Source organism: Diadema antillarum, unplaced genomic scaffold (genome assembly GCF_040938485.1).
Source record: "Diadema antillarum isolate AM-2024a unplaced genomic scaffold, OU_Dant_1.0 scf00000094, whole genome shotgun sequence".
Lineage (NCBI taxonomy): Eukaryota > Metazoa > Echinodermata > Echinoidea > Diadematoida > Diadematidae > Diadema > Diadema antillarum.
In genome coordinates, this window is record NW_027270983.1 from 1,132,012 (window position 1) to 1,197,513 (window position 65,502).

Consider the following 65,502-nt stretch of genomic DNA (forward strand, 5'->3'; position numbering starts at 1 on the left):
GAGATATCAAAATAGTCATTCCTTTGATAAAAGTGCACTTAAAAGTTTTTACATGATTTGAACCACTTTACAGGCTCCTGAAAATGGATGAAGTACTACGAAATCTTTCTGTGTCTCACACACATACACGATAAATTGATGGTACACCTCGTGCAGGCATGGAGGCAAGACGAAGAAGATGATGATGATGAAGAAACACGTACATTCCTATACTGAGGACTTCAATTACAATTAAGGTTTGATAAAAACATGACCCGACAAGCGCTTCTCCCCGCGAGTATACTATTGCAAGAATGACATTGCTCTCGTGGTGGGGTGGATCTCTTTTTTTCTTCTTCTTCAAACGAGTCACAAACTCACAACAGTCTTTGACCACACCCAATACAACCATTGTATAGCTGACTGAAATTCCCTTCCTTTATCCCGCTTTCTCTTCTCCTCTCTCTCCTCCCTTTGAGACAAGATTCAGACGTCGACCGTAAGAATAAAAGAAGAAAGAAGGTGGAATGTATAGAGGACTTTAAAAGGCACTCATTTGCAGTTTTACATTTGGGCTACTCATTCAGGTGACAGAAGGACTCAGAACGATGTTTCTCACATTTTGTTGAGAGGACGTGACATTATTTTGGTTGGGTCAGACAAGACAGTAAGTCTAGAAGCATCATCTTTATTATTATTATTATTTATTTTATTTTTTATTTTATTTTATTTTCTTTTTTTTTTGGGGGGGGGGGGTAGTTTTATTGTATGCAAACAATGGGCAAGCAAAGGTATGGTGGTATAATGTCAAGACACAACAAGTTTTTGTTTATTCCTCTCTAATTATATGACATATAAAATTATATGAATATCAAGTCAAATCAAAATCAAATCAAATCAATTATAAGTCCGTGTATTTTGATCTGACTTTGTTTGCGCATAAATTTGTTGTAGTGTTGGAAAAGGGGTGAAACAGATAAAATGACGTAAATACTATCATGGTCATCAATATTCATGTTTATTCCGAAGTAGAAGATTTTGTTTGAAAGAAAGATCAATTCGATGATTTTAGGGAAACACTGTTTCTGAGGACTGTTTCTGAAGATTTGGTGGATTCCAATGTCTATGTCAAATACGGTCCATAATTCAATGTTGGAAAATATTAGAATTAATTAGCAGGCTTTTACCTCTGTAATCTTATTCAGTGAAAACTGTATTCAGCATGTTTTCAATATTGCATGCTTTCTTATCCCTGAGGCATTTATAGAAATGATATTCTCATTTTGTTTTGCTCGAACTAGCAGTGCTCGGGTACAATTTCCCCACGATTTCAAAAATATTTTCAAAGAGGTTTATTTATAATAATATAATAAACTCTAAATTTTATTGTCCAAGAATGGAAATTCATTTGCCCAATTGATCGTGGGCCCGGCAGCCACTGAGCAGCGCCAGATCGACGTTGCTCTAACCTTTTCAACTGTTGAACGGCAAACAAGGCAGCAGCAACTCCCATCTTTTAACGTCTTTTGGTATGACGCGGCCGGGGTTTGAAACCACGACCTCCCGATTGTGAGGGCAGCCGCTCTACTCACTGAGCCAACACATCGGTATTTGAATATTTTTGAGCAAAGAAAATAATCAATAAGAGTTCGATTGATAAATCGATGAGTTAATCAATTAATCAATCGAAGTATGTTTCTTCTTTACCTACAGGTGTAGTCAAGTGATACAGGACAACTGCCAAGTTACCGCCTTCTTTCGTATAAGTTTATACATGATCTCCCTCCTTGATGAAAAGGTTCTTTGCTATGATTACAGTAAAAATGATTAGCCACTGTTAAGATCTATTTTTATAGTTCGCTGAAAATGATACATTTCTCTCATGAAACAGAATTGGCAAATTACGGTTTTTGGCACATAGGAGAAATTGACAGATATAATTTAAACATTTAATATCTTATCTGTCAATATGCAAGTGAGATAATGAGATATTGATAATAGAATTTTATTTCGTCGGGCCAAAACCAAGTCCGTTAGAAAAATGACAACGGTGGTCTACATCCAACCCCGCCTGTCTCACATCAATCAGAAGAGTTCTAAAATTGATGGAATGAAGAATGATATGTAATTCATTTTGTGGTGAGGTGACCAAAAATCACCGGAGAATATCCTAATCATGATTGGATTTTACAAAGTATCCAACAGATCAACTGGTAGAAGACAATAACCAGGTGTTTTCTGGTAGTTTCCTCAACTAAAAACGTGCAACAGTAGATGGTCGCCTTGAGTAACGGCGTTAACAATAACATGAATAACCCTGGAAAGGGCGGAAGCACTTGCACGTAATAAGTAAGCAAGATCATGGCACGCGGGTATATATAGAGACACAGTCCATTGTGAATACGTGGTGATAGGCTCAAGCAAATCCTACTACTCGCTTGATTGCCTTACCCTTTTCCCCTAGTACGAAATTTGACCTGATTAATTATTAAAAGTTGGGAGTGATATTGAGTGTCTTGAAGCTTTGGGGAATTCTCACGTAGTATGTTTTAGAAGCGACTTTATTAATCAGATGATGTCATTTACTGGTGTTCGAACCGAGTCGATTAAAAAAAAGTGACCATGAGGCGTGTCAAACCTGACTGCCATACATGTTTTACGTTATGTGTGCTGAAGGCCGTTATAACCCTATATTGGAACAATAGATTCACCAGGAACAGATAAGTTCAAGAGTGAAGGCAATAAGAGCGTATCTATCCATCTATCTATCTATCCATCTATCTATCTATTTATTTATCTATTCATCTATCTATCTATCTATATATGATACATATATTAATATGATAGATATTCATATGATATATATTTCTATCTATATATCTATAAATTTACATATATTATTTGTATCTATCTCCATCTTTCTGTTTTTTTTTTCTCATACGGCGCGATTCAATGCTCACTATGGAACAGCTGACTAAATTTAAACATATACAAAGAAATAATATTTCTACACACCTTGGTCAGTCTTAAAGAGGGTAAAAATCTATCGAGAAAATGGCAGTCGAAACATAATCTTCTCTCTATATACGTGCTCGGGTTGAAAAGTGCTGAGAGACAGCGTATCTTTCTACTCGAGCCTCGCGCTGACAGTGGACGTCCGTTTGCAAACAATACCTGTAGCTACGTGACGGGCGCCCGTGGCGTGAGGGCGGTGTTCTTGTCAGCACGCCGAGATCTCGTCCGTTCGGCGTGCTATCGAGGGGCGGCTGACCTCTGCCTGATTTGGGCCCGATCTTTTCAATGCCAGGCTACCCCATCCCATGCACACTCCCTCACTCACCAATGGGAATCTCGTTTGAAACGAGACGGCAATGCTCTGTTTACCGTTGAAAGCTATAAATGATAAGTATCGTTTTAAAGCAGTGCTGTCTATCGACGTAAAAACCTCCCTGTTTATTATGATCGATTACGCTAATGGTCCGACCTTCTTTCGCGAAGAGAAACTGACATGTACAAAAATGAAATGTTTGCAGCTAGCTTGGCTTAGATAAAATGACCATGAAAAAAGAAGAATAATCATAATGACAATCAAGATAGTAGTTACGATAATGATGATAGCAGATAATACCAATTATCATCATGAAATTGATATGGATGACATACGTAGAAAGAGAAGGAGGAGAATTCGAAGACCAGTACGTCTCTTCAGAGATTCGACTTTTATTAATCCTGTTTCCTTTAAAGTGGAAAGCCTTTCCACTGCTCAATTTAATAGACAATGCTATTTAGAATAGAATCATACAAGCAAAACTGCAGTTTTTGCAAGTGTTTGGAAGTTTCAAGTTTTACGACGAATAGAATGAGAACATTGTGGAATTTGACAGTTTCATTTGTTTTTTACGAAACAATGACATTGGTTTGTATAAAAAATAATAAAATCACAGGATCAAGCTTCCTAGGTTTCCTTTTGTTTGTCTGGTCTTACATAATCTGTTTTTCCAACGTATGCAGGTATGTGTGTATGTGTGTGGTGGGTATGTATGTGTAATTTTTATGCTTGGTTACACCCGTGACCAATGTACCTCAAATGATTCTTTGCATAAGCCCTTACATAACCTAAGAGCGCTGCGAAATGATGCGAAGATATGTGAAGTTTGAATGTCTTCTGTAGGCAACTAGATTATGCTTTAGAGCCGTTGGTTATCTTATTCTTTGAATTGTGTGGGGTTATCTGAAAGAGAGAAAAAGGACAGAAAGGAGCAGGGAATATACAGATGACGAGCGTTTTGTTTCTTCTTTTTTTTTTGTCGACGGAAATGAATATTATAGGGCCCACATTGCATGCACATCGATACTGAGGATACATCATTGCTCATGATTAGAGTCTTACTTTTGTTTACTGATAGAGGGCACATGATTTTCTTTGTCAAATTGTCTTTTGTCAAATCGTCATCATTATTTTTCAACCGCCGAAGTTCATAATACTCTCGATAAACATGATGAAATGCAGTCGTGAATGCAAAAACACTTATCCTACGCACACAGGACGCAGTGACAAGAAAATGCACGTACATAGGAAATCGTACGTATAAATAAACCTTAATCATGGGCCCATTTAATTTAATCAGAACATTTTGAGAATAACCGAAAACACAAGCCCGGTGTAAATGCGTTGAAAAACACAGTAATAAAAATACACGAAGCATTCTCTCGAGAACGACGAGATTGTCCTCGAGAAAATGAAACGGAACGAAAACCCCAGTTGAAGGACAACGTATGCGCATGGAAGCGGTGTGAAATTGATGGGAGGAATTCACGTACCTGGCGCTCTGATCGTAATATTTGGCGGGAAATGGTCCTCCATGCCCATGCTCGGATGGGGAAGCTGCGGCTGTGGCTGGTACATGTACATCCTTCTCCCTGCTTCTCCCAAGCTCCCCTTCAGGACCTGTACGGGAACAGAAGATAAGACAAAATGGACGACATCATTATGGAAGGAAGGGAGGAAGTCCTGTCTTGGAAGGAATACCAATGTGCATATTGCATCATATCCAACATTGTTATCATCATCTTTTTTGTGTGTGTGTCTTCTTCTTGGGGGGGGGGGGGGGGGGGGTGTGGAGGTTACTGCGGGGAAGAAATGTTGTATTATTATTATTGTTATTTTTAATCGTTTCGGCCTCTTATAATTTGTCTGTCTCGCCTTGTCTTGTCTCGTAATCATGCCGTTAGGCTAAATTCAATTTTCAAATATGCACATTTCATTTGCAAAGAAAGAAGAAGAGCAATTTGAAAGTGATCGATTGTGTCATCTCGAAGCTCACGAGTGAAGTTACGTAATGTGAAGATGAGCTACTCCGTGGTGCATAAATTATGTACGAGCGATGAATAAAGGAACCATGAAGCAAGTCTTCATAAAATTGAGGGGAAAAATTGGTGCGTATGCGCGTTGTTTGTTTGTGTGTGTGTGTGTGTGTGTGTGTGTGTGTGTGTTTGAATGTGTGTGCATACAACAAAAATCTGGCTTTCTATGAATTTGTATGGTTTCTTTCTTTTCATGTGTACAGTATACGAATATAATTATATTATGTGATCGAGCAGCATTACTGAGTAGAATCCCAAAGCTGTTTTTATTCCTGTTGGCATGTGTATTTGTTTCATTGTAGATGTGATTTTACATATCATTAAACGAAGTTTGATTAAAGAATACAGAAAGCAACCACCTTCCGTTTGGGATGTGTCATTAAGTTACGGTTGGAGTCTCAAAATAATGTCACCGGATTTTAGGTCTTATGATCACTATATAAATAGCTTCCATCTCACACCCTCCATTGTAGGTATTATGTGATGCAAAACGAAGCGTCCAAAAGATCCGTGTGTTCATCCTTAATCCATCACAAGCGGAGAAAAATGTAGAGATGTTTCGAAAAGAACATACGAGAAAAAGCTGAGGAAGAAAGATGAAAAAGCAAAAAGTACGCGAGTCATATATATAGAAAGTGGTCGTGGCAGTGGTAGCTGTGACTATTTTAAAAGTCAAAGAGGTATAGTGCATTATTGTAGTTTCAGTTGTATCGCAGGGAGCAGGGTAGTTGTAAAGTTGTTCTTTTATAGACGTGGTAGTAAAAGCAGATTGCTGTTGCAAAAATCAAAGACGACTCAGAACTACATTAAACTCCATATATGCCACATAGAACACATCAGTGAAAGTTTGAGGAAAATTGGACAATCGATGCAAAAGTTATGAATTTTTAAAATTTTTGTGTTGGAACCACTGGATGAGGAGACTACTACAGCTTGTGAGTCATATGCGTACAACAGTATAAAGAAAATGTAAAGAAAATTCAACATAATTTCACTTTTTTTCGCATAATAATAGAGCACTTGACTTGCCTCTTTCTAAAGGCAGGGGGAATAATATTACCCATAACATTTGTCGGTAACGAGTCGGGGGAATGTGTACTTTTTTCAAAAGATGAAATTTTGTGAAATTCTCTTTATATTTTCTTTATATTGTTGTACGCATGTGACATCTAAGTTATTCACACACTGCAGTAGTCTTCTCATCCAGCGGTTACTGCACAAAAACTTCAAAAATTCATAACTTTTGAACGGATTGTCCAATTTTCCTCAAACTTTCAATGATGTGTTCTACTAATTTTGCTACATTCTCTCAATCCTTATGTTTATGTTAATAGGAGCAAGTACGTCAATGACGTCACAATAAAATCTTAAGCCGCCCACTTAAGGTAATCGAATAATTTGAGTGGTCGTGACGAAAGAATAATCAACACAGTATTTGAGGTGGCTTTGATGGATCAGAGAGGTGAAGACTCTCACCTCCCTGGATGGATACATTGAAATCAGACCAGCTGAATGGGAGGTTTCATAAAAATTCTGACTTAAAGAAACAAATTCTGGCAATTTACATATTCGTGAAACAGTGTGAGCTACCACGTGCCAAAGCTAAAGAATGACACTTCATGATAGAATAATCCTTCCGATAGTTGCCCTACATTCTCCATGACGTCACATTTCCTTTGTTCCACTGCTTTTTATTACAAAACATTTATCTCTTAGATGAATAGCAGAAGCTACGTAGGGCCTACTAAGGACACTGTATACGTTTTCCGTTAACATTCTTTAGTAGCTATAATAATACGAGAGTCACATCCGTTATCAATGCTATGGACTACAGTGTCAACGATTGTGAATTGCTTCTAATGTCCTCTGTACGAGATCGAGGCACGGTTTTATTGTAAGTATTGCGATAAAATGCGATGTTAAAGTATACATGTACTATACCGACAAATTCGGCCAGTTGGCTGCTTGGAAAAGCTATGTCTGTCTGTGAGAACAGTAAATGATGATAAGCAAAGCAATAGCAAGACGAAAACGTTTGCTAATAAATGTGTAGGCCCTTGGCCTATGTAGCCTTTCGCGGTAAATAACACTGTCCCCAGTGAGAGTTTGACTGGTCAATCGAATGCATGATCGATCGTTGAATCAATAGCATATCAAAGCAGAAACACTGAACTAATAATGCGCACCTCAGAGTATTTTTGATTCAATTTCATTTCATTTCATTTCATTTGTTTCTTCCTCTTTCTAACAAAAAACACATAAATATTTACAAAATTGACGGCTTAGACTAAACATTACAACGTACAACTAACGAAATTCATAAGTTCCTAAAACATGTTGAGTATAATATGAAAATGCTGGAATGGGGAGGAATGTTTAAAAAGGCAATGCTTATAGGCTGCATTCCCCCAAACTTAATAATCTTAATCATAATATGATCAATTATCGTCGACTATTCATGAAAAAAAAATCGGAATTTAGAACTCCATTACATTGTAGGCTGCTTTCCAGAAAACTTGATAACCTTAATTAGTCCTACAATTGTATATGATTGATATACTTTTTTTTCATAAAAAAGGCAGAATTTAAAACTCCATTACATGGACTATCTAAGACGTAAAAACCCAACTAGCCAAAAACGAACACCATGGACAAATTTAAACACTAAGCTACATTAAAATTTAACACAAATGCCACCATTTCGTTAGGATAAAACATCCAGAAAAGGAGAAGAAAACGTGTCTTTAAGAGCAAAGATATGATTATAAAAACCGAAGACAGTGAACAATGACAAAAGGACTTAAGTCTCGCTTCCTAGAGAATAGTCACTGCTAATTCTGTTTTACAATAATCTTCTGCATGCCATTCACCTTTTCCGTTTTTCCGAAGAGAATTTGTTCCTTCGACATGCACAGGACAGTATACAGAGAGAGAGAGAGAGAGGGAGAGAGGGTATAAAGCCAGGGAGGTGAGAGAAAACCTAGTGGTTAGACGTACCATATAAAACTGAATACTCGTGACAGGTTTTGCCCGTTGCTATCATGCTTGTGCTGCTCAATCTACTCCCGCTTGTGTGTTTACATTATTTCACTTTTTATCACATGTGTTCATACATGTATCATGTGATCAATAATACTGGGTAGTTTGATTCAGGCATGAATCATGCAAAGCTGCGCGTAAAATCAAAGTCTACAGATTAATTGTTTCTTCTTTTTTTTAAATCTGCCTTAATTCAGTCAAACTTCCAGATCTCTCCTTTCTAAACCTCGATAGAGAACGTTGCTGTTTTGAAAGCTCACCTTCAAAGATTTCTTACTCCCGTTATGTTATAACCGTGCATTTGGGAGCAGGATGGGTTTTATTCTTGGCGCTCTAAATAAGCTTGTTTATGATTGATACTGCACTGCCGATGCGATGAATCCTGGTGCGTGTTTTTCCCCTTATTTAGTTCTGGAGGAAATTTTGTCACATTTCTTCCATTTTGACAAAAAAAAAAAAAAATCTATGACGGGACTTTTCCTCATTTTGATACGTAGGAATTGTCTTCTTTCGCATGTCGACTTTTATATACATATGATAATGATAATTCCCGATGTGCATGTATATAGGTCCTGTATAGTTATGTCTTGATAGTTATGTTATGGGACAGTAAAGTGGATAATTTGGCCCAAATTATCAAGTACACCCAAGTAGACTTAAATGGTGTTACGTGAAAAGCTAGAAGAATGTAATGTTAGGCTCACATTTATTATGTCATCGTTTTAATCTTCAACGGGGTGACAGTAAAATAGATTCAACAACGATATCATACAGATCAAGAAAGACAATAGAATAACAGTTCAGGTGCAAGTTTCTTCACTTTATCTCTCTTTATAAATTAAATTTGTTCCCTTTTTTGGTTCTCTTTTTCCGACATGTTTGTTAATTTACAGATCAGCAGTTGCGATCTCACCAAATTTAATTTGTAGAGGGAGACAAAGTGAAGAAACTCGCACCTGAACCTTCACCCATCTGAATAATATCCTTCTTTCAGAATAACAGTTATCAATTTTGTTGGACTTCATAGTTTGTATGTGTCTATTGAAACTGCAATGTGAGAGCGTTGGTTATTTATTCAAATGACAACTAACGAAGAGCTGACAAGCTGAAATATTTCAATCTGTAATCACCGCTGGACAGTTAGCGCTAAAGTATAATACGGAGGTAGACCTCCCTGAGTAAACTATTGTTTGCTCTCATCATGTGCCCTTGAATTAATTACTTGGAGAAATCGAATACTTAGTAGGTCTATTATGTTTTTCATTATCACTTGTAGCTAGTATCATCATTGTTCTTACAACCAACTCCTCATTAGTTATAAAAGTGAAATTTCACTCGACAGTAAGTGGGTTAAATGTGAAACATATCTGAAGTTCTTTAACCTATGTTACACATGTGCATGAACAGTCCTCCAGCTCGCGCAGTGCGTAGGCAGGACGAACCGCCCATGGAATCGAGCGATTGCCCGATCAAGCCCGGCGCCCGGGGCGAGTATTGACAGGCGTTCAGCCGTTCGCTGCTTTTGTCTGACGGGTACCACAAAGGTACATTTGCCGGGGCCCTAACGGCGTACGGACAAAGAGCTTGGGCGGCACATCACACGATTATACCATACATGTTGGGCAGTCGCAAGAACCTTGACGGATTCAGTCTATAGCCTTCAGTGAAGAACCTTGAACTTTCACTGAGATAATGAAACGAAATCTTGCAATACTCGGACAAAACTATTCCTTTTTTTCTATATTGTTCTCCAATATTCTTATTCTTTCAATCACATTTTCAAGCGCGAAGTTGAACATAGACATATTTCGAAGTATGTGTATTCGTATAAGCAAAAAGGCACTGTGCCAGCTTGTTCGAGCCATTTGGGCACCCTACGATTCAGGTCAGCAGACCACTGGGACGTTCCGCTGTCAATATGCATATCCTGTTGCGCTGCTGCTGTCAGCTACACTGCGGACATCAACCATTCTCTTGGCCGTGTCCAGCCGTTTGGAAGATGTGGCTGTAGGGGGCAAGGCCTGGATTTCTGGTCAGTGGCAAGAGCTTTTGCGCAAGGACAAGATATTCAAATATTGTGATATTGAATGCAATAATCATGAAATCCCAAACTCAACCAACATTCCAAGCTTTAAGCTTCAATGTAATGCACCTCCAAGCATGATATTTTCTATGGATTGATAATTTCAAAAATAGATACATAAAAATAATATCAGTGTTGAACAATTTTTCACCAATTTTTGCTGACAACGGTGTAGATAATTTTAAAATGAATTAGGAATACAATTCCACAAACTGCTGAAAGGAAATTACGAAATGTAGGTGATGGAAAAAAAGATATTTTCTTTTCTCCTCTTGGTTGACATCACTATTAACCGCTCTAAATTGACTCTGAATGGATGAAAAAGATACAAAGTGGATCGACATTGTCAGCCCATAGAGTGCAGAGGCAAAGAGAAAACTAAATGGGACATACTAAGGTTAGCAGAATCATTGGACGCAATAGATTAGCCAACTTTATACTTTGAAAATCAACAGTGACAAGAAAATTGACAAATATGAAGCCACTTCACAAAAATACAAGCTCTTCTCACAATCCGGTTGTGATTTTACACTTGTTTCTGATATATGAAAGGAGCATTGCATTCGGGTGCTAATGTTGGAAAAGAATATTAATGGGCTGAGATGCCAAACACATAAAGTAGTATGATTAGAATGTGCAAAAGAAACACATTACATACTCCTTCTGCAATTGAATTACTTAACTCGACACTAAAAAGTGACCTCGATCACTCTTCGATCATATATTGGAGAGAAAACAAGCAAACTAAAACTACAAGAGTTATACTAAGTTATACTATACGAAAAGTAAGAAAAAGGTGCAAAATTATGTAGAGTTCTCTTTTTTGTTTCATCGTCCCGTGTCAATCTTATGTGTATTGTATTTGTATCAAAAGTCCTCACTGGCTACCAATGTCCGAAAAAATAGGGTTTGAAATTCTGTTCTTCACAGAGAAAACATGCAGTAGCCTACATTCTTCAGGTCAAACACATTTGCAAAACCTGGTCTTAGAATAATGTTCCAGCAGGAAAAATCTCTGCTCTCCAATAGTTAACAATTCGCCATGAATTTAGACAACAATATCAAAAATAGTAGGGAGTTCAATTCACTCCCTTTGTCAATAAAAAAGGCAACCAGTATAGATATTTTCAAGCGATCACTTCAAGAGCACATCTCTTCTTATGTTTGACATAACTCAGTACATGACAGATTACTAATACATAAATTAATGGGAAATGTATATTTTTCAATTTCTTTCTTTTTCCTGTTCTTTTTTTTTTTCTTGTGTTTTTTTCTTTCTTCTCATCGTGTATAATTTGATTTGCTGTTTAATTGAAGAAACTGTATTACTTTAATCTATACTGGACCCTCCTGTAAAACAGCGGGACCATAATGGTCCTCTTCGCTGAGCGAGGCTATCCAGCCGTATTATTTATGATTTTTTGTATCACATGATTTGTAATGTTGATTTTTATATTTACGGAAATAAATTACCATACCATACCATACCAACTCAACAATCTTAACGTAACTATTCTAGATTGTGGATTGACCAAGCACTGACTACTTTTGAAAAAAGTGTTAATAATTTCCTTTTAAAAAATCTATTAGGATAATAATGACTAGTAAAAGCTAACAGAATATCATTGCTACACATCGTAGTGTGAAATTATGACTGCTGTCGTTGATTAGTGCAAATATGAGGAAATTTTAACAGCTTGGTTGTTTTCGTCCGATCCTAAAGAGATTCTGTGTTCTGCGTTCTGTCGGTTTTGGCTTTATTCCTTCTATTTCAGACAACCTACACATTGAGCATAGTTCCAGGTTATGAATAAATGGCAGTGCTGTCAAAGGTCAAACGAGCGCTTCTGACGTCGAACGTCATGAACGTACGGCATGATTTGAATGCCCCTTCAACTGTGGGCGCGGCTTATATTGTTGTGACGCCGTGGCCGTGTTCAACTAGGAGAAACGAACAGAGCTGCTCTCTTTAGTTGCGCCGTCCAGAGCAGTTTGACCTCAAAAATCACAACATGTATCCCTGGCATTGAGAGGAGAATCATGCTTTCCTGCCACCAAAATCACTTACAAACAAATTAAAGCGGAATAATTAGAGGTTCAAAACATAACAGACAACCTTCCTCTCTCAACTACATTGTAGTGCTGAAGTACAATTAACAAATTATCTCGGAAACAGACAAAAAATATAACATACAAACGAAAACAGGAAGCCACATGATTACACCAGGAGGTCACAAGCATATTTCTTGAAAGTGACTGACTTCTGATCGTGATTGGCAATTTCAACCTAAGACAGCAAGAGCATGTATGTATGTATGTAATATGTATGCATGTTTTTCCATACGTACGTTTGTATGTACAGCTTGTATGTTTGTATGTGTGTACGTGTGTACGCATGTACAATAGGCCTATACAGTATGTATGTAGGCCTGTGTATCCATGTATGTATGTATGTATGTATGTATGTATGTCATGTAATGTATGTTGCGCCATAATATATTCATATGTATAGATGTATGCGACAAGTTCATCTAACTTTAATCCTTCGTTTTTACTTTTTATTTAATCATGAGGATTTTTTTCCATCTATTAAGCAATCTCAGAGGAGATATTTCATATTTCATGTGAGTGCCTAGACTTCGATAAATTGACAGAATAATGAAAACACCAATCAAATAATTGCCAAAAACTTTTCACCCTAAAATATGACATACTGCAATGCGTGCACGTATAAGGCCTTATTATGTTATAAAAGCTTTCGAGGTTAAACAGTCACCTCTGCAGCATTTGAGTAGATGGGGCTGACTGATTTGTGATGCATATCCTACCATAAACTGGGCGCAGAGATAGGCCTAATGCAGGACTCGATATTAGCTGTGGGCCTGTGGTACGGTGGCCCGGTGGCCCGTGGCCGCCAAAAATTAATGTCGGGCCACCAAATTTCAAAATAGGCTACAGTATATCGGGCACTTCAGATTCAAAAGGATTGATACGTTTCCGTCTATTTCCGACCACTACATTTTTTTTTTTTTCGGGTCACAAAAATTTCACACATCGTACTTAGACCATAGATAATCAGAGAGAGAGAAAAAAATAGTGTCGAATCCTGCCATGCGTATTCAGTAGTATGCAGAGGATATGTTATTCAATTAGTCATCTAACACTACACTTTTATCACACACACACACAAAAAATGAGTACGGGCTTCAGGTGTCTGCACTTTTGTTGTATTTCATTAATTATGTCGAAAACAGTTGCGTAGTGTAGGACCTACTTGTTTTCTTTTTTCACGCTTAAAATTGAAAAACAGAGATGATATAGGCCTAATGTAAGGAGTAAAAACTATAAAAACATGCACACACAAAGAAAAATAAACTGAAAAAGCCTATCCTATATAATCAATCGTTTTGTGTACATTGTGTGTCTTTGTGTCTGTCTGCCTGTCTGTCTCAATACCTATGACGTAACAATGGGTGAGCAGCATATCATGACAGGAACTCTATTGTGTGCAACGAATGGTTATTAAACCTGACATTCAACACATTGTGGTGCATGGAACACCTTGGTCGTTTCAATGTCGTCCTTCTTTGCGCATGGAAATCCGGTGAAGTGTTTGAAAACGTGATGTCCTTTTTTCATGGTTGAGCCATCTTCTAAATAGAAATCCAATCCATCACGACCCCCCCCCCCCTCCACCTTCTATCCCAGAAGCGAGGTATCACGGGTAAGACCATGGAGCAGATTCATGATGAGACCTTCATCTGATTAGACGTGGTCAAGACGCTTCCCTCAGCAAATATTTACAAGAGGATTGTGTGATTATGTGTCCAAAAAAAAAAAAAAAAAAAAGCGTCACTACCGAATAAGCGTTCCTGGGTACTGAACATATAGCCTACTACAGACTGATGTAAATTCTTCTCATTCATGTTCATAGTCTACTATACTTCTGCTTTTCCGCCCTGAGTTTCTTGCTACCCATGAAAGAGTTTCTTTCTACCCATGAAAGGCTCATAAGAGCGTAATACAATTTCTTTTTATCTAAAACTGGATATTAGATAAAATGTTACGTCATTCTGAGATTTTCTCAGTTTAAACGAAACCATTAGGAACAACCATACGTCACGTGAAAAACAGATAAAGTCTAGATAGCAGTGCCTCGAAAATTTCCCACTGATTTACACATAAACCTTTACCAGATTTCCTAGGTTTTTTTTGTTGTTGTTCAGAAATACTTTAAGCGCTTATCATGTGGTTGCGACAGAGAAGCAAACAAAACAAAACAAAACAAAGTAAAGCAAAGCAAAACAAAACAATTCAATACAATACAATACATACAAAACACAAATATTAATGTGTTTATTGCAAAAATCCCTGTCAAACCAGTAAGGTACATCTTTAAAATCTAGATTAAATCATTTAAACAAATCTCTGAAATATGAAAAATTGATGTCTTGGGTGGACATGGAAAGGAAATGAAGCTCTGAAAATTTTTCAACAAAATTTCAAACAATTTTCTTAAATCTTTCACACCGATGTGATTTTTTTTTAAAGCTATTCGAACAAGGTGTACTAGCAAAGAGGACTACACAAAGATGATAACTCCTCTATTTACAGAGCGCAATGTTAGACAGAAAATAAATGAAAAATTGATTACTAACAGTATAACACTTGCATAACAACACTTCTCAAATTGTACGTTGTCTCTGTCAGTCAGTCAGTCAGTCAGTTTGTCTGTCTGTCTGTCTGTCTGTCTGTCTGTCTGTCTGTCTGTCTGTCTGTCTGTCTCTCAGGCAGTTCATCAGACCATTATACTTTCTGCCATTAACAACGAATTTTTACAGCGTTTACTTCTTATGACTGAGTGCGAATATTAATGGAAAGTATTCGAAAATATACACTAATAATCCGAATCTACGACACCTTGGAATTACCTTCATTTGCAAATTTCGCAATATTTTCACCAATTCCCTGCTTAAACTTGAAGGTCACATGTAGTAAAATAGTAGTATATATCATGATATAGTGCAAACAAATTGAAGATCAAACACATTATAAATGACGATATCATAGCAAAAGCGTCTTCGCCATTTTGATCATGAAGGTGGGAAGAAAAATTCCCTCCACGGTTTGCTACTCTATAACACTACTAATGAGCTATCTATATTTAATTATATCTATGTGAAATGTTGAACGATTCGTTTTAAGTATCAACAGGGCTCGACCGCGATTGAACATTTATACACAGCTGTCTAAAACCGCTATAGTCTCATGGTTCGTGCTGCAGAGACGCATGCATTGTATGTAATCTTCCCCCATCGCCTCTGCCATCTTATTAACGCACGGGCCATACTAGCCAGGAAGAATGTTAGGTAAATCACACACGCACAGCTGGTTACGCTCGCGTTCACGCCATTACATGGTAATGGTAAACTACCATAAAATATTGTTACCTTTCTCTGTTTCACCCATGAGATACCGTGGCCTAAAATAAGTACTGCTGGTCAATACCATGGTAACGATGGGGGAAAAAAAGAGAAGCTAACGTCCTTCTATCTCATCTGAGGTCAGTGTCAAGTCTCAGAAAATACTCGGAATATCAAAATTTAGGGATCCAATAGTAATACACAGGTACTACAGCAGCAACTAAAAGTCGTATCTTCTCACAGTAAATGTATTACTTCAGGGAAGACAGGTAGAGAACATATGTCAGTTTAAATATTAGTAATTCCTCTATAGAAGTTCTCCTGAAGGTTATATTCCTAAAACGTTGTTTTCGAGTGAAATATATCCGAATTTTCATGGAATTGGGTCTAGGACGATGAGGTTTCACAGTGATTTTAAAATCGACATATTGGTGGTATTTACCTGACAACAATCAGCTGAATTCCCTCGAAACGTACGATCCTCGGCAAAAACCGTGCACACGGAGGCTGCTAGATCTTGGTATGGGCAACCATTTAAGAGAACATGTACAGCACATTCAACATACCGGACTTAAACGAGTAGCACTACACTAGCCATGCAAAAGGGTATGTAACGGAACGGTAGACATGAAATGATTCCCAAGCGCCATCATTAAACTCGTGTCTGTTTCCGGTTGCCGAATGTTGCGGTTCACTCGGCCGTGCAGGCTCTGATGCCCACTACCTGTTCGAGTGACGACGGTCAGGTAGGTGGCCGCAGGCAGCAAGCTGACGAGATAGTACTGACCATTGTCCGATGAGATGTGGATGTTGCCTCTAACAGTTGACTTCATTTTCATTATTACGACTGACCTCTCAGCTGATATCATGCGATTTTTAGCAAGTGAAAAAAGAGAGAAGGTCCATTATGACCTATTGTTACATATATGGAAGTATTATCCGCTCTGTCCGTGGAATTGAGTGTGTAATTGACGTCACCACGCCCTGGCCTCCCAATTTGCAGCCTTGAACATTTAGATTTCATTTAGTTTAATGCTCTTAGCATAATCATCTTCAAGGACTGACTCTTATTTCCCCGTTAGTCTGTGCTTTTTTTATGAACTGAACATGATATTTCAACTATAAAAGAGATATGTCGTGACTGTCTTACCATTCTCAAATGTTTATCATTGTGTGTACTATGCAACATCAACAACAAAGTTTTCATCAAAATATGCTCTGAAGGGATACAACTGAAAAAGCAAATGCCTTGCAGAAACATAGTTTTATCCTCCTTTGCTACATTAGTTTTTATACATTTCATTTAGGTGTTGGTATATTAAGTATGGGATGGATACTTATAGGTACAATTCGATTTCAAGTTGGAAATCTCTTTTCATGATAGATCACTTGCTTATGATAAAAAGAGTGATCCCTTCTGAGACTATGAGACGATTTGAAAATGAATATCAAATAGAAACAAATTGAACTTTTATTAACAATCTAAAAGAAATATTAAACCACAGCTTTGTGGAGATTTTTTTTTGCTACTGTACACTATAGTCACCCTAAAGTACATTTGGTGGACAAATTTGATGCATATAACAATTGGAATACCTTTCATTAATGCCGCATGATACTGATTTCGAAGGAATAATCACATCGGTCATGATCAGTCATGTCGACAATTGTTGTCCATATTCTTTATACAACAGTGATATTTGCAAGCAATATTTTGCTAGGGTAGTTAAGCTTTAAATTCTGAGGAAAGTATCTGTCAAAATTCATTGATAAATTTGGACTTTATCTCAGTGATATGCAAGTTTATCGGCTTGAATGGCAGTAGAAAATGTAGCTGATTGATTTATTAAACCGTGGCACTGCTTTCTTTCAAATACACCTGTACAGATTTAACAAAGGCAATCACTGAAGAAGAGCAATATACTGTATATTTATGGGTACATTTTTCCTTTAATCATCTTAATCATGTTTGAATCCGAATTTTAAGATACGAATACTTAGGAAAAGTTCTTTTCTTTTATATACCTCCAAACTCCTAATATCCTATCACTTCTCTTCTCTCAAAGTTTTCCTATTGAGACATCCCCTTCTTTGCATGTTGAATTAGTTTTTGTCTTGTTATATTTTCCTTGTGTTGTCCTCCTCTACCAAATGATATTGGAAATACTCCGAAGTTTCCTTTGTTTATCTGTGTGTACGTATTTTGTTCTTTCATCAAAAAAAAAAAAATAGAAAATTGTAAAAGGCTGTTTTCCCTGTAAAGCGAATTGCTTATTGATAACAATTTCTTCCACCTGCACACCTTAAGATTCGATGAAATACATATTTTGTATGTAATATATGCAATTGATCTATTTCCTTATAGTACTCTTGTTTGTATTTTGTTGTGAAAATTGCTTATTTTGTCATAATGATTTCATTTTGTGGAAGTGGAGAAATAATTATTACTGAAGCTGAAACTGAAACTGAAACTGAAGTATGAACGTCATTTGTTTGTGACAAGGCGGCTGAAAATTCAAATAGTTCCTGATTCATTGCCTCTAACAACGACAAGAAAAGAAAGCAAACGTACAGCTAAGGTACAATTAAGAACAAGTTAAACCTTCCCGTTCAATCGATGCACTTGTGTGCATACGACGAAGCTATCGATTGTGCACAGCGGGCCATAGGCCTGACCGGGAAACGGAGCTTTACATTTGCCGGTCTCGCCGTTTAACGAGAATAACTGACCCGTGTTATGTCCAGCTCGATCACATTCGACCCAGACACTGTTACGTAATCACGCGCGAATCTGTCTGGCAGTCTTTGTAACGGTATAGATTGTCTGGCTCGGACGAATAAACTGAGGAAAATGTAGGCTCGAAAATCCAGGCTATGTGTGCGAAAACGTTGCTAGAATTTTGGGCTCTCTATTTTTTTCTCGTCCACTATTTTTTTTCGCTGCTCTTTGAGGGCGAGTTTCTGAGAGCAGGATGTCACAACAGGGGATTTTTGTTCCTTTTTCATTCTTGGTAACGACACGCTACGATAAGACCCTTACGGGTCAAATCCCACCCTTACTGCATATGCCTACATTGCTACCTTTTAATCACTCAATTGACATTTCGACTGATTAAGGCGCAGGCCACACGAAACATATCCTATGGAATGAGCTTTCAAAAGCTGCTGTCAGTTTTTCTGGAAGTTCATGACCTATGCGCTCTTCCATGACATTTATCTGTATGCACATACCGAGAAACAACCATACACAATCACACACATCAACATGATAAAGTTTACGTTTGTATTGATGATATGAATTTATAGGCCTATATCATTATAATGATAGGCCTGTGTTTAGTGTGAATGTGTGTTTGTGTGTGCTTGAGAGTTAAATGGGCTAAGCTTTATGTTATGAACATTGTAGATCTGCGATTACCAAAATACTATGTTCTTTTGAATCTCATTTTCAAACGAAGTTTGTTTTTAATCGATTTTTTCACCTCTGCATGAAAATGCACTTTCTATCCATTTTGTTTATTTCTATCCAAATCTATATAGAAAAAGTAGCGTAAGGTACTCCGACTGGTTGTCAAAAACAACAACTAAAACAACAATGATAATAATAAGAGCAAACAAACAAACAAACAAACAAACAAACAAAACCCAGCCCTAGAGCAAAAGACGGTACCCTGCAGTTTCGCGTCTTCGGTGATTTCATCACAATAAAATGAAGGTCACCAATAAAGACCTTGACCTTAACCAATACATTATTTTCTCATCAAGGAATTTTTATAGAAGGTTAACATGAATGTATCTATGGATGATTCCCTCAATGACATAGGCCTACTAGTTCCCCAACGTATATATACATATGTATATAAAACCTTGATCTTACTTCCAGCGATAATACAGTTTCGGTTGAGATGTGACTTCAGGTTTCCACCTTTTTTCCATTATTATTTTTTGAGATAGTGCCAAACCTCTTATGAGATATGAAAGAGTATATAACTTTAAGACGAATTCAAAGTTTATTTGATGTAACTCGGATTTGAAATGGCTGAGATATCCAAATCAAATCAATCCTAATAAAAGGCGGGGCCCACCTTTTAATAGGATCGCTTTGTTTTCCTTTTTTAATATCTCAGCCATTTCAAAACCGATTTTCATCAGATAAACCTGGAATTCCTCTTTAACATTACATAGGTTGGTTTCTAAGTAGCTTGCAAAATGTTAAAAGCTGAATCCTCACCTCAACCAATACTATATCACCCCTTTAAGCTGCATGCTTAATACGGCGGGATGTTGAAAAAAGCCCTCTGCCTGTATGGCGACCAATGGTGTTCGAACTTTGTACAGAATTTATTTACTCAGACACTAATGTGAGTTTGCTATTGCCTCTTTAGCTCTCTCACAATGTATGCATGTAATGTGTAGCAATGTACAATGCCTGTGTTTACCGCTTTGATGTGTATCTCTCTATTCTCCTTTCCACCCACACTCACAAACATACACACCATTTCTATTTTGTAGAAGGTTCCGATGACTCTGAGAGAATTCAAACAGAAGAATGCAAGGAGAAACTTCAATAACACTAAAACTTTAAAATCAGAGAAGTCGATCACACGAATAACATCGCATATAAACATTCCTTGAAACTAGACATTCCGTTTAAGGGACGCATCAGGGATGCGTATTTTACGTAAGATCAAGACTGAGACGGAGTGTTTGATAATCATACTGACATTTATCTCTTGATTTCTATTTCTTTCAGTATTGCATTCATTTCCCCAAATATTCGATTGTGATTCCGTTCCATTCTTTATGATTCTTTATTCTATCTTTTGTCTTCATAGTTAACCATAACATTTTGCCTTGTCCCTGCAGCTGTTCAGTTTGTCTATAGGCCTGTGAGATTTAACTACTATAAGCATACGAAATATTTTTCATGTCTATCATTGCAACTAAATCTACTCAGTACATGAATTTATATTCATATCTATTAAATCTTACTTCTTTTTTCTTTTTGTCATGTACTCATTTCGCCTAAATTAAAAAAAAAAAAATCATTCACTCCATTTTTTTTTCAAGACTGAATAATCCAGAGCACCATAGTTATCGTTTGATGCCATGAAGGATCAAAATATCCGAGTCGAATCGTTATTGATGACGTAATGAGGTAAGATGTTTGAAAGGTTGGAAAGGGAATGTAAGTGAAACCATTGTTTGGTATGACGAGTTAGTCTCTCGTAGACAGGATTGCTACAACTCATTATAAAAAGAGGTTCTTCGTGTAAATGTTGGACTATGAGAGTAATAGGCAGGTGAACATCCGTGCTTCAACATTAAAACGTTTAACTCTCTCAGGAGAAGCCATGTCAATTTCAAATTGTTAGCAGCTGCTGTTTGCTTTTCATTCCACATTCATTCATTACCAAAGTAAAAACAAAACAAAACAAAACAAAACAAAACAAAAATAGATAAAACAATACAAAACATCACCCCAGTGTCTTGATAACAGCATGACGGAGACTAATATAAATTTTAGCTGCCAGCTGAAGAGAGTTATGACGTGATTTACTGTCTTCATGCTGATCAGTTTTTCATTGCTGCCATAAAAAAAAAAAATTGTTTGCTCTTTAATAACAAAAACAAACAAAACTTTACTGATTAGAATTTGCATGTAACGTAGATTGAAAACAGGCCTGAAGTAAATCATACGACTATTAATCACTATGTGATGTGTGCACGTATAAGATGAATGCGGATAAGCATGTATAAAGTTTATGCTAGTACGTAATGTACAATTTACTCGGTATCTTCTTTAGTCTTTTACTAATGGAAAACAGGACCCCATCCAAGACCAGAAGTGACAATCATTGTCACTTCTGAAGGGACTACCTTGACAGGGCCTATCCTTCCCCTCTTCTTGAGCTTTATGATATGTAAAGAACTTATCTTCAACTGTTTAGTTAAAAGATTGTTACAAGGCATATAAATTATGTTCAGAGGCCGTTGTCCAAGTCAAGCGATTTGCTTACTGATAACGGTCTCCCCCCACCTGTACACTTAAAGATCTGTAATGAAATTCATGTATTATTTCACATACTGTAATGCTTGTAATGTGAAATTTGTTTGTATTTTCATGACTTGTGAATAATATGTTTGATATTGTTATACTTATTTTCTGTTATGTACAAGTGGAGAAATGAAACTTAACTGTAATTTATCATGTTGATATGTTGAACTAACTAACAAACAAAGAAACAAAAAAAAACTAGTTTGACAAGTGTTCTTGCAACTGCTGAGTGCTGCAGCAGAGCAATCCAAAAAATAGCGTTTCACACTACTGAACACGCCTCTCTCTTTTGCACATTTATTTCCGTTGCGAAAACAAACTTTGCATTCCCGAAAACACCCCTCGCTTGATTTCAATGTATACCTCTCTTCGTTTCTGCTGAGTGTGAGTTATCCATAATTCAGATTTAAATTCATTGTCAAGAAAAAAGAGAGAAAGTTACATTTCAGTATCACTGTAAATTACCAATGTCAACTTGTCCTGTGACTGCTTAAGAAAAAAAAATACTCCGAAATGATGATCATATTCCCTTGTGCAGCTTAAAAGATGAATCAAAACAAACCCCAAGTCTTCCGTGGATAACTCAATAGATTAACACGAAAAACAATCTGTTCTATAAGTATAGATACAATCCCACTGAAAAGGCAAGACAAAATGTCCTATAATGAAAACACAATTTCAGAACTATTCCATATATATACGAAAGAAATACTTTTGTGTGAATCAGATAAATAGATATAGAAATGACATCAAAAATACTCGGAAATGATTGAAAAATTCTACGGACTCACGTAATAATGTTTCTAATATATAGATATTCAGATTCAGATATACAATGCTTCAGTGTTTCAAGTAATGCACCCGATGGTATGGCCTAAATTCGTAAAAAATTCATCTCTTCAGTTCAAACTACTCTCTCCCAAAATATCCCTTCACCCATCGCAGCAAACTATTTAGCGACTGGTCAGATACGCCTACTTCCAAAACTAATTTCTTGACCCCACACAAACAAAGGAAAAGATAACTGTAAAGCTCTCGTTGCAAATTTTCGAGAAGGGAAAATCCTAGGGTAAAAAGAAAGTGACGTTTGTCGGCTGAATAAATATAGTCCCATTCCCACATAGTCAATCAATTGGTACATACATTTATATTGTAAACGTCTCACTTACAACTGGCCTCGTGCCAGAAACACAACGCTACTTACCTTCGTTGAGAAAGTTACACATCATGCACTTGATGTAATTTCACACACATCAGGAATGTTCTTAGACTTTTCCACGGCTTTTGACACCCTATACTCCCTCGAAATTACCCCATTACTTCTTGCGCGGAAAGGTCTTGCATTGGTTACCTGTCAAACACATTCCAGTCAACGGCTTTGACTTCCAAAATGGAAAAAAAGAATGGATGTAGATGGCCCATTGCTACTCGTATTCATAATTTGCATTAACGAGTTTCATAGGTCCTCAACCACAATCTCATTCGCAGATGATTCCAACCTTTTTTACTCTCTCCTTGACCCCGATATTTTGAAAAAAAAAACCACCAAACAAACAGAAAATGATGAATGAAGAATGTCACACAATGGATTTACACAAATAAGTTGTTGATGAACGTTAAGAAGACAAAATTAATGCTTTTTCGCAGCTGCTTACATAGATGTATATCAGATATTCCAGACCAAAGCTATGGCATAACTTAGATAACAGCTCAAAAGAATCTCTTAAGTTTATTACATTAAGATACAAACTCAGGAAATACTTGCTTTGTACATAACAAGATAATTACGTTGCTAAACTATTGGTTTGTGCTTCAATCTCAATTCAATTCATAGTTTCCATTCAACAAAATGTGATACATAATACAAAATATACATTTTGGTGAATACATTTTGCAATTTACGTTTGTGTGTGTATGTGCGCTTTCAGCTGTCCTATATGGAATGGTGTGTTCTTGTTCTTCGTCGTTTTATAATGTAATTGTGTTCTTTCTTTTTGGTACAATATCGCGTCTTATGTGTAAGTGTGCATAAACAACTGTGTAGGCCGGTGCATTTATGTATGTATTTATATGTGTTTTATTGAATTTTTAGGTATACACGGTCCAGTGAATAGTGTTTGTATACCGTAATAACATAGATTATTATTTATAATTTGTATTCGGTAATCTGTACTTTCAAACTGTGACTGCTGATGATATGCTTTTGTATTATCTGCGGAGTGTCAAGTGATATAGATGTTAGATAAAATGTTATGTGCTTAGTGTTTCTCGAGTGATCCACTTTTTACAAGCTTTGCTTTTCAGTAGATCATTTTTTTTTACATTATCACACTTCACTCCATTGTCATCCTTGCAAAATATAGATTGCGCCTTTTATTATTCAATTAATTTGCACAAATATTTTGAAATATAATTATTGATTAAACTTGTACTATAGAGCAATTGATAAAACATATTCTTACAAATTGTTCAAACAAAATAATTTGTGAAATGCGTGTTTTGTATTATATACAGTGTCTTTTTGTTGGATTGAAATGATTTATAATTGAATAGAATTTTTTTTTTTTGATTTTAAACTATAAATGTATCATCATATTCACACTCATAAACGATCCACAACGAAAGGGTAATATGCCTTTGTTTACTTTCGTAATCCTTGATTACATTCTCTTGCGGAAAGTTTCTTTAAAAGGCATTAGCAGCATTTTCTATTAAAGGGGAAATCCAGTCCAAATATAACTTAGCCTGATAAGACAGAGTAAAATATTACGAGTTCAACGGGGGAAAATAAAGAAGTTATGATATCTTGAAGTTTTGCTAATTTTTCAAGAAACAGTTCTTAAATGGTCAATATGAATATGCAAATGGAAAAGTGAGCATACCCTCACAACTTGCCATATATTTTGTACATAAAATTTTGAAATTTCCAGTATTTCATTCAAACGCAATTATGCCCGAGGCTTAAATCCTGGTGTATCTAACTGATCAGCACTATTCTGAAATTATCCATCCAAGAATAACATCATGTTTCAGACTTCAATGACAGAAACATTGAATTTTAGTTGTTGGTTTTTTGTACACAATCAATGGGAAATTATGAGGGTATGACATGGTTAGATCACTCATTTGCATAGCCCTATTCATATCCACTGTACAAGAACTGTTTTGCATAAATTAGCAAAACTTCAAAATGTCATAGCTTCCTTATTTTTCCTCCGATTTCAGCCAATTTTTTTTTTTTTTACCGTTGTGACATCACAAATTATTGTAGTCTTCTTGTCCAGAGATTACAGTCCAAACTCGCAAACAATCATAACTTTTAAATGGATTTCTTTTAAGAATTTTCATCAAACTTTACTGCTCTTTTCTACTATTATTTTCTCCATTTCCTCAGTCTACAAATACATTCTGGTTTTATTGTCCTTCCAATATCAATTCAGCGGGCCTGATGAGTTAAAAAAACACTGTAACCTCGTGTTTCATAAAAACATACAAGCAGAATAAGTTACCCCTCCCCCCCCAAAAAAAAAAAGAAATAAAAAAAATGGATAAAGAAGAAAAAATACATATATACACATATACTCGACAAATTCAGTAAACACCAATAATCATTGATTGGTTGTCTCCTTACAGAAATCGCAGATAAAATATAGATATTTGATTGCCATATATTTAAAAAAAAGCAAATCAGATAAACAAAGTCTTCTATAGCCGAAATCGAGGTCTCCTCTTTATCAGATAACGAAGACCAAGAAAACATCGCTCCATTAAATCCACAGAAAAAAGACCACTTTATATAATATACCATCTTTATGTTACACATGAAATGATCAGAATATAAAAAGTAGTAATATCATGAAGATTCTATAACCGGACAGGAGGGTGGCCTTCAACCAAATAAATGAGCTTTTGATGGGCCTGCCACACCTAACTGACTTTGTCCTCGAAAGATGTATCATATATTTAAATATATATACATACATAAGGCCTATTTGCTTTCAAAGACATAATCTTATTTGAAGGACATGCAAGAGCATACAAACATCCTCATATAAAGTCTCCTTACAAAGGATCAAGGCAAAAAAATATATACATTTATGGAGAAAGCCTATAGATGTCATGGCTTTTTGGGGTAGCGTCTAAAAATACCCCACTTATTATTTCCGAAACATTTTTTTTTTAATGATCAGTGGAACTAGTGAGCAGAAATAGTGATTATAGGTGAAACGCGTTTCGTAAATAAAGATAATTTATTGGCGTCGGTCAGCATATACCTGGAACCACCACGCCCACCATTCCTGGATCCGACAATGTATGATATCCCTGTACAACAGTTAGCGAAGCATTAAGTTAGCGAATATTATGGGGGGGGGGGGGAACGTTTGCAACTCATTCACATCCCCTTCAGATTAATCATTACTTGTAGATGTAAGTATCTATTTTCAAGAGCACCGAAAAAATGCGTCCTCTCACAGATTGAAAAGACATCGCATCGGTTTATGATGCCATATAGTATTGAATGATTCGATCTTCAAGATTCTACCACCACTAATATTGCCTGCTGTCCTTGACGACAAATCAAAATAACAACTACAATTGCCCAGCAAAACTACCTCATATGGGTAATAATAATGCATAATTACTGGTAAAAACGAAAGAGTCGCGGTAAGATGTGCAATACCTGCCATTTGATTTCATGTTGCGACATGCATGGCATACACATTATCTAAGCCACTAAAAAATAACATCAAATCTAACGCACACACTCGTCCACACGAACTTGTTAAAAAATTGCATATATGTATATATTGGTCCATTTTACCATAAGTATTTATGTATATTAATATGCATGTACATATTTTACATATATGTATGTATACATGTGTACATATACAAAAAGCTCATCTCTGGAGGTGTATATCTTTAAGAAAAAAAAAGTATTACATTTCGTTCCAAAACAAAAAATGAGTGCTGTAAACAATGGTAAAGCACAGTCAAAGCAAGACAATATATAACACGGTGACTTGCCATTCGAATCCCATGTTGTTCTTATTATTACCACGGGATACATATAAATACAGACACATAAACACACACACACACAAACACACACTCAAATGTATATTTCAGGGATACATTACATATGTTATACAAAATATTTTGAAAAATTTATAATGGTATTATGCCACTTAACTTGACATACTTGCACGGATGTCCACGTAGCAGTCGTTACCTATACAAGAAGTCTTCAATCGAATGTAATTTGATATTTACTATGGATTGTGGCATAAAATTTTGATAATTCAAGAAATGCAAAACCATGCAAATCATTCATGCCTTCAGGCGCAGTTTTCGACATTTTGCATATTTTGTTGTTTGAGAAATGTAGTATCATAGTGGTGTTTCAGCAAACAAAGAAACAAACAAACCAAACAAACATACATACTATGTGCCGATAACAAAACAGCACGTGACTAGTCCATTTCGACTTAACTCCGAAAACCCAACTTAGGTAATTGGCGATATATAAAGATTGGGTTACAATTCGCCGGAGTCTCTTTCTAAGTAGCCGTCATTGAACAACACTGTTGACCTTGACATGCTATGGAACCCTGTGCCAAATTCTAGCTACTTGCTCTATGAGAGGATATGATATCATTACCATAAAAAGTCCATCATAAAAATAGTTTACTATGAGTGAAGGTGACTTTGCCGCTCTGAAAATCTTTTTGAAATACAATAAAAAAGCAACAAGAAGGGCAAGCATGATTCGAATGCTCCTTACTGTTTTCTGTGCAAGACTATAGTCATCTGGTATAATGATGTGATAGCATGGGATCTATTCTGCCTGAATTGAATCAAATTGAATTGAATTGAATTGATTTGACTTGATTAGATTTATTCTCTGTAGGTCCTATAGCATTGCTTTACAATTCCATCAATTTTCCGCAATTTCATTTAACATGAAATTGTGTATTATGCATGTGTATATTCCTTTGACATTACGCAGTATGGTTATTTTCAACAATGTCAATAACTTTCGTTACGTGTAAGCATATTATGCATTTGTAGTACATTAATAATCACACGCTTTACTATCTCAATGTTCATACTGATTCTTATGCTATCAAACAAAAACGTGTGACTCACAAACATAATTCAGATATCAAGATGTGTTGAATGACTGCCACATTGCATAATTATCTCTACGTCCAGTAGACTTTTCCTCGTAAGAGCAATTTTTATCATGCGTCGGCTTAAAGGACAAGTTCATGCATATATTTATACATGTGGATTGAACGAATGCAGGAATATTAGTAGAACAAATACATGTGAATTGAGAGAATTTAGCAATGTTAGTAAAACACATCAGTGCAAGTTTGAGGAAAATCGGACAGTCCGTTCAGAAGCAATGAATTTTTGAAGTTTCAGTGCCGCCATCGCTGGATGAGAAGACTACTAAGCTTGTGATGCCACATGTGTAGAACGATTAAGTTATACCAGGGACGTTCTTGCACATCCTTTGTAAGTATGTAGTCAACGGAAATGTATATTCCGTGATTTTGTGAAAGACGCAAATAAGACGCTCACCAAGAGATATCACGTTTTACTCGTTAGACAGAGAAAGCAATAGCCTGACAAACAGTCAACAGATCAACAATATTTGCACGTCAGAAGCACTACTCATGACGGTGTCATAGTCACGCATTGATAAGAACAATTTCTTTAAAAAGAAGATTCAAGTCCAGTTAACGCTTAGTCTGATAAGACAGAGCAAAATCTTGCGAGTACAACAGTGAACATCTTATCAAAATCGGGCAAAACTTAGGGAAGCTATGAAATTGTGAAATTTTGCTAATTTTTGCAGAACAGTTCTCGTACAGTTGATGTATGAATATGCAAATGAGTGAGTTGATGATGTCATAAGTGTCAGAAGTTGTAAAGAGATGACATCATCACTTCACTGTTCCCATATTCATATTGACTGTACAAAACTGTTTCCTGAAAACGAGCGAAACTTTAAAATGTCATTACTTCCTTATTTTTCATCCGATTTTATCTAAATTTTTATGCTGTAATTAGAACATTCTAATCCCTTTCAGACCATATTACTGCACTGGCATGGCCAATACTGAATTGCAATGACCCATGCTGGATGATGTAGAAGTGACTTGATATGTGGTATTTACTCTTTTATCAATCCACCCGCATAATTTCAATGATTTGATTCGTTGAATAATGCAATTTCATCTCTTTTCATGGAGAGATTATTTTTTTCACTTGCTTTTTTTTAAAGATTAACATGATTAAGCAAAACCCCTCTCCTTAAATCTACTGACTTTCATCCGATTTTTCGCTGTTATGTATTGATGTCTGTCCGGTAGACACAAGTATCATTCTTGGGTGGAGATAACAATTGTTCCTGATGCTCAGATAAAATTCTTTCTCCTCTGAAAGGCTGGAAAAAGGAGTCCACTCTCCTTGCAGTGATAGCGACCGTTAGATCTCGCACTGAATTCACGAGGGTCGTCTTTCATTTGGCACAGCAGCTGCGGGACGCTGTAAGACAGAAGGTGTACTTGATGCACAACAACCTGCATTAAATTACGCTGTCAAATTCGACACGACGAGAGTTATTAAGTTGTTTTCTGAGTGCTGTCACAGAAAAAAAAAAGCTCTTCATACACTGGTCACAACAAAACACATCGTACACACACACACACACACACACACATACACACAAACATATTATAGTCATCGTCTTCCTTTTCATCTTCACCATCATCACCGTCATCATTTTCACCACTGACTAACATGCTGTGATGCAGTAATCCCTATGTGTGAATCGAAACCTTTATAGAATTTGAAAATCCAAAAGACACGGTACAATATCACTCCTTTTCGATACTTCAGAACACACACACACACCACCACCACCAACAACAACAACAACAACACCACCAACACCACTTCACTCTCTCCCTTACACACACACACGCACACACACACACACACATTCAAAACGGAACCAACTGAAGTGAATCTATAATTTCCTTCTTCAGCATCAAATTAGAATGCGATGGAAATTTGAGAACTTATCTTAACTATTTTCTTGCTGTGTTTTTGATTTAAAAAAGAAAGAAATAAATGGAAAGATTCGCCCTGACTACAAATATAATCGTGAATACCTGCCGGGAGACTGAACTTAAAAATGAAAAAATGGTTTCTTCATATCTATGATATATATATATATATATATATATATATATATATATATATATATTATAGTGCGAGAGAATATTCCCTTCCCAAATGTACACGGTGCCTCATTGTGGGTACCATAATAATGAAAGAAATTCGACTTATAATATATATATATATATATATATATATATATATATATATATATATAATCTAAGTTCCTTAGGTGGGAAATCAATCTATGAGATTGTGATGAGGGACTACTATAATCCAAAACTAGATTGAGAAAAAGATTGACTTCTAAATCTATAAGGTTGAGATTAGCAATCTAATTTTGGATTGTCCCTCATTTCATTCAAAAGTATTTAGGTATTGATGGATATAATATATATTTGCGGACAAAACAAAACGACATACACACAATGAATTCAATGAAACAAGAGACAGCATCCATCTTTAATTACGTACAAACACAGAAAACGTCCACCTTTGTATAATTGTATAGACCCTGTTCAGCTGCACCACTGTAAATAAAATGTAAAAAGTCGATACTACTTGTAAAATTTGCCTGGAATTTGTATTGCGATTAATACAGCGCTAGATAGACACAGGTTTGATGGATATCATAGAGAAACAATTAGTAATCACATAAAAACATCACAAATCTGTAATGCAGCTAAAATGTAGTGGGTTCGAGAGCAATATAACGAACTCAGCTCAGCAAAATCTGAGTACACTTGACGGGAATATCGTTTTTTCATTATCTTATAATTTCCAACGGAAATCCGTCCCAGTTATTACTCCCAGTGGCTAAAGTACGATAACTGTAGTGAACCAGTACATGAGATATTTGAAGAATTGATAGATTAATATGTTAAATCTATTATTTCTGTAGCGGTTTATATTATGATCCTTTAATTGTGGTTACATAGATTTTCAACCGTAATAACATCATGCGGATTTCAAGAACAACGTTGGATTTCAAATCTTGATTCTTGGGTCATCAATGTCACTTTTGTACGGTAAGTTAGCATTCTGATACATTAAAATAGATTTTCATGATCCTGTAAGCAGCGAGTATAGCCAATCAAGGAAACGCCTAACCGAACACAAAAGAAGTACTCGGGACCACGAGATGACATCTGCAGACATCGTGTTCAACCCGTGTAGTCAACCCTGTCTTGGCGGTTGTTCTCATGTATCCTTGAAAACGGAACCCATAAAAAATAAACACACACCGAGAGAGAGATAGAAATAAAAAAACAACGAACAGAATACCACGCGAGAAAGACATGATTTTGTCATAAAAAGAGCGGCGTAAAAACCCGCTTTGTAGACCAGAGCCATGGAAAAAAATCCCATTGCTTTGAAGCAGCACACAGAGTCTCATTCAGTACTTCATCATGAACATGCAATGCAGCCATCTATGTGTCTCTTGAAGTGCTTTGAGGTATTCAAATTGTCTACAATATTTACAGAGTGAAAAAAGATGATAATAAAACACAACGACAACATGATGGCACAAAGTATCTTAAGATGTACCAGGCAGCTGCATTAAACATTTCTACCCGGAAAAAAAAAAAAACTTCTAAAAAATCAATATCGTGTATAAAATTGACAAACAATTCGCACACATCTTTGTGAGAGTCAGTATGGTTCTGATAGCTCTGACTCTTTAAAGTCATTATAATGCGTGGTCATTACTTTCTCTCTTTTTTTTTCTTTACTTGTAAGTGATTAATGAAGGCAAATATCCCAGAGACAGGCTGGACCAGGATGTTTCACAATCTATGTTGCTACATTTTGAGATCCGATGAGGACCACAGTGGTTATTTCACGTTAGGGACAGGACAAGGAAATGCCTTGAGTTTCATTTTCCCCACTTAAGTGTAACACGTATCTATAAGACGTAATTATGATACATTTGTTTTTATGGAATTTAGGTAGATACTTTCAAAAGAAACTATTTTGATTTGAAATTCTTTTTTTTTAACGAGCTATGGCTGTTTAACCAACAGTTTTCTGAGGACGATGAGTATACACCACATTTTCTGTTTGTTTTGTGAAAGATTTGTTTGCGATGCTCATGCCAGCACACGACAACTCGTTGGCAGTACAAATTGTATGGGTTGTAGGGAATTTACATCGCGCATTATCGTGACATTTCTTGAATGCCAAGAACTACATCGTCACACAGAAGTGCACTTACAGGGGCGGATCCAGAAATTCTGTAAAAAAAAAAAAAGGGGGGGGGCGCAACTAATATTTCTGGTGCCACTTCCGGGTTTCATTCCATTTTTTTCTTTTGTTTTTAAGGAAAAATAGAGGGGGGGGGGGCGTGCGCCGGTTGCGCCCCCCTCTGGATCCGCCACTGCACTTAAATGGTTTTGGAGTAGAACTCTGACTTCTTTTGAGTAGGAACACATGAAGCGCCGCGCAACACGCGCTCGCTTGTTGCCCCCTGCAAAGACTCTTGTAGAGGGGTGCATGATATTTTAAATGCCATTTAATCCTTATCCATCAAAAAGATTTACTGACATTTCACGAAAGATTATTACAAAATGAACCAATTATTGACATCATTGTGAACGTGACTATTCAAAGTAATAAAAAAAAAAAATCACTGCCTCACGGCCAGTATGTGTTATCTGACGTTTAGATGTTGATCCCAGCTGAAAAAAACAACATTTAAACTATCGTCTTGTACACTTACAGCACACGATGAAAGTCAAATTATTGCGGTAACAAAAGTCTTTGGTTAAATCATCAAAACATAACACATAAGGTTATCTATATTATTAAACGAGCACGCAGGCAACCTAGCATACGCTGTCTTGCCCACAAGAGAAGAAAATTAAATGCTAGCACAACTCTCTATAGGTTTATCCAAACGACGAATGTTTACAGGCAGCTGCACGATTTTGGTCTGTTGTCATGGATACATTTATTGAGCTAGCATTTTGAGTTGAGTACAAGTAAAGAAAGACGAAAAATGCTATGACCAAAACAGCAAAAAAAAAAAGTAAAGTATATTGCAGCTATATAATCAAAGCCAAATAGGCACATCAGTCCTGTATGAATTATACTTCTTCGGTTTACACGCGCAGCTTCACTATTTTAGCATAACTTTTACGTTTATCATTTTGGCATTCATTTCTTCCCTTCTGCGGTGTAATAGTATGGGTGTGTGCTGTCATAATTATTAAGTTTAATACGAAAGAACTCAAGAAGAAATCAACGACATTGTAAGAGCATCGTGGCCAGCCTCAACAAGTTTGAAATTTGAATCACTTTCTTACAGCAGCATGAGGCTGCAAGACGTATAATAAAAAATGACAATTTTCTCCATTACTTCAACTGAGCAATGGGACGACTGAACTCCTGGAGCATCATTGAAGCTGTGAGTGGTGATTCCAAATGATGTTGAAGACGTTGTCCGTGGCACTTCGTTTCTGTTCCACGATTTCAGCCTCATTAAGTGGTTCTTTCCTATGAGAATAAAGACTTCATTCTACTGGATAAAAACGTGAGCACAAGGAATCCTTTTTCCCCCATGATGCTGACATCATGGTTGTAGCCATGGCAACAGACAAGATTGGAGAATGCTTTACCTGTTTGCCAAAAGAAAGACTTGCACTGGCTCTATAACTGGTTAAGGCCAATGGCCACAGAAATTTTGTGAGTCATCTCAACTATTTCAAACAAGATCTCAATAAACTTGGTGAGACGAAATAGGCAAATAGGGCGTTTTGATGTGGTTGACTCAGTCTGACTGCAGTTCTTGTGGCGAATAGGTTCTGTTGACGGGCAGAAAACGTAGGTTGCAGTAGCAAGGCTTGGATGACAGAAAATTAGCAACCCACGACAATTTTAGGCGATACCAACAAATATTCTTTTTTTCTTCAGAAGGAAAGCAACATATTTCACATTACCGTTTTAACAAAGTTGGCACTAAATATTTTGATTAATCCAGAAGCGCTTTCGTGAAAAACAACTTTCAGAGCGCTCATCAGTTTAAAAATACACTTCTTATTTGTTGCTATTATACTGCTGCCAATAATTCACAGTCACCATCTTAAATGGTGTATTTTCAAACACCCATTTGTTAAATAGACGTATATCGTATCACTGCTATAGCAGGGAAAACAATGTTAATAACAAGATCAAGAAAGGCTTACGTAATGTACACAAGACTACCAATAGCGAATTACATATGAATACGTAAATCGTTAAGACCTATACATTCGAATGCATTTTGAAAAACATTCTTTCACACACACACACACAGACTGAAAAATTACACACATACACACTTGCATACGTATCATACGTGGACACCAAAAGACAGTCAAAATGACAGATAGAGATACATACTGACAAACATGTAGACAGACAGACATCTGCAATAAAATGTTAGGAAGGATCACCCTTTACAGTTCCATCCACTCATAACAAACAGTTTCTGCTCTTGTATCTTCACTTTCGTTTCCTCCTACCCCAGATATATTTACATTGCAACAAACCTGACAGTTCGTGCTCACAAAATGTATCTTACACTATACTTTATGCTATACATGTTAGTAAACTCGCGTGATGTGTACCAGTTTTAACGGCACTTGAATAAGTTACAATATTTGCCATTTCGTGGCGTTTTGCTGGTGATTGTGTTGCTTCTCCTCAAGACATTTTATATCACCAGCTTGAATCTTACACAAAACAGCATGCGCTCTGCGCATCTTCCCTTAACTTTTATATTCTACCAGGCGGGGAAGTTACCAAAAGAAGAAGCCTTTTTTGACGAGAGTCGTCACAATAGAGCTTCAAATATCACATCATTTTGTTTAAAGTACACTTGAAATAATTATCATAGTTTATATACGCACGAACCAATATGAAGAGCTACATGTACTTATGAAATTACATCAGCTACAAGACCAAGGCAGTCATGTTTCAAAGGCCGATAGGATAAGACAAACTACCCACGTTCACGCTCTTAAATATTTCTCTCATACTGGAGTTTTCTACTGCTTTCAAGCAAGATGAAGAAGACTCTTTCGAGTAGCTTCCCCACCAAATTTCTTTCTTTTTACGTACCGGCACTCACTTCACTTTTTTCCCCGTATGTGTATGCATTGCGAAGTCAAGATAAGTAACAAACACGTCATCCAGCCTTCAAAATCACTCTCTCTCAGTCGTTCTCGTAGGCACCGCTACCAGCTTCAGTTGATGAAGCGACAGATACCTTAAAGAATGATCGACCGACAAAGTGAAGACTTCACGTGCCAAAAACATATCATCACGCACTGCTCTTCGTGAAAACACGTAGGCCTACTGTAAGTACTAATTTTTGCTTTAGTTCATCCTTTGTCCTTTCTCTCTTGTCTGCAAGTTCAAGAAATATGTGTCAGTTAACCCTATTTTAATTGGGCTATTTGAGACCAAGTTTTTACGGGGGGGGGGGGGTCAATTTGACCCACCATTCAGATCTCGGCTGCCGATGGCGCGATCGCCGCAAAATTTTGCCGGAATATAGATCCGGACGTCATCTACAAGATTAAATGGTCATGCAATAGAAAAATATTGACTTTCTATTTTTAGTAAATTAATTATACAAATTGCAAAAAAAAAATTCAAAAAAAAAAACCCACCACAATTTGCATTGGATTTGCACACGATATCATGAATTTGAGCTATTTTCGGGTTGACATGCATATGCAAAACATTACGTAACTTCAGAACGGTGTACCCGGACGTCGCAAATTTGGTCTCAAAATATGCGGGAGACTTCAATGAAAAAAGTTATGAAACGACGCGGCAAAATCTTTGCGCGTTGCGGAATCGTGGCGCGAAATGTCGGGGTGGGGGGTCAGTTTGACCCCCCCCCCCCCCCCCGTTAGGGTTAAGATCGGATGGAAAAACAGAGGAGGATTCCATTAGAATATTTAGGTAAATGTTTAGATTAAGTTTTTTTATACTCATCTGCCCATCACAAGAAGGCATACATAGACTTGAATAAGTAACTATTGGACGACTGGTAACTGGTTAAAGATAATACCTACCAACGATAATTGGGCTGTTTTGTGTAACACTTAAGAAAAACGCCCTGTTTCTTTTATCGAGACAGAAGTCACGTATTAAACGATGAAAAAGAAAAAAAAAACCGGCGTGCAGTTCTACTGCGATTAGCTTTGACAAATGATCTTCGTTATTCTCTTCTACACACACGACCAAAATCTGACTACATTAGGCAGACACCATAATGGAAATTTCTATTAACTCTCCAATTGCATAACTAAAATTCACGATCACACACGTCACGAGGTTTGTCTTTTATTTGCTTTTGTCCCACTGTTTTTCGCATTTAGTATGAAATAGCCTTTGATACTATTTTAACCACATCCCCACACTACATACTCAAACACACATCCCCAAAGACCCTCCCTTGCCCATTTCAAAGATATTTTCCCCAAATATTCCCAGTGGGGTCCCCGTTTCTACAACTTAAGTAAGTTTATGCAGCAATTCTAACGCCTAAGTGGTCTCCCCTTAAATCGTATTCTCTGCTCCGAGAGGATAAACACCCTCGCTGCTACATCATCATTCCAGCCGCCGATCTAACGCCGGCGCTGTCACAAGCCTCTCTACGCAGTACGTCAGCGCTTGCTGCCCGTTACGCCGGCGTGCATGATGGCCTTGAAGAGCAGCGGTGCGTTGTTGAACGAGATGGCGTTGCACTTGGCGGCCAGGTGCCGGATCTGCGGTATGAGGATGAGGAGCTCGCGGAAGCGGTCCGCTGCGATGTTGTTGTTCAGCTGCACGTGGTCGTGGAGTACATAGTAGTACTGCTTGCTCAGGTCCTTAATGAGTGCTACCTTGGTCAGGTTCGGGACCTCTGTGGACAGAAAAAAAAGCACACCACAGTGCATGGTACTAACGATTACTTCAAGGAATGGTAATTATTACATAGATCTATATCTCAACCAAATTCATTGCTGATACCGAATTTCACAAAAGCCCCAGTTCTCTTCCTCAATTCTACGTAACAACTGTATCATTTTTAAATTGATTCACTGGCAGCCCCCTTCTGCAATGTAAATTTTCAGGATTAGAAATGTGAGAAACGTGTTTGGGTTTTCGTTTAAAGTAAAGATATGTAGTAACATTCAAATTTCGTAGTGTTTTATACTCAAGACAAATATCAGACAAACAAACCTCTTATTACAAGTAAACGCAGGTGGGAGAGAGTAACAACGAGAGAAAAGACTAAGCAGCACCCAAGCACAAGAATACTGTTCTTGTAAAGTAAAAGTTGGACATCTCCACTTCAAGGACCCGGATCTTCCTTCCTCCTAATGTACGTATCATCAACGGAATAACTTCAGGGGCGGATCCAGGAATTCGGTAAAAGGGAGGCGCCTTTATAGAATTAAACGGGGTGCACGCGCCTCCCCCACCCCATTTTTCCTTTTTATTTCTTTTGGTTTAACAAAAAATAAAGAGGGCCCACGCACTCTGTGCGCCCCCCCCCCCCTGGATCCGCCAGTGTTGGTATGAATGTTAGGGCCAGAGCGTTCTCTATATGTAATATGTTTGTTTGTTTTGTTCGTGTACCGAAACCTGGCTCTTTAACTAGCAAAGGTTAAAGACGTATATTCTTTAGTACTTGCAGTCATTTTATGCTACTGATTAAAATGCTAAGGGTATGTGCTTGGGGAGAGGTTCAAGGTTGATGGCGTTACCTGGATTAAGGAAGCAGATGACCTTGAGGCAGACGTACTCTTGAAAGCTGACCTGCAGCGCTCTGTACCTGGCAAGAGCGTTGGTGGCCGCGTCGATGATCTCGAGTCCATTTTGGCCGAACTTTCGCAGCTCGTCTTCGCTGGGGATGTAGGAGTCGAGAACGTGTGAGAGCTTGGTGAAGAGGTCCAGTGGTTGCGTGCGCATCACGGCTAAGAGCAGCAGCTCAATCAAACACGTTGTCAGCAAGGCGGTCGAATCGGAGATCGGGATTTTCGAAGTGAAGGGCAAGCGTTTGGTCCACTGGACTTCGTGATGAAGCATGCGGTCCATCAGCTTGCAGAGAAGTTCGAAGAGCTGCGCATATCCCACCGGCTTGCTTGTACTTACTTCGAAGGGGAGCGTGATTGGTTCCGATGGCTCGGCGACGATCAACGCCTCCACTTCGGGAAGGAGGGCGAGGTTGCGCGTAACTTCGCGCTCGGCGCGTTCGACGCGACGCGCGTACTCAGCAGTGGAGATGCCGGCAACGCTGGCAGCGTGTGCGGTGAAGTCGAAGAAGTGCTCGCTGGAGCTTGAGCCGACCGAGGTCGGGGAGAAGGTGGGCGAGATTCCTTCGCTGCCGTTCGTTGGGCTCTTGGTGGTCATGCCGTTCATCTCATCTCGCGCGTATTCTTCACCAGACATGATGCGCTCGATTTCCTCGCTGGTGAGCTGGTGGCAAATAAGATGAGAGAAAAATAAAAATATTGCTTAGTCGAGGATTCTCCAAGTCACCAATCCAATCACAAAATGATCTAACTGATCTCACAAAATAGAAATTAGTGTGACTAATCTTTCTTCTTTTAACCATAAAATTTCCTTTCTGACTAATCTTTGTTGTTTTGACCATGAAATCAATTTTGTGACTAATCTGTCTTATTTTGACCATAAAAATCCCTTCGTTACTAATCTGTCTTGTTTTGACCACAAGTTTCCCTTCGTTGCTAATCTCTCTTATTTCGTACCATGAAGTTCCCTTTGCCACTTATGTTTGTTTTTGACCATGACATTCATTGTTTCTGAACTTTCTTTATTTGACCATGAAATTCATCATTACTGAAACTTGTTTGGTTTGCTCATACAGCGCCCTTTGTTACTAATAGGCCTATTTCTCGTATTGACCATGAAATTCATTCTGTTACCAGTCTTCCTAGTTTTGACCAAGGACTTCATTACGTTACTAATCTTTCTTTTTTTTTACCATGAAATCATGGAAAAATGTATCACTGTCTGTTCTAGCTTTCAATGGAATTTGTTGCGACACTATGTCAAGAATTGCATGGAATCAAATAAATTGCATCAAATACCATGTCTCTTCTGACCAATATTTCCTCTTACTGATTTCTTGAAATTGTTAAATGTGCAAAACAAGTAAATTAACGTCAATCTGTACTTTACATGTACCATATTCTTTTCATCTTTGTCCTAAATTTGACAATGAAAGCATATAGAGCCTACTGTTGTCTTCTACACTTTCGAGAGACCAGCTAGCTCGACTACATCTCACAACGGTATGAACATGTCTACATACAGTTTCATCACGAGCTTTCGACACACGTTTTTGTCAAATATTTGTATTCATGTATAATTATATATAATTGTTCTAAATACCTGACATTCGTAATCCCCTTCTTTTAAGGGAAAATTGCGCCCATTTTGCAATATGATTGCAATACACATTGCACTTCAAAAAAGTACAGTTCTTGAGACTGCATAATCATAGCACGAGTACATGAAAATGAAATGTTCAAAATGCGTGTACCGTTTGCCACTCCTGACTTAACTCATTGCATCCGATATTTTACAGTGCTTCATAGGGTTGATCGTAGCACAATGGGATACCGTAACGGCATAAGCAATGGCTTAACTCTGACCCACGTCATCAACCTCATTACCAGGGGTTTCATAGGTAAATGGGTAAATCCTTGCGTCTGGGCTGATCAAATTCGTCGTAGACGAACTCGTTGATCAGGACTACGGCTACGTGACAGCCCAACGCAGAAAGTATGCCATACATTTTGGAGACAGTAAGTAGTATAGGCTCCTGATACAGACGCTTTCACAAAATCAATAAAAGTTGATGCCCACCGTAGCTGGCTGTGGTAATCTCGTAACAGAAAATTCCAATTTGAAGTCTGAGGCGGAGTCTTTTCGTAAAACTACTTTTCGTAAGACTAGAGGATAACTTCGAGAGTCACAAGCCCAAAGGTTAAAGTAAACAACAATCACCCCAATTTTTTAGTAGTATAATCTCAAAAATGTCTCGAATCTTAGTTAAAAAAAGAAGGAATCGCGCCAAGGCTGTTTTTCGCAGAATAATAAAGCATGCATCATCCATCGTGACTGTTTGAAAAACAAACCCTCACATAAGATCTGTCCTTGAATACAGTGCGTTCGTGTACGCTTCTGACGGTAGTTGTTGCGCGAATTGCATACACTTAGAATTTCTTTTAGCTGTCTGCACTTGACATGAAGCGCCATTTTTATGGATAGTAATTACACTGTATTTTTACCCAAAGCTACTGATTCCAATTGTTGAGATAATAACAAAGTCCTGAAAAGTTCTGTCAATTATGACGGTTGTAGTCTGATAGCTACTGGTGTGATCATCCACCAAATGAGACGTTCAGATTTTGTCAAGCTCGTCATGTTCAATAAAAATTATATTTCAGTCTATTTTCTCGGTAATTTGAACTCTAATACATACTAAATGTGATTCTATCGTGACTACAGGCTTTTAAAAGCTGTCTAGAAATGCATATCTCACTTTTTTTGCCTTGATTTTACCAGACAGTCGGGGTTTATTGGAGCATAAATAATATTAGGTCGCTCGTAGCCTGGACATTGCTGGAAGCAAACACGATCGACTAATTTCAAACTCTCAAGAAGTGAGGCTTAATGTTTCTTTCCATTTCCCCCCATTTGAACGAACTCAGAGAAGGCGATGTGCAGCGCGGTGACCTTGCTAGCGAGCTAAAATTGGTTACACGCTTTTTGTCCAAGGTGACAAAAACGTGCTTACATAAAACGTGCTCGAATTTCATGCGCCAAGAATCGGTGTGTTTTTTTTTTTTTTTGCTGTCTCCGAACAGCCGTAAGATTCCGCAGAGGGTATGTGAACGCTGCGCACAGCTGCACAAATGCAAAAATGCACACACACACACACACATACACACACGCGCGCACACACACTACAGAGTTAAAAAAGTAAGGAAAAACGACACATCATTACACACTAACTTATGCACGCGCCTATTACGCATAAGTTACACACACATTCATACACACACACTTACACAAGACATTCTAATTGTTCTCCATGCGGACAAGGAAAGAAAAATGAGTGAGTTAAAAAGGATGGCGTCCTTCAAGTTACGTCATCCTGATTTGATTGCAAAGAATAGCGATAAAGGAGGGTGACCAGGGAGTGAGGAAAAGGGTTGCTAGATAACGGCCTCGACTACAGACTGTCTTCTGTTTTATTTCTGATCTACTTCTGAAATATCATGATCTTTTCCCTACTGGGAACTCACCTACACATTAATTTCAGAAAGTTAAACCTAGAGATGCAACAAGTGAGCTGAGAAAAAAAGAGAGGTGCCACAAACATTACTTGCGTGGTTTCATTATTTTTTATTCATTTTTTTATATCGAACAAACGTCGAGAAAGTGGTCTGGAACATAAGCTAGAGTCAGTATCAGGATCCCTCTATAGTCTGAATCGGGGCGCTGCCCCCCGGTCCCCACGCGCATGCAGTACCCGGCACAACATTCGTGATGTCTCGGCTTATCATTAGCTTCGACGTGGCCTTGCACACCGCCTCCTGCATGTTTCAGTCGTTAATTAAGGCGTTACGTAACGGGCCAAGGACGCATTTCCGCCGGGCTACAACTCGCTAACTGGCTGGCAGTACATTGGGCGGAATGAGAGTCACAGCTCTTTTGTGCCCCATCCCGCCTACTTTCCTACCTCCCAGCCCTCCCCTCCCCTCCCCTCCACCCCCTCCCCTCCCCCTACTAGTATATGCCACACTTGCCATCACCCGTCAGTCCGAGGTGTGTACAGCCTTTCCCTGTCAGCACCTATTACTTCAGTCCCATTCTTTCCATTCAATGCCGACATTCCACAGTGGTGAATTTCTCTTAGAATGCATACCCTTCTCATGGACTATGAAAATGATTTACGGAGTACATCCGTATACCGATGGAAAAATAGTGAAGATTTTTTGAAATTTGTATTAGTCTGATACACTTTAATCTCCATATTTGTAATACTTATACGCAGCATCGTTATATTTTCATACAGATGAGGAAAGTGAAATAGATAGTGGTATCGACGCTGTGCTAAAAAGAGGATGTGCGCTAAAGTCCGTGATCGGTAGAGGAATTTAGGAAAGATAACAAATCCAAATATCGGTATGTAGGGTACTTAATCTCGTCTTGTCGATTCAAGACTACATGCGTATCATTTATTTTGTTGAAGATAGAGTAATTGAAGCATTTTAATCGTTAGTATTTATCATAATTAGACAAATTCTACACACACACACACACACACACTATGAAATCACTTCGGATTTAACACCATCAGTACTATAGGAATGATGCTGTATCGACCAGGATAACATTTCACATTCCATAAACATCCATCAACATACGTGAGTGCTCTTACGAGCGATTGGTAGGCAACGGAGGAGAAATGACATCACTAGATGTCTTACGTTACCGATATCTATCTCGACGTAGCGCTTTTGATTAAAGCTGACTGAATCGTAGAGGAAAAACAAAACAAAAAAAAGTAAAGAGAAACATTTGCTCTCATCTGCAATGGGCGGATGTTGTTTTATGGTTCCTGGCGTCCAAAGATCAGGATTGACTCAGATCGCAGGATTTATGATCTCTTTTGCCGGAGTTGATTTAACCACTTTCCAAATCATGTATGGAGGGCAGACCTCTCTTTGACGTAGATGCGAGCCCTGCGGACCGATCATGAGACCCATCTCTGTTCGACCACGGATGATTTCCGAAACCGTAAATTCTGGTATGATATTCATTATCATTCATTGTCTGTAAACTCTTCCGAGGGATTTTCAGTGATTAAAGTACAAGGAGATTAGAACTCAAGATAAATGTGTGTTTACGAATACTCCTATTTCAGTCTTTAACGTCAAGACAAAACGCGCAGAAAGTCGTTGGACCGTCACGGTTGTCAGCATCGTCGGAAGGATAATAGGATGCTGATTTTTTCCCTGGTAAACTGAATTTTTGTCAAACGAGAAAAATGTGGTGAATTCATTTATTGACTAAAGATGGCGCCCATCCACTAATAGTGACGAGCCACAAAGCTTCAGTACAGCATATTCCCTTGCCATGGTCAAAGTTTCAGTTAGATGGTGATTTTTCTATCTACAAATACTTAAGGTCTCCCACGATCGTGCTTTCTCAGTATCCTTATTCGAACTTTGGTTCTGTTCTGTATTGTAATTGCAAGACTTCTGCCCTACTTCAAATGACTTGATTCATAAATAGGCAGCTAATCTCGTCGCGGAACTATTAGGTATTACCACAAAGGGATAAAGCGTCATGGTTTCGACGTGGTTCAGGGTTTCCCTTGCTCTTCTGTGGATTACAAATGTTAATGTTAAAGTAGGAGGCGATAATCACAGTCATTCAAACCGTTTCCTATGTAGCAACAGTTCCTAAGCGTCAACATATTCCAGTCTATTGAGACTGTAATCTTGGAAACATCACATGAAGCTATGTCTGGGAAGGGAGTCGACACTAATCAGTATCACCAGTGTCTCTTCCTTAACATCAGCCTCATGAAATCGTTGGGTTTGATTATGTTTGTGTTTTTATCACTTTTTTTTTTAAAACCAGCATTTCAAAGTGATGTTTCGTTGTTTGTTGTTTGTTTTTTTATTTTTGTTGGGGGGATGTGGGGAGGGGGTACCTCCTTTTTTTTATTAGTCTCGAGCTGTCCTACCTCCCCTCTGGGGATCTTTGTAAGTGGTCAGCCTTCCCTTAGGATGGTCACAAAAGATCATATTACCTTTTTCCATCCAGCCCGCCCACTGCAGTGGATTACACGCGTGTGACTTCGGACAATGCGCATGGAAAACGCTAAGCCAGACAACCTTGAGAAACCCAGACAAAGTCTTAGAAGAAGGGGGGGGGGGGTGGTGATACAAAGCATAAGAGGCAGATGAACAGTGAGTGGTGTATCTTTTCTTACCATCTCCTTTCTCTACCCCCTCCCCTCTTTTCCCCTTCTCTTACTGTTCCCCGCATCTTCCATTCAGCCTCATCCATTTCTTTCCACGTTTCCCATTATCTGCCTTCAAAAGAAGGAAGGTTGAAGTTATGCGTCGAATTCACCTCATCTTGAACAGCGTCTGTGAAAATTCCATCCTCACTCCTCCCCCTCCGTGTCCTCCTCCGTTGCAGATACAAAACTTTGGCCAAAACTTCAGAGAGAGATGGCATGCAAATATGCTTAACTTCTGAGTCTGTTTGTTGTTTTTTTTTTTCATTCAGCACGCTCGGATTTCTAGCATTATTGTTTTTTAATGCCGTAACGTGGGCTCACAGACTAACACTACAAAATATTGGGTCTAAAAGTGTTTCATCAAGATCCCTGACCCTGTTCCGTGTTAGGATGTGCATATCACGGTGTGAGAGCGTACAAATAGATATGCTTACATAATAATAACGTCTTTGGCAGACATTCTCATAAGCAATCTACTTTTATAACGGATTAAAAAGTTTATGTCCGTCCATTATTCTTTCTTCAGTTTTCTTTTTCTTTTTTTGCAAGTAGGCCTATCTCTCTTTCTCATCATAATCTCCCCCATGACCCATCCTTCTCCTTCCGATGACCCATTCAACCTTTCTCCGGAAATATATATATATATTTAAAAAGTTGGCAAGAGTTAAAAGCCATACAGAATGAATTGAGGGGGAAAGACGGTATGGTAAAATGAAAGGATTTATTTTTCTCTCTAATCGTAGAAGCGTAGATGGCGCTATGCACCATAAGCTGACGGTGAAGTGAAGTACGCTACTGTTGATACGGACGTCGGTTGACAGCCGATGGTCTGTGACGTACATCGTCTTACTGATATTGATATTGATATCGTTTGATTAGACCATGTGGTCAGCGGAAAAAACAAACAAAAACATTACGAACAAAAACAGGAAGATGATTAAAAGAGTATCATATTATACAAAATTATGTTGTTAGGCTATTTCCCAAAGAGGTGTTTGTTCGTTTAGTATTTGTTTGTTTGTTGTTGTTGTTGTTTTTTTTTTGTGGGGGGGGGGGGGCTGGGGCTCGGTTTTGGAATCGCTGAGACATTAAAAAACAAAGTAAAACAAAGCGATCCTAATAAAATGTGGGTCCCACTTTTTATTAGGAATGCACTTTTTGGGATATCTCAGCCATTTTAAAACCGATTTTCATCAAATAAATGTTGAATCCCTCTTGGAATTACATGCTCTTTCAGATTTCATGAGAGGTTTCTCATTATTTCACCAAAAAATATTAGAAACCTGAAGTTAGGTCACAACGAAAACTATACGCTTCCTTTAAGCGGTACGTTTAGACATTGTGTCCGAGCGCTAGTGCGGGCGCGTGTTCGTCTGTGCGCGTGTTCGTCTCGGGTATTCTCGTTATTGAAATGGATTGGGATACAAGCGATGAAGACAATCTCTCCTCGAGTCGTGTCTCACAGAATGGCATAAAATTTTCTGAAAGTCAATACATTAGTCACAGACCAAACTGATGCATTCCAATTTATTTTCTTCTTCTTCAAATTAATAGAACTCGTGATTGCTTCGCGATAATTATTCATGTCCGATAAAAAAAATTACAGATCAGATTTTCACCGCTTTAATCGCATCCATAAAGAAATCATTTTTCTAAGCGAAAAGACGCAAACGCACTTTAAAGCAATGGCTTAAAAAGGGGAAAATAATCTAAGAAATAACCAGACATCTGTGACAAAGAATTTTTGGGGTTGTTTGTTATTTTGCTAAAAATCTCCCGGCAGAATGTAGTTAATCTCACTTACACAAACAAGCCTGACTTCATGACGACCCGTTACATCCAGTTACTTTTCTTTATCTCTTAACCCCCAAAAGACCTCGGTATCAATAAAAAGGAGACATGGGAATGTTTCTCTTTTGTACTTTCCAAAGGCATGGTTCGGTAATGGAATGCGCAAGAGACAAAAACGCAGGTTTGATCTTTACAATCTAGTAAGATAATGTTGTCGCAAGATGAAAATATCGCGGATCAATATTGCATGTCCTCTCTCAAGCGTATCATCCTATGTTATCACGCACAAAAGAGTGAAAAAACAACAACAAGCAAAAGAAACTAACAAATAATAAATAACTGGGGCCGAATGATAAGCCCAACACAATTGAGAAATGCAAGCTACCGGGAAAGGAAAATGTGGTGGCTTGTCCCCCCAAATCAGCAGAAAAAAAGTCCTCGCGACCCCAGCCAAAACAATGCCAAAGCAAACAAGCAAGCAAGCAAGCAAACAAAATGTATCCAAGAGAGACAGACAGTTATTACAAATAAACGATATTTCAAGCAGACAACCGGGTGGGGCTCAGGGAAGTACAATCTGCAAAACATTGGATAAAGCTGATGATATATAGGCTATAGCCTTTCATAATCACTTCGATATAACTCTTATTACAATCACATCGATTACAACCCTTCAAATAGGTATTCACTTTCATACACTTTACTGTTGTAATTTCCGATCATGTTAATTTTGATTTGCTTTTTTGTTTTGTTTTAAGAACATTATACATTTTGACAAAATTAGGAACTCCATCACTCTGTGATTACATTATGATTTGATTACACTTTTACATCGCGACGTAAAAACTTTGTAACAAACTAGGTACCTACCGTAACAGGTCCAATGCTTTTGTTCCGTCCACCTGGCATGCCATCCTCACGAATTGCTGGAAGGAAAAGAACATATCGAAATATCATGAAAACTCTTTTCGCAAGAAAACAGATGACCGAGCCAAAAAAAAAGAAGAAGAAAAGTTCAAATGCTGTATTAATGCCCGCCTTGCAATATCATTTTGAAATTTAACTTCTTCACAACAACTTGTAATGAAGCTTCAAGATTTCATGTATCGTCATTGTCCTTTTCCGCTTCGTTCATTAACGCACTTAAAAAGAAGGAGGAGGAGGAGGAGGAGGAGGAGGAGGAGGAGGAGGAGGAGGAGGAGGAGGAGGAGAAGGTTAAAATGAAGAAGGACAGATAGAAGTAAAATGAAAAGGAGAAGAAAAAGAAAAAGAACGCGACAGAGGAACAGAAAGAAATATAAGAATGTCTCTTCATAATCATAAGGAAGTAAACCTCTCCAGCAATAAACACAAGCTGGCGCTATTCTAGTATCACAACCAGAGCCGGACAGTGATCGCTTCGAGCTGCGCCGCAGTGATCCTTGCCATTACAATGTATTCTACCACTTTATAGTACATTGTACTTAGAATGATCCCTAAAACTGTAATAAACATTTATCTAAGAGTGGGTGCATTTATCTTCTTTTTTTTTTGCCATTAGGGACATAAAGACATTGCAACATTGATAATAGTACGTGTAAGCTTCAATTTTCAAAGTTGGAATAACGCTACCGGGTGGTTTGGGTAAACTGATGTATAGCATCTAATCCAATACTTTTTTGTGTGGATATAATCATTGCCCGTGCATAGAGACAACTTGAGTGTTTTGGGGGCTAAATAACATTTTTATAACAAATACGCATACAGACACGTACACATTGACACTAAAAATACGTAGATCGATTGATAAATAAGGAAATAGATAGATTTACCATATCAATTAAATGAGTTGAAACTCGAGAAACTATGAATTCAGACTCATAATCTACATACTCTAACTGAAGACCGAGTTTATACAAATCACGACACTTTCTACCGTATATCATTGTACTGTTTGAGTATGATATTTACTTCCACCATTGTCATAATCACGGCATATATACCCATGTTGCAGCTTGTCAAGTACCTTTGAATATAGCACTATCATAAACAATAAACATGTCAAATACTGAACAACTCCGCGACTTCAGTATTTTGTAAAGGGAAAGACAGTAATATTTGCCGTTTTATAATTATCATTCCCATCATCAGAAATATCATCATTACAGCTACTACTACTTTTATCACTACTAATAATGAAATTCTTCGTATCATTATCATATTGGATATTTCATTGTGATTACGCCTGCACACTGTACATTAATGGTGTCATCTTTTTTTTTCAAAGCTAGAGAAAAGAATGACGACATCTTGAAGATGGTTTGATAGTGATGTCTTGCCTGACTCTTCTCATTACCTTCCAGAGAGGGAGGGAGGGAGGGAGGGAGAGCACAGCCGATTGTATCAGACATGCAGCAGTGTAAGTCACTTCCGGGGCTATGTTAATCAGGGGCATAAAAAAAGGTAATGTTATGTCACATTCACACGGCAATCTGTTAAGTTTCTTTTCCTCCTTTCCCTCACTCCCTCTCTGTCTGTCTGTCTGTATGTCTGTCTCTGTCTCTCTGTGTCTCCCTCTTTCTTTACTCCTCTCTCCTTCTCTTTCTGCATCTTCTCCTCTCTCTCTCTCTCTCTCTCTCTCTTTCTCTCTCTTCCCAATTCTTCTTTCTTTCTCAAGGACAAAGTTGCCATGGGAAACATTTTTGGTGGAAATGAGTAAGCGATGACAGTACTGTCACCCCCCCCCCCCCCTGTCCCTCTATGGGAAGTCTAGAGATTTTCAGGCTGGTGGATCTGGGCTTGTGATCTACATTAATCATCCCATGAAAGCCTAGTACATGTACATTCTGATAAAATTTGCAATCATTGTAGGAAACGTACGGACATTCAGTGAGAACAGCCAAGTTTCTTAACGAATGATTAATAGATAGGTAGATTGATAATCAAAGGTTCCCTTTGTACGTATGTTTCCCTTTGTACGTATGTTGTTCCTGACAACGAGAAAGTCATGAATAAGACTTGATTGGCACTGCAACAAATAGCGCGCGTAAACTAGATTCCACATGAATAGAAATATATTGTGCTGGATTAGGCGAAGTGGAATAAGTCGATTCCAAGGTCTTCGTAGAAAAACGTCCATGGATTTCATTACATTGGGACATCGTCCTATTCGCGGAGCAAAGGACCCGTCAAAATAATCGATGGCATTGCTTCATTCGATAGTTAAAAAAGTGACAATTTACTGCAGACGAGCACGTTTCTACCTTGATGATTACATAGATGCAGAACTTTATTCCAGAGGGTTAGTTCATGGCATGCTAAATGTATCACAAAATTATCAAACTTAAAACGAGTTCATGACTTGCTAAATGTATCACGATTTATCAAACTTCAAAATGAACCAGACATGTGAACATTTCTGTCACAGAATACTGGTATCTCTTACAGCTGATCTTTGCATCGTGTAAAATTGACAAAACTTTCGACATTTTACACTGAATTGCCATCGAAACTTAATCTTAATACCTATCGAAGAGGAAGCTTACTAAAACGATAGATTACATGAACACGCTGTCTGAAGATTATGTTGTGTTTCTCGATTCTTAATGATTGCCCATGGTTTTTATAAAAGAACTGCAACAACTTACTCTTAGAATTCAGTGGCAACCCCCGGCCACTGATGAAGACGATTGCTCTTCACTGTCACTGAAGGGTGTTGTGTGCTAAAATTGCTTTCACTAAATGCTGCCTAATTGACGTGTGATTCATATCTCAATTTTCCCCTCTCGTCTTTCATCACAGGTCGTCAACAACATTTATGGGAGGGGAAAACGTCTCATTGCTTTTGGTTTGCTTGTGTCTCATCGCATTCATTCATACAGCAGATATAATAATTCTATTGAGTATTGAGCACATGACTGAATACACACTGTCACCAGGGCGCGGGGGAGGTTTATGCTGCCACGTCATAATTATCACACTTTCAATCTCTATAATGTTCAAGAAGGTAAGATTGCATGAAAACAAGACGGTGTAATAAATTAAACTTATGTTGTCACAATTCAATGCCTTTGAACAGAAAAAAGAAATGACGTCACAAACCTCGTATTGTTCTCGCAACAATACGAGGAGAGGACTATCATCGATAGTCATTAGAGTCACGCAGAAACTGAGGATAAAAATTGAAGTACGCCATCCCGTGGTGAGAGCGCGTAAAGTCAGACCTGTGTCAATCTTTGAGCCCGTGAAACTGACTGACGCATTTTAGGAGAATGCTTCTTGCACGATAACGACAGAGCTGTGGCGGCCCGGCGGGCGCCGTAGAATGTTGCATTTTGCCAGTGCGATTGTTGGACACTAAAAGTCATGTTTTCTGTTATCAAACGTGCGAACTTGACATAGAAAACAGAAATAATCGATATATGCAATCGAATTTCTGTCAATTTAGCACTTCCTCGACATTGAATAAGACTGGGGCTATTGAGAAGTTTAATTTCATGTCCATGAAAAGTCCATAGAGTTACCATTTGAACAGAGATTAACATCACGTAACCTTAGACATCTATACATGAAATGGCCTGTGTGTGATGGAAGGATTTGATAGGAAGATAGGGCTGTTGTACATGTCAATTATTTTTCGATAACGATTACAAATCAAACGACGGGAATAAGATGTACAAGTAGTTTGCTAATTACTACAGGATCGACTCATATTATCATTAACCGCCCCTGTCATTATTACCGTGTTTATACCGTTCTTAAACTGGGATGGTGGATGCGATATACAATATTCCAACTGGGTCCTCCTTAAGTGTTTTCCTTTAGAGTAAATGCAGTTTTACATTGTATAACCGGTGTGGGTGTGTGGAGAAGCGGAAGGCAAAGGTATGGTATTGTTTAATAGGTCTTCACATCACGAAGCAGGGGGAGCAATAACCCCTTAACAGGTAGCAGACGGATCGATGGCTATCAATGATTCCACACTGAGCCTCTTTATCTGGCTGGGTCGAAAGAATGATTGCAGTCAAAGAAATTTCAAGAGCATGTAATTTGTGAGTGGAGACGTTCACGCATATTGATCATTGTTCTCTCTCGCCCCTCCCTTCCCCTCCCCTCCCCTCCCCTCCCTCATTTTCCCCCTTTCCGCCTTTCTTCTATTCCAGTCTGTGTTGGTGTGTACATGCATTCATAGGTGTGAAACTCCAGCAAATGATGTGATTAGGACATTGCAATTCCTTTGTTTGTTTGTTTGTTTGTTTGTTTGTTTATCTAGATCATTTTCAAGCTTATGCTGAATTATACTATCGCAGGCAGTAGGAAGGACTGGTAACGTTTTCGTGCTGGAAATATCGAGACGATTTATTACTACTACTGCTGCTGTATAAAAATGTTTGCGTATCTTTCTAATTTGAGGGAGAGGATAGGATTTCTCATTGACAAATTCCAATCTCTTCTGCAGCACTGCTAGCAGTCCATGATAAGTTTGGTACAACATTTGGCGCAAAAGACAACGGACGGTGTTTTTAAATTCTAGCAAATGGAAGACACTATTGGTGTATTGCACGATGGTCATCTTGTTGCTAATGTTTTCTAAATGAGCGTCGGACGACGTCCGACTTTGGTCATCGTTTGGTCATCTTGCTCTACTGAATACTTGTAACTCAATAAAGGAAAATAAAAGCTTTGTTGAACACACGAACTGGCAGATGGATGCCACATAGTACTTTGGAATACTATCCGCGGAACAAAAGCCCCAATGTGACTGTGACAGCGGCGTAGCGCGTGTGGGCCTCACAATGATTTGGGCAAACAGGAGAGATTTGTTGATTACAAATGGACGAACGCTTTGAGAAATCTAAATGTTCGGACAGGGAAGACACGCGGTCCACTCTAGAGGTAATGTGTGTATCATTAATGCCATTCATGACTGTGACAAACTCTAATTCACTGTACTCTCCTTCAACGAGAACTGTACAATCCTCGGCTGCAGGGTTACACTGACTCTTTTCTTCACCTATTAGACAAAATATTCAGTTTAATGATACAACATGATACAGTACCAATTATTTCAGAGGATTGATACATGCTTCATGTAACGCTGCTCTTTGACGTGTTACCTTTCCGATTCATCCCGACTTGCAAGCATTTGAGCAGACGACAGTATTGACAGCGATTCCTCTTTTGGCGCGACATCATGCAGTTTTTGTCCCGCATGCAGCGGTAGACGCGCTTGTTGCAGATACTTCTCTTGAAAAAGCCCTTGCAGCCCTCGCATGAGACGATTCCTGAAAATGGCAAGATCGAAAAGTATTCATTACGAAACATAAGACATCTAGTGAGACTACATCTACGTCAACAACACTGGCAAGGTTCATATAGCCTGAATAATCTTGACTTTGCAAGGTTATGTAAATAATTTCTTCCTTCTTGCCCTGTTCCTTCTTTGGGGCCCTGCCATTGGCTTTGGCAAGAACTCTATTTGTACACCTGGAACGACAGGTGTGTTGTGCGTAAGGCCTCTCACTAACCAACGATCTCGGGTTTTTTTTTAATAACTTGCCTTGGATGCCTCTGGAGGATTATGCCTTGATAGTCCTAATCGTGCACGTATCAAAATTCAAAATCAAGTAAAATGATATAAACATTGTTTTGGCTAGTTGCTGTGGTGTATTCTCCCATCTATTATCATATCTAACATCATTCCCCCCCCCCCCACCCCTTCCCCCTTGCTCACTGAAACTGTGAAGCTAATGCCAACTTCGGGAACAGGTACTAAAAAACAAATGGATGATATACATTGCAGTGTCTATTCCACAAATTGAGGTCGGTTTATCGCTTTATTGTCTGTGTAGTCACAAACTTCATTGCGGAACAGGAAGAATATCACAAAGCTAGAATCTCGAATATATACTGACATCACTACCTATCAATTGAGGGAAGATGCTACTTTAGAGCCTTGCTTATCTCCGTCATTTCTTACTTACCATAATGAAGTCCAGTCGCTCGATCGCCGCATATGAGACATGACTTGCCGTCCTCTGAAGGTGCGGGAGAGGTTAGGTCTGTAGCGACTGGACTGAGACTAGTCGGGGTGTAGGGCGCGGTGGGCACATAGGAAGCTGCTCCGCGTAACGAGAAATCGAAAGCTGAAAGGAAATACAAAATAACAAGAATTTGTGTAAAGATTAATTTCTCTCGTATCTAGTAGTCATTCATCACATCTGCTATTCTAAAAATTAGCGTTTCTTTCCAGGAGATTGGAATAAAACCAACTGCAAAATTTTGCGTCGTTAATTTGTTTTTGTTCTCGTAAGACTTTTAATGACCAGCATTATAGTGCTTTGACATTAAAAGCTGCTAAACACTAGGGGGTTTAGCTAAAATCTACTCAAAATAGCAGTTTGACACTGTTGTTTCCATGTGAACCAACTAGATCTCTTCATTTATCTGTCTGTTTTTGCTCAACATTATTAGCTACAAAATCGACAGTGCACTGACGACGAAAGCTGATCATTTCATGGAATCAAAACTGTTCGATTTTCAAACTCGTGACTTGAATCAATAATTCCCTATGCCTTGCCAACGACAAGGGGCTACTTAATTAGCCTTGGCTCCAGCCCATGGGCCATTGAGTATCATTGCATTCCCGTTCGATTTAAATCTTATAGTAGCAGCTCACACGAATTGGCTTATATCAGAATCTACACCCCCTATCACCTTTTATGTATAAATGCTTCCGTCGTTTCCTTTTTTGGACGTTTCTTTTCTTCTTTTTTCGTTGTTAGTTTTGTTTTGTTTGTTTGTTTGTTAGTTTACTAAGACGATTAATCTCCTTAAACTAGATAATCCGCTTTTCATTTCGATTGGATAAATGATTTTTCTTACAAGGTCACTTTAAAAGAAGGAACTCTGAGCTTCAAGGCACTGCAGGCTATCAGGCAGGAAAAGAAAATATAATTTCTTCACAAGTGATATATATATATTGAAACAAGAAAGGGAAAACTGACCAGAAACAAATAATAAATGGCAAAAACTTTGTGGCACACATACACACACTATAGCTCCTGACCACACGAGCAAAGAGAGTATCACGTTAAGGGTTTGGGACGAACACCGATCTAGGGCTTTCAATAGCTCAGTCGCTAGAGCACCGGTCTAGTAATCCGGAGGTCTCGGGTTCGAATCCCGATGAAAACCCATTTTCTTTGCTCAAAGTTTTCGCCATATATATATATATATATATATATATATATATATATATATATATATATATATATATGGATATATTTGATATTCAACAATTTATGAAGAATCAGTAGGGGGAAAACAGTGATGAATCATAATCGTTTGCTGTACAGTATTGGCAAAGAGAGACCGAACGTGTTGTCATCCATCTTCTTAAAACTTCGTAACTCTAAAATGGGATGAACATTAAACTTTATTAATGTCATATACGAACGTTCGATCACAACTGGAATGTCTAATGACCGTTAGGTTGGAGGTCTGCACATCACTGTAAGCTGACTGCAATAACTGCAGGTAATGCTCCGTTTACATCGTGTTCCAGGTGGCCACGGCAGTCACGTTTCAGGCCACCGCTGACAAAACGGAATGGACGTGAGACAACGCTGGAAGACGGGACAGGCAAACCGTGATTGCCGTGGATGCCGTGTCAAATTTTTAAACTCTCCAAAATTTGCCACGGCAGTCAGGGAGCTAGTGAGGAACCTAGTAGGCCGTACTAAAACGTATAGCACGTAATATGTCGTGATAAAGCTTCTCGGCCATCCGTAGTGAGACGCGACGGGAAATAATATGTAGTCTAGCCTGACTAGGCATTCGCCGATAATGGCGTCTGATAGCATGTTCACTGGAACGAACAAGACTACAATACGGCGCGCTACGTTTCGGGCAAACGGGGCTGTATACGCCGTGACTGCCGGGAACACGGCGTAACGAAGCATAGTACAGCAGCAGCCGCAACCAAAAAGCAAACAAACAATAGTGAGTATTTCACGTGCTTCAATTTCTGACTGCATTGACGTTGATTTCAACTTGTAATAATAACAGACAAACATTTACTGCTCTATGAAACAGGGGGCAATTTGATGAGACGCAAGATATTTGCAAACGAGGGCTGCAACATACAATCGTTGTCTGAGTAGACCTATATCTTAGGACCCGTATCAATGTAAAGCGTCCTGAATATGTATTTAATTGGACTAAACATCATGTTGAGCAGTGTGTGAAAACCTGGATAATTGGAGCGGATGCCGTCATTATTGGACCGCCAATAAAATCGATCCAAATGTTACCGACACTTTTCATAAAGATTGTTATTGACAGTCCACGCCAGAATTGAAAGGAAGTAATTCACAAGCAGCTTTCTGCAACACAGTCTTCTTTAATATCAGGCATTATCGGAACAGTGATCAGCAGGCGGTGGTATGTATGTGTGCCACATTGCTACGATGCCGCATTCCAATTCTTTCATATCGTTTGTTGCGTGATAAGAATAACATTCAAGTTTAAAATCACATACACATTTAGGTCTGCCAATATTCCCCCATCCAAATCAGGGAGATTCCACACAGCTATGAGATATCTGTGTGTCACATTCATTTTAATGGGCGAAAATAATTGACGAATCAGGGAGATTTTAATATTCTCTTATTCAGACATGAACAGATTTTTACATTTTCAGGAAGACTTCCGCAGAATCAGGGAAACTTAGCAGCTCTGCACATGTGATGCGTGTTATCAAGGTCGACTCGACAAGTATCATCCATAATCGCCACTATCATGCCATGACAACGGAAATAAGGGCACTACATTCTGTACCACCATTCCAGTTTAAATATTACCTATTAACATTCTTGACTAACAAGCTATCCTCCAAAATCACACAAATGTTCCTGCCAGTCGCAGTCATCTTACCCAAAAAAAAAAAAAAAAAAAACAGACCACACCGGATCCAAACAGCATCAAATCAAACCGGATCAAACTCGATTCCAAATGATGGATCTACAAGTGTATCTCCATGCCTAAATAAAGCTTGTGAGAAGTTCAACAACTGGTGGTCAGGTGGTCAGCGATTGTAGGCTGATAACGAGCAACTGGTATGGCGAACTTGTGTTTTGAAGCGACTGTGTGCCGGATTAAAACGTGGTAGAGTAAATATCCTGGCATGGTTTTCCCGTTTAAATGGAGACACTAAAGGCCACTTGTGGACTGCCAGCGATATCTATCCTATCCATCTTTTCCTTGTCCGTGGCCTTGATAGGCAGTGCTGTAGGCGTGACTTCAACGGTGAAAGATGGCTTGGAACATCGCTTTCAGTCTCATTACTGAGTGAACAAGGAAAGAAATGTTTTATTGCGAAATTCCACTTCATGTTCAAGATGGCTAAATGATGATAAAATTAGTATCATAAAATAAACAGAGTGGTGGAGGTTTTTTGTTTTTGTTTTTTTAAAGCAAACTTTGACATGAAATTTAAAGGAAAAACAGGAAACTTTCATCGTGTTTGTTTGATTTTGATATAACAAAGTCAACTTCAGCGTGAATCGTTCTGTTTTGTTTTGTTTTTCTGGTTGATAACGGATAATTCCTATAATCATGGGTCAACATTAGGGGAAAATCGCCCGTGACATTACCATCTGTTAAGCACATTCTGTACTACATTATAATTACACATTTAATCCATGAGAAATGTGTCAACTTCGAGTCTAGAAGGGTGTAAGTTGAGTCGGAGGAGGAATCAAGGCTGTGGAAATGCATATGAATAGCTTTCATCTTCTCTGTCCCCACCCCACCCCCATGTTGCTTTTCCCTGTCTCTTTCTAGTCTCTATATCAAAAGTGTAGTTTCTGTATCAAAAGTGTACTGGTACACAGGTTGAGTTCACATCTTATCATGTTTCGCCAATGACATCGAAAGGGACTGGGATTTGAAGTCAAGTTGAGTTTTGTGGCCCACAACTCAAGCATCATGAACATCATCAACCCATGCACCCTCTCTCAGCAGAGCAGGGAGGTGGGGAGAGACAACCTCAATGTTCTCAGCCTGCTCGTGGTTACTCTTGCTTGTCTCTTCCCCACTGAGAATCATTGGTAGACACTAGACAGACAGGGGAATCTGTTTGCATACCATAATGGATAAATTACCTGTGTTTGTTATTCAATACCACTCAGACAAGGTGATATTTGCTGGAGCGATATTGCATTGTCTATATACCCTCTTTCTTTCAGCAAAATTGATTCATAGTCAAAGTGCTGTGACGATGGGTCGTTAAGTACTCTTCGAGGCCTGTGGTAATTTCCAGAACAAAAGGGGAGACTTATTTTAGTAGCAAAACATCAAGGCACTTAACTCTCTCATTAACAATGTACCACGACATTCTCCCAACATGAACGAGAAATATAATTACAACTAGTGCATATACAACGTAGGCCTATACTGTTCCTCCTAACAAGGCTAAGGCTGTTTAATTCGATATCCAGATAGCAATCGTTTCATTATTTAGATCGCCGGTACTGCAAGATTCATCATGTAAGTGCCGGTGTGTATCTGGTACGCTATTCTTTCTTCTTTTTTTTTTTTGCAGTCAAGTTTTCCTTTCCGAAAACATACAATAATAATCTACAACAACCCATACCGCGGGGAAAAAAAATGAAATGTCCATATACTGCAGGTGCCCTTATCTAAGCTTTCCTACGAATCTTGAACTTGGACTACAATATTATTGTGTCGTGTAAAGTTTGAGTTAAATCAACAAGCAGCAGTACAATAATGAATTATTAGAAGACTTCTAGTTTAGGCCTACTTAGTCAGTTGTTAATGGAAATTAAACAGAAATTTAATGAGAAATTTCGGGAAAATAAGACAATTTGTTGACCGAAACCACATGTATATCTGAGGTAAATTTTCCTCTAGTTACTTGGTTTATTTCAAAGAAGAGATGTCATACAAAACATATTGCAATATTTGCTATTAATTGTGCGCTGCTATGTCTTTGACTTCCGTTTTATGATATGATGCTTGTGCGCTCTCATCAATTCTCATTACAGCCTTTAGCTGCATAGTGAGTTGGGAAGGTGGTAGGCGTGTGATTTATTGCCTTATCGTACATCACAACGACGACCTTGATGCGACACAAAACAATTACAATATAATTATATCGATATTTAACTGAATAATTAGTTCGTCGTAACCCGTTTGAACGCAGTAGTAAGATTGTGGCCCCCGTCTTTCCGGTATATACAACCGTATTATGACATTCAGCGGTGGAAAAAGGCGGTGGCACCTTATATTCAAATCGTTCCATTCCGAGAACATAGTGATCCGATGCAAATTTTTCGTCTACATATTTTTCAGATAACACATATTTCTGCCAATTAAACAAAAGTAAATTTTCCGTTTAGTTTACGCGATGCTGGATGAGATTCAACATTTTTAGAGAAGTTTAAGATACTGATAAACTGGCTGCTCAGTTTAATGCCTCAGGAATACGATGTTGCACTTTTGGAAAGTGAGAAATATTTTTTGTTATCTTTTTTTATTAACGTATATACAGTGTATAACATAGAGTGATAAAAGAAGAATGATAAGTAACATATTTACAAAGATAGTAAATAGTATCTAACAAAAGGATTGAAGCACAAGAGTAGTAACACATGAGAATTGTAAAGTAAAATATATATATGTAGTTTAGTGGCTATATAGTGTTAACATGTGAGAACTAAACAAACTAAGGTTGAGATCAGACTTGATTTACATCGTGTATTGAGAAGGACCACTTCTTGAAGTGGGCAGGAAAGTGTGAAATATTGAATGCAAGTGTATGAATTGTGATTCATGTCATCACCCTGGGAAATGTCATCTTCAGTACGCAGGCAAGAAAGCGCTGACAATACTGGAAATTTTTATCTGTAAGTTTGCGACAGTCATCTAATAACAGATCCAATTTACGAACATCATTTTTGCACATACCAGAGTCTAGGTTGTCGCTATGTATACATCGTCATGTACAATTAGCAGAGGATATGATTTGGGTGATAAATTCATCACTGGGCTGTGTTTGCATTGTTTGTCTATTAGGCGATGATGTTAAATTTTACGACCAGGTCGATCACGACGGAAAGGGGAAAATTTGGACGTTGAATGAAGAAAGGGGAAAGCATGTTAAACATCATCCGACATGACGTAACCTCGGGATGCGTTTCTGAAATGTTATTCCGCCATTAAATGTCCGCACTCCTGTCATGACTACTTCAGGCCAAGCTCATAGAGTGTGGATAACAAAAGCGCGCTACCGACTAATAAAATTCGACGGCTCACTTTTGAATCGGAAGAGAAGAAGGAATCAATAACATACGACGAGTGAGACGTGGTCGTTTGTGTTGATGAACTATAAAGCCCCTCGCTTTGGCTCTTTGCAATTATAGAACACGTCTCAATTCTCCCTTTGAACGCTTGAAGTCGGGGGCCGAGGGAGGAGAAAGACGGTCTGTTCTTTCATGTCGCCTTTTCTTTTTCTTTCTTTTTTTTTTCTGGTGTCCCGGGTGAGCGGGAAGCGTGTCTGCGTTACGTAACACTCCTCGTCCTGCCCCAGGATGTCTGAATGTACATTAGTAACAATTCATGAGTGTGGGGCGGGGAGGTGAAGAGTGCATGCGAAGGTAGCGGCTGCCTGCCGCGCGATGGGCAGGGTGCGGGTAATGGTGACGTGCTCATCATGCCTAGCCGCCGACCAGGGTGGCCGGGTTCATGGCGAGGTGAAGTTATCAAGCCCCACGACCGGTGCTCGTGTGTCATCCACGGCTCCGTGGTACTCGACGGAAGGAGGGGGTCTTCGTGGTTCTGTATCCCAGCAAGCCCTGTTCCACAGGACACCATGATGTGCCCAAGGAGGCGCGAAACCTCCCTGATAGGCCTAACATGCCCTCTGCAATTGCTCCCTGGATAGAAAATCGGAATGTACTTAACTTGACCTTGTAATCGTCACCGTCCTCTATTTCCCCGTTTTCTTGTTATCCACTCACCACGATAAATCTCACATCCAACTTCAGAACTAAATCGACATACACATAGACAACAAGAGGAGTGGAGCATCAAATTAAAGTTTGATCTATTTTCAGCTTCCATGACAGATCTGCCTTGCTCAGGCACATTTCAGGCAAATAACCCTCAGTGATTTATTCATATTGTGCTATGTTGTCATCAAAGTTCAATCAACCTTATATTAATCAACTAATAACGACGTATATGTGTCTGCGATTACACGAATGGCAATCATGCGTCATTTCTAATTTCAAATGAACATAAATGAAAGAAGAGAGAGCCAAGTTCTAATCAAGTATTGGCAGTCATGACGACTACAATATTTACCGGTTTTGAGATTTGCCGACTTTCTTCCAATGAATGAACAGTAAAAAAAAAGAGACATAGACAAAACAAAACAAATACGAACGAACGAACAAACAAACAAAAAAAGAAAGGCCCCCCCCCCAAAAAAAAAAAAAAAAAAAACCTCGCCATGTTTTATCCTTCCTGACACGAACTCCAACCATTAAATCTTTTCTTAATATCTCAATAATGAATATTCGACTACTTTCGAAGATATGACCCGATTTCTTCCAGTAAGGTCATCTATATTTTATAGTTGTAATAGTTGTATCTTCAAGCGTTTTGGCTCTTCACTTCTCATACCATTTTTTTTTTTGTTTAAAGAGGAAATCCAACTCCGAAACAAATACACCCTAAAAGAAAGAGACAAAAATCTCTACAGAACGTAGCAAACATGATAAAAATCGGATAGGAAATAAGGAAGATATATGACATTTTAACATTTTACCTTTTTTTTTTTTTTTTTTTGGGGGGGGGGGGGGACTTTCTTGACCAGTCCTTCTGAATATCCAAATAAACGAGTTGATGATGTTACGCCCTCACAATTTTTCATGCATGTTTCATATGAAATCAGAATAAAAATGCTATTTCAAGTTAGCTAACACAGGTAAAAGCATATTCTCATGCCAAAGTACATCAGAGTTAACCATTGCTCTTATTTATTTTTGGGTGGTTTTAAGGTAAGTCTTATATATCTACAGCTAAAATATGATTTTTTTTTGGTCATTTCTGTACATGAAATGAATAAGAAATCGTGAGAGCATGACATCATCAACTTGCTAAAGTGAATATTAATAACAACTGATCAAGAAATGTCTCCGGAAAAAAAAAATGAAATTTCAGAATGTCATAACTTCCTTATTTCTTATCCGATATTAATCAATTTTGAACTGTTTTGTAGAGAATGTTTTTCTCTTTCTTATGAAATTGATAAAATTCTGGAACGGATTTCTTATTTAAGACTAATAAAAGACACCTGGGCTTATGGTAGAACAACAAGTTAATGCAGGCAATGCTTAATGGACCAATTAATCCTGTCACTGTTTTCGTCTGTCTTTTTAGTTTTGCTTTTTTTTTGTTTTGTTGTTGTCTTTTTTGGTAGTACTTTTGTATAATGTTTGACGTATCTCCGTTCGTCTCTATATGCGTATATGATTCAGATTCGGTAATGGATTCACAAAATAAAACAGAAGAAGCCAGAGTAAGATCAGTTATATAAGAATTTGGAAAGTAATGATAAAATTATGTTAAACAATATAAAATTGGATAGGTGAAATAAAAAAGACGGATGTAAAAGCAGTGAAATTAATTAAATTAGATAAGATAAGATAAATCATGTGGTGGATTAGAACAAAAATTATATAGGTGAAATGAAATAGACTGATGTAAAAGCAATGAAATGAATCAAATTAGAACCAAAAAAAAAATGTGACAACCGCAAATACATTTGCGATTTCGTATAAAAATTGCTACCAGAAAGGTTAGAGGTTGCCTTATGCACAATCTAAAATGACCTTTCCTCTCTCTCGTCTTTTTCCGCTCGTTTCTGTTTTTCTTTTATCCTTCCGATCACACATTTATTATCATTTGATTTTTATCACCAGAGCTATTGCTGACATGATTTTAACTTCTTCATTCCATAAGGCGTCATCAATGTCTTCATCAATACCATACATATCACTTTAATCATCACGAGACGGAACAGTGATTGGCGCTCTGCATATGAGTACCGATTACGAACACTTAAATGAAACACTGATAGCAATACTATTGATCAAGCAATTCTTTCATTGGAGTAGTATGTCAGATATATCCCCTTGGATGGAAGTTCAGTATTTATGTGACATCCAGAGGGCGCACGAGATCGAGGAAAATAGAGCCTATGTGTGTGCGTGTGTGTGTGTGTGTGTGTGTGTGTGTGTGTGTGTGTGTGTGTGTGTGTGTGTGTGTGTGTGTGTGTATGTGTGTGTGTGTGCACGTGTGTGTGTATGGTGGGTGTCGGATATTACAATATCAAACATGGATATGGAATTTGAAAGTAAAGGTGCGGTCTTTAAAAGGACCAAGATTGTCCTTTGAGTACAACAAAATAACACCTAACGGGCGCGATGTCGTTTGGGGCACCTCGAGAGTCGAATGTGCTTTGGCACAGCAAATATCCTGGCATGGAGTGACGTTTAATACATCGCCTATATGATTATCCCAAAGTTTTCAATAAAGCTTCATGAAGACACAATTTATTCCTTCTTAAATTCCTGAAAATGTCCTCGACGTTTGGGTACAAAGAAAGAGAATTATTACAAACCCAAAGTTATCGGCATGGGACTACGTGTTTGTGGCGATAAAGACGCTACGCGAAAGTAATTGTGTAACTTATGACATTGTTGTAACTTGTTATTTCTTTGCTGTTTGTGCTTTTTCATGTCAAACTTGCCTGGAAATCAATTACATAACGCTGCACTCAGTCAATTGCATTTTCTTCGACGTCCGATATGTCCTTTAACCTGAACACCGTCTGCTCTCATATTTTGTTGCTGTTGTTTTGTCAGTGTCATGATATTGTATCTTGCCACGCCTAATTTCTACGGCTTAACATAACAGGATAAGAGAGGGTTTATTAAGGTAGGCAAAATGAAAGTAGTGCACGAAACTAATCTAGCAGTGACCATAAAACAAGGTCGTCTGTTGCCATGGTTACAAGCTGTCATTTAAGTAGGTGTTGCGTAACAAACGATGCATGTTACAGTACAATGGCGCGCGTTCTCGACGGAGTTTCGGAAATAATTGCGCGAAGAAAATGACTCCTGTAACCGCCTACCATAGGCTTCGTGTACTCTGAACCTCGCTCTTTCCTTGCTATCGCGGTTTCATAATAGCATGTTACGTAAGATCAAGTCTAAGTTCTCAGTGACCTCGACGGAACATTCGCTTTGTGCGAGAGAAAGAGATAGACAGAGAAAGAGGGAGAATAGGGGGGGGGGGAGGAGAGAATGAAAAGGGTATTGAATTTGTATACCACAAACACACAGCGATGTATGTGCTGGTAGTAGGAAATGCATTATGCGACGAGGCAATGACCAAGAAGGAAAAGGTAAAATTTCGGACGATTAGAATGATATCAGAGGTGCGGCATGAACGATAAAAGCCAAACCCATGACAGTGTAAGAACAACAAAAAGACAAAATATAGCGCCAAATAATAGAGGAGGGAAAAAAGAGAGAAAAAAAAAACTGCTGTGGGACGCAAGGAGCAGAGACCAGTCATCAAACATTGTATTTACTCCACACATTGCAAGATCAAACACATAAAAAACAAACAAGCGAACAAACAAAGACAAAGCACTAAACAAACGTTCTACATCCTCGATAGTTATATATCATGTTTTCTGATGTATCCTGTTCTCTGGAACATGGATCGATAGTACTTTCAGGGCTCTCATGGTTTGGCCAGGCGCAAACCCACCCCCTATAAAACCGGAGGAATAGTGGCCATCGATCCGCCCGAGCGAACGATGGGTGCTCAAAATAGCACCGCGCAGTGGTGCAGACGCGACGGCCGAGACAGTAATAATAGGGGAAGGGGTGGGGTGCGGCCGTCATCTCTTGTTCCCCGCAGCCTTGGGGGCCCACGACATAGGCCCATGCACATGCCCATGTACTTCATTGTTCTCTCTGTCTCGCCAGAGAGAAGGGGGGAGAGTGAGAAGGGGATATAAATCGGCCTCCCAGAGTTCTTAGGTGTCTTAAGATGACTCGAAGGTCATACACTGCAAAAAGTTATAGACGTTTGGACAAAGGAAGTCGTCGTGCTCCAGGGAACAAAGGGCTCCCCAGTGTATCTGGTCTTGTTTGTGAACTGCCGTTCTTCTTCATCGCATTTTATCTCACACTTGTCAGTTTTCTTTGTCATTACATGCGTCAACCCTTTCCTCTCTTTATTGTTTTCACTTTCCTTCCACAAACATATCATGGCAATTCACTTGGAGCTTCCGTTCCAGGGCAAGGGTCAGGTGTTCTGGTCAACCTCGTCAGAAAACGCTCTAGATGTTACGAAAATCGAGCAATCGTAAAAATATACCGAGGAGGTATATAGATTCTTAGCTCGCAACGAAGACACGCCATCATCACACTTCATAAAATTGTTGTCGCTCTTTGTATAATTATTACAATACAATCCTTTTTTGTCCAGTTCGAAGACAGTCCCATGTTTGTTTGTTTGTTTGTTTATTTATTTGTTTTACTGACCAACATTATGTTTTGAGTGTTAGGAAGATAGAGACAGCTGTCGTTGCGTAGAACAGCATGAGATACCTCTCTTTTCTTTTCAAAGCAACTGCAACTTCCTAATATCATCCTTGGCGTTGCTATCCCTTGCTAAAAGAAACTGTGATCGCTTGTTTGACAATTACTTCGCTCATTGAAGTTTTGTCGCCATTTCAACGCTCTACAGTTGCAGAGGCCATGGCCATGGTATGAAATGGGAAGAACCCCAAAACGATACGAACGGATTCACGAAGATGAAGTCGGGGCGATAGTTGGGGGCGCTATCTCCCCCTCCCCTGATCACGAGAACACATGACGTGCGTATAATGTCTTTGTTTTAAAGAACCACTCCTTCAAAATACCAATGACACGGGTGCAAACAGGTAGTCAATAGTTGCTGACAAGTTTTGAGAAACGTGTAAATTATTTTGTAAATCGCTATCAACTCTTAACTCTCTAGCGGAATGTGACCACATGTGATTTTCATTAAAAAAGTATGAGCATAATTACATAAACGAGTAACCTATACAATCATGCCTCTTTTTTGTACAAATGCACTTATGTATATAATAACATATGTACTTATGTATGTATGTATATGTATGTATGTATGTATGTATGTAACTTGTAAGGGTGTATCTCAGTACGTATGCATGTGTGTATGTATGTACGTATGCGTGTGTGTATGTGAGTGTGTATGTACGTACGCGTGTATGTATGTAGGCCGTCACATGCATAATATATTCTTCTATTCATGAATCTATCAATGTATCTATCGATCGATCTATCGATCTATCTATCTATCTATCTATCTATCTATCTATCTATCTATCTATTTATTTATCTATCTATCTATCTATCTATCTATC

The 65,502-nt window shown here is 38.2% G+C and overlaps 1 protein-coding gene across 1 annotated transcript; it reads right to left on the bottom strand.

Moving 5' to 3' along the window:
* Window positions 1-36,801: 36,801 nt before the first annotated feature.
* On the bottom strand, window positions 36,802-57,074 carry LOC139718435 (nuclear receptor subfamily 6 group A member 1-like). Its single transcript, XM_071629906.1, has 6 exons — window positions 56,978-57,074; window positions 52,949-53,110; window positions 52,082-52,249; window positions 46,857-46,912; window positions 37,888-38,599; window positions 36,802-37,040 (listed from the first exon to the last, which is right to left on the bottom strand). Exons 1-6 carry the CDS (start codon window positions 57,072-57,074, stop codon window positions 36,802-36,804), a joined length of 1,434 nt encoding a protein of 477 aa, XP_071486007.1.
* Between the last annotated feature and the right edge of the window lie 8,428 nt (window positions 57,075-65,502).

Bases quoted from the DNA above. Each gene is read 5' to 3' on its own strand.
- LOC139718435 (XM_071629906.1), bottom strand. From the start codon at position 57,074: ATGATTCTCAGTGGGGAAGAGACAAGCAAGAGTAACCACGAGCAGGCT. The intron at 53,111-56,977 runs GTGCATGGGTTG...ATTTCCTTTCAG, and splicing joins CCCTGCTCTGCTGAGAGAGG to CTTTCGATTTCTCGTTACGC. The intron at 46,913-52,081 runs GTAACACGTCAA...TTTTCCTTCCAG, and splicing joins AGTCGGGATGAATCGGAAAG to CAATTCGTGAGGATGGCATG.